Below are 72,089 nucleotides of genomic sequence, written 5' to 3'. Positions count from 1 at the left end.
AGTGGAACAGAATAGAGAACCCAGAAATAGATCCACACATCTTCAGCAAACTCATTTTTGACAAAGAGGCCGAAAACATATATTGAGGAAATCACAGTCTCTGCAATAAATAGTGCTGGGAAAACTGACTATCAATAGGCAGAAGAATGAAGCTAGACCCCTATCTCTCACCATATAAACATATCAAATCAAAATGGATTAAAAAATTGAAGACCTCAATCTCTAAAACTACTCAAATAAAGCATTGGGGAAACACTCCAGGATATCGGAGTGGGCAAAGATTTATTGGATAATACCCCATAAGCACAGGCAAACGAAGCAAAAATGACAAATGAGATTATATCAATTTTAAAAGCTTCTGCACATCAAAGGAAACAATCAACAAAGTAAACAGACAGCTCATAGAAATTGAGAAAATATTTGCAAACTACGCATCCGACAAGGGTTTAATAACCAGAATATATAAGGAGTTCAAACAATTCTATAGGAAGAAATTGAATAATCAAATTAAAAAATGAGCAGAAGATTTGAATATACATTTCTCAAAAGGAAAAATATTTGCCATTTATGGCAAACAGGCATATGAAAATATATTCAACATCATTGATTATCAGAGCAATGCAAAGCAAAACTACAATGAGCTATCATCCCACCTCAGTTAAAATGGGTTTTATCCAAAAGGCAATAATAAACACTGGTGAGGATGTGAAGAAAAATAAATCCTCGTGCACTGTTGCTGCAAATGTAAATTAATACAACCACTATGAGGAATAATTTAGAGTTCCTCACAAAAATAAAAATTGAACTACAATATGATCCAGCAATTCCACTGATAGGTATGTACCCGAAAGAAAAAAATCAGTATATCAAAGAGATTTCTGCACTCCCACGTTTGTTGCAGCACTATTCACAATAGCCAAGATTTGGAAGAAATCTAAGTATCTATCAACAGACTCATGGATAAAATATGGTGCATGTACACAATGGAGCACTATTTAGCCACAAAAAAGACGATGCGTTGAATGAAATAACCCAGGCACAGAAAGACAAACTTTGTATGTTCTCACTTATTTTGGGGAGCTAAAAATGAAAACAATTGAATTTTTGGAGAAAAAGAGTAGAACGATGGTTACCAGAGGTTAGGAAGGGTAGTGGTGGTGGGTGGGGGGCAGCAGGAAGGGGGAATAGGTACCAAAATATAGTTAGATAGAATGAATAAGATCTAGTATTTGACAGCACAACACTATTACTATGGTCAACAATAATTTATTGTACATTTAAAAATAAGAGTACAATTGGACTGTTTGTAACACACACAAAAAATGATAAATGCTTAAGGTGCTGGATACCCCGTTTACTCTGATGTAATTATTATGCATTGTATGCCTGCTTCAAAATATCTCATGTACCCCATAAATATATACACCTACTATGTACCAACAATTTTTTTAAAAAAAGAAAATGAGAGGATGCAGGGAGGAACAGCTTCTGAAATAGTACCTAAATACTTCATATATTTCTAAGGAATCCCAAAGACTACCGTGTCAGAAAGGAACTGACAAATGTTGTATAATAAGTGCAGAGATCATGCCCTTGTCAGCCAGCATATGGAGAGTGTTACTGATCCTCAGCAAATCATTACTGATCCTCAGCAAAATGTACTGTGACTGGGCCTAAAACCTGACCAGAATTTTCCATAGATGTGTGATATTGGAGATAAGTTTGCAGCTCCACTTGGCAAATCACCTTTGAAAAGTGCAGTAGGTCACAGGTAGTGGGGCATAGGCTGCTCTGCTCTTTTTGAAGCAGAAAATAATTTTAAAAGTGCCAAGTTGTCACTCACAAAGGATGGGAATAGCAGATTATGGATTAGTGATTAATACAAATATATGTGACCCCTCAGCTGGTTTCCATCTTTAATGCAAGGTGTAAGGTCTGAGGTGTTGGCTGATCAGCCACAGTCTCTCTAAATGGGTGCTTAATCAGGACTGGATAGGATGAATCCAGGCCTGGGCATCTGGCATCTGGGACCAGCTTTTTCTCTGCCCTCCAGGATGGCTTTAGACAACTACTTGACACCTTTACATCTGTAGTTTTTGATTTTGTTTTTAAATATATGAAGTGGTGATAACACTGCTTGCCAGCATATTCTATTAGAAAACTCTCTATTACCAAGAGCAAAACAAACAGTAAATGCTTTCGCTTAGCAACCCTGCATAACAGTTTTCTGAACTCTTGTACTCTGACAACGTTGATAAACACACCAGACAAAGTGAAAGAGGCATCAGTACACAGAATTTTATCCAATGAAGTCTTGGTACCTTTTTTTTTTTTTTTTTTTTTTTTTTTAAACAGAGTCTCATTCTGTCACCCAGGCTGGAGTGCACTGGCATGTTCTCGGCTCACTGCAACCTCCACCTCCTGGGTTCAAGCGATTCTCCTGCCTCAGCCTCCAGAATAGCTGGCATTACAGGCATGAACCACCATGCCTGGCTAATTTTTGTATTTTTAGTAGAGACGGGGTTTCAGCATGTTGGCTAGGCTTGTCTCAAACTCCTGACATCAAGTGATCCTGACATCAAGTGCTGGGATTACAGGCATGAGCGCCCCGCCAAAGTCTTCATACTTCAGTGAAACTGTTAACTAAGAATGTGCAATGGTTAAGAATACAGGTTAACAGTGGTTCAGAGTGTGTCCTAAAATCAGACCGCCAGAATTTAAATCTCTACTCTGAAGCATTGAAACAAATTACTTCCACAAGCTTTATTTTCTGCACCTGAGAAAAATAATAACTAATAATAGCCTACCCATGGTAGGTTGAATAATGCCACTGCTCCAAGATGTCCACATCCTAATTCCCAGAACCTGTGAATATTATCTTACATGTCAAAAGGCATCTTGCAGACGGGATTAATTTACGGATCTTGAGATGGAGAGATTATCCTGGATTATCTGGGTGGGTCCTAAATGTACTCACAAGTGTGCCCTTATAAGAGGGAGGCAGAGGGAGATTTTACTATAGACCAAAAGAATGTAATAAAGTAGGAATTGGGTTGATGAAGCCAAAAGCCAAGGAATGCTGGAAAGTCAAGGAGGTGGATTCTGTTCCTGAGTCTCCAGAGGTAGCACACAGTCCTGGCAACTCTGGAGTTCAGCCCAGTGAAAGTGGCTTCAGACTTCTGACCTCCAAAACTGTAAGAGAATACATGTATTTTGTTTCATGCCACTAAGTTTGGGGTAATTTGTTATAGTGGCCATAGGAGACTAATGCATACCTATTAGAAACTGTTACTCCAGTGAAAACTTGTGACTGCAGACACAGTGGTGAGCCTGACACACAGCTGTTAACTCCATTCCAGGGAAATGAAACTTTGGTTTTAAGGGATTTCTGAAACCAATACAATGACTGCCACTTTTCACCATGTTCATCCAGGGAATAAATGCCTAGACACTTGGCAGCAAGAGGTCTTTCCTTCCCCAGAGACCCTCTCTTCTATTATTAAAAGGAAAAATGTTACTGCTCATCACTGAAGTGACATTCTTCTTTTCCTTTTTACCTTGTTTTTCATTACATTTCATCCAACTCGTCTTTCTGAACTTTAAGGAGAATAGAGTCCTATCTCAGGGGATTTAGGTGCTACCTCAAGTTAATATTCCAGCCGCGTCTCATGCTCCATCCCAGGTTTCATCCCGGAGAACTTCTGAACTTAAATTCTCCCCAGGTTCCAGCATCACTCACTTTCTCATTTCCCTCTTCTGCTTTTAGCTCAGAATCTTGTCAATTTAGGCCTTTCCCTACACATGGTTTATAATGAGGTAGTACAGCCAAGTGACAAAAGTTCAGATGGTCTGGTTTTAAATCTGGGTTTTACCACCTATTAATTGCGTGAAATTGAACAAGGTATTTAACTGCTTTGGGTCTCAGTTTCCTAAAAGAAAGTAGAATTATGCATGATACCTACCAATAGTGTGGTTATTTGAAAGATTAAATGATCTTGTATTTGTTAATTATTTAGAATAGTGCTTGTCATAGGGTAAACAAACAAATGTGTCTGCTAATAAATGCAAATTCCAAGCTTATAACTTACTCAACTTTCTGTCATAATTGTGGATGTCCATCAAAGTTGGGCTCACAAATATTTTAGCATTTTCAAGGGTTACATTTTCAGTGCATATATGAGATATATATTTGGTGAAATCAATAAAACCTTAAGGGAAACAGAAAAATACTTTGTAGTGATTGTTAATATGACTAACTTTGATATTTCACCAATCAGTACTTCTCAATTTCTGTACAACAACTTCAGCTTGCTCAATGGCAAATTATAAACTGACCTAGGTTGTGTTTTGAACCCTTAACTTCAATGCACTCTCCCCAGAAAACCAAATGTATTTGCCCACAAACTTTCATTTGCATTCCATTCTATGAAACCTACTTTCAAGAAAGTCTGTGATACCAGTCATTAACAAAATAGTATGGATTTAAAGAAAAGGTGCTAATTACCTCAGACAGACCATTTCTTATCAGAGGTTTTGTTTGGTTTTGTCTTTCTGGTCCCTTTCACATCCTGCTCTCTGCCTTAGATAAATCCAGGATCTAGACTGTGGCTCTAACACTTAGCAGCTGTTTGATTCTAGGAGCCTCAATTTTCCTATCCAGAAGGCACACCTGAAGATGACACTCCTGTCCTGGGACTTCTGGGAGAGTCATTCCTCGCTGTATCTCAGGAAAAGAATGAGCTGTAGTTCAGGAGGCCATCACTGCATCACATTGCCCTGGGGTCACAGCAGTGACTGCTTCAGGGAAGGCCTGGGAATGCTCCTTACAGCCAAGAGCAGTTTCTAGATCTCTAAAATGAAAATATTTAGAGCCAGAAAGACATGTATCCACATCTCTGAAATTCTAAAATTTCCCACAAGCCACTTTCTAGTTCCTGAGAAATAGATTTAGAGTGAATACTCTGCTTAATAATAACTAGGGTTTTAGCTGCACTTCGTATATACAATTATTTATCTGATGAGATGAATAGGCCTTTGGTAAGCCTTCATCTAAGGCCCAAAGCAGCATTTGGAGGAATATGAAATGTGGACTGTCTGCATTATACTTACCTGGAGTGGTGGTTGAATTCCAGATTCCTGTCTCTACCACAGATCTGGGAACTTAGGATGATGAATTCAGAATTAGACTTTTTAAAAAACAATAGTTTGTGGATAGTGAGCATGTTGGGCCTCACCTAAAAGCAATTTTAGTAGTCCCTTTGGCCCTCTTTCTTCTAAGATTATGTTCTTACTTTGGTTGTAAAGTTTCCAATGGAGTTGGGGAGGCACGAGATTTCAAAAAAAGAAAGGGTTCCAGTCACATAAACAATATTGAGTTTCAAAATTCAAAATACATTTTTATGGGCAAAGAATGCAAAGAGAAAAAAGAAGAGGGCAATTCAAGTGTTAAGAAAAGCAATGAAATCTGTATGACAAAATAGTGGTTGAAGTAAAAAGCAAACTAAAATATAGCACAATTTTAAACAATTGATGGAAAAGACACAAGATGGGGATCTTCTACCTGCAGAGAAGAAAATATATTCCTATCCCACTCTTTTCCCCAGGACTGAGCAATACTTAGTCAATACAATTTATTAGTTTTCAACCCTTGGGGGCAACCTTTGGATAAAACATGGGATACTTTGCTGCCAGTGCATGATAAAATAGAAATGTTCACAGCACAAACGAAAGCAAAGGTCACTGACAGAAGTGAGTTGTGCAAGGGGAAAGGAAAGACAGAGCAGCTGTAGGAAAACAGTTTTGTGCATACCGAAAGTCATGAGATTAGAGTGAACATTGATAAAACAAGAAATTGATAATAGTAGAAAATACTTCCTGAGAGCATCTGTGTGTTGGACACTAAAGACTGAAAATACATTGTTCCACTTAAGTAACAGGAGCAACCCCATATGGTAGGTATTAGCCTTTTCCCTGATTTATAGATAAAGAAACACAGGCAAAGGAAGGCTCTACAAATTACTCAGAGTTGCAGAGCTGAAGAGCAAAGATTCCAAAGCCAGTGTTCTATTTCTAGAACCAATGCTTTTCACCACTTTCCCTCATCAATAATCGAGTAAAATTATATGAAGTTATATAAAAAAGCAGCAAAAATAATGAAATGAACATGACATATTGGAAAGGAAGAGATGAGGAATATGAGTGGGAGTGGGAGTTTAGCGTCCTGCCTTATGTTAGGGGGGTAGAAATATTTTCTAAAATGGATATGTCACGATATAGCAGAATAAGCGTAAAGTTTATGGGAGTAACAGCAAAGTAGCCAAAAGCTGTCTTTGGAGGGGGAACTGGAGTAAGAAGGGTTAAATTTCAGTATTATTCAAATCGATATGCTTGTATCTTATTTTAACAAACTATTGTTCAGAAATAGTTTCAGCTGTGTAAGTGCATTAAAACATGAAAATCAAATTCATCTTTATATCTCACATTTTTTAAAAAGTTTATCTTATCAGAATCATAATTGAAGGCCTTTTTAAAAAAATGTCATAAGGCCAGGTGTGGTGGCTCGCGCCTAATCGTAGCACTTTGGGTGGCAGAGGCAGGCAGATCACAAGGTCAGGAGATCAAGACCATCCTGGCCAACATGGTGAAACCCTGTCTCTACTAAATATACAAAAAAATTAGCTGGGCGTGGCGGCACTCGCCTGTAGTCCCAGCTACTTGGGAGACTGAGGCAGGAGAATTGCTTGAACCCCAGAGGTGGAGGCTGCAGTGATCCAAGGTCGCACCACTGCACTCCAGCTTGGTGACAGAGCAAGACTCTGTCTCAAAAAAAAAAAACAAAAACAAAAACTCATAAATATGAATTTTTAAAATTGTTTATGGTAATATCGCCAGTCATGGTAGAGACAGTGCAGGACTATTAAAAGCAAACGGATTTTGATCCTGCTTCTGAGAGGCAGTTCTGACTACAAAGGGCAGGTGATTCTCTGCAGCCAGTGAGCAGGCACTTTGACCCTCTGGAACTGTACTAAGCAACTGAGAGTAAACGAATCCGCAGCAGGGTGCCAGGAGGAGTCCACTAGTCTCTTTGTGACGGTTTTGTTTTTACAGGACTCATCTAATAAATATTGCACTAGGCACAATGCTGTGCATTTTTCATCCCAGTTATATTTTTATAGGTGTTTACTTCATAAAAGTAAGCATTTTTATGCTCCCTTTAAAATAGGATTCTTCTATTTGAATTGCCTAGTAAAGGCAATCAGAGGACCACTGTCTAAGGAACTCACTCACAGAGCATACATATATAAGTATATGCTCTATCTCTATCCATCATTATCTATCTATCTATCTATCTATCTATCTATCTATCTACCTACCTACCTACCTATCTACCTATCTATTGATCATCTATTATCTATCTACCTACCTACCTATCTACCTATCTATTGATCATCTATTCTCTATCTACCTACCTACCTATCTACCTATCTATTGATCATCTATTATCTATCTACCTACCTACCTACCTATTGATCATCTATTATCTATCTATCTATCTATCTATCTATCTATCTATCTATCTATCATCTATCTTTAAGATGACTTAAGGATGGCCACCTTCTTGCTATGTCCTTGTGTGGCTGTGAGAAGAAGCTCAGGTGTTTCTTGCTCTTATATAGGCACAAATCCCATCATGGGGGTTCCAGCCTCATGACTTCTTCAAAACCTAGACCCTTCCCAGAGGCCCAACCTCCTAATAACATCACATTGAGGGTTAAGGTTTCAAAATATGAATTTTTGAGGGGACATAAAATTTCAGTCTATAATTCTATTTGTATATCTATTATCTGTCTCTCTAATCTATCATCTGTCTATTCATCTATTCATTTATCAATTTGTATGTATAGAACAATAACAATAATAGCTTATAAGTCACTTGTTTATTTCATTTTATCCTTTTAGAAATTTTGTCAGGTAAACAGTCCATAGTAGGAGAACTGACTTCCTTGAGCTTCTTGAAGGTTGAGTCCACTGTTATTATATAACCAATAAATGGTGGTGCAAGGAATTCACCTCACATCTTCTCTGTCCTCCTCCCTTTCCTCTCTCCCTCCCTCCCTCCCACATGCTGACTCCATTCCAGCCACATTACCTCACTAGCTGCTTCCTGAGAACCCCAGCCATCCTTCCTCTGAGGCTCTGCAATAACTATTCCTATTATCTGGGATGCTCTTTGCTCAGATATCTGGCCATTTGCCTCTGATGTTCACATTTCACTTTCCCAGTGAGGCTTGTCTTGTCCACAGTTTAAATAAAAACGCCTGCTTCTCTATCCACAATCTCAATCCTCTACGTACTTCTTTATTCTCCATAGCATTTGTTATTGGCTAACCTACCAGATAATTTGCACGCTCATTGATATTCTTTCTCCCCTTCAACAAGAATGTAGGGTCCACAAAGTGAGGAATTTTTCTTTCCTTGCAATTGACACTACTACCTACAATAGTCCACAGCACATCCCAGATGCTCCACAGATACGTTAAATTGATCAAGAGAATGAACCACTTTCCAAATAGAATCTGGATTTTCCATCAGCATCTCACACTTTGAAAAGTAGAACTTATATTTTTGCCAAAATCACTCATGTTCATTTACTCAAGCCAGATGAGGATAGGCCTGGGCTTGTTGCTGTCACCCGTTTCACTTCCTGCTTTTCTGACCTCTGCACTCTCCCTGCTGTCAGGTCCTTTAGACCAGGAGCTCATTGCTTCATCTTTGCTTGGCCCACTGCAGTGTTACTAAACCTCCTTGCCTCTGTCCTGGCATTATTTACTTCTTCTTTCTCACACAGTCACAGGGAGGTTTCTACAATCTACGCATAATCTTGTCATTTTTTTGCTTATAATCCTTTCATGATTTTCAGAATAAATGACAGGTGCCCCATTGTGGTGTTCAAGTTTGTGTTCATGTCACCCTTGTTGAACTCTGCAGGTGTACCTTCCAGCTTTGGTTTCACTCTTTAGCCACAGCTGACCACCTCACTGGTGTTCTACTGAACAGTCCTCTCCATCCCTTCTCTAACTTCAATTCTATTGCTTTGACCCGGAAGTAGTCTTTCTCCACTTGACTGTCCCCTTCTCTTCCTTGAAGGTACAGTTCATGTTTCATTTCCCCCAGAAGTAGTTAATGTTCTTCTTACCTGGTCCCCATTATCTCAGCACCTACCTATCCAGTTAAATGTTTGGTCTGTTCATCTGTCTCCCCGACTACGTTGTAAATTTTCTAGGGCAAGAGACGTCTTCAACAGTATATCTCCATGGCCTAGCACAGAGTTTAGTGTACAGCTGAGGAGGAATGCTTGTACTTTTCTCTTTTCCCCATATTGAGATGGTTCTTCTGGTTTGTGAAATACCTTAGAAAAGATTATAGTTTCAGCAATTCAGTCTAGTGGAGACGTAGCAGAATGCTAGGGTCAGCCAGATCTTGGCGATTTAGACTAGAACCAAAGCAGTTATTAAAGAGAATCTTTTCTGATTGTTTTAAGCAGCATGATAAATTCTAAGTAAACATAAATTTTCCATAATTACAGAGTGGGCATGAGCTCTTCCTTTCTTTGTTCCTCTCAATCCAAGAAACAGGATGCCAAGCCCAACCTCACTGAATAAATGTTTAATATGCTAGAAGCTGAGGGAAATGCTTGTACTTTTCTCTTTTCCCCATCTTGATATGGTTCTTCTGGGTTGTGAAATACCTTAGAAAAGATTGTGTTTTCAGCAATTCAGTCTAGTGGAGATGTAGCAGAATGCTAGGGTCAGCCAGATCTGGGTGCAATTGTAACTCTTATGATTTGATATCTTAGTAATTTAGACTAGAGTCAGAGCACTTATTAAAGAGAATCCTTTCTGATCATTTTAAGCAGCATGATAAATTCTAAGTAAACATAAATTTTCAATAATTACAGAGTGGGCATGAGCTCTTCCTTTCTTTGTTCCTCTACATGCAAGAAACTGGATGCCAAGCCCAGCCTCTCTGGATGTGGTGGGAATCTGTAAGGATGAAGTGCCTAAGTCTAAATCAAACAAAAAGACACACACAAAATACATTTATACATTTTTAAAAACCAAAATCAAAAAGTACAGTTTCCTGACACACATCAGGAAATATATTGTCTCCAATGTGGTAGGAGTGGTTGGAGAGAACAGACAAAAGAGGCAAGGACGGGCCACCTGGTCTCTCCCTGGTCTGAACCTCATGTCTCACTAGGTTGTCATCCTTGATGCTCAGACTTCACACAGAGGCTTCAGGACTCAGCCTGTGAAGTCAGAAAAAGTGACTCTTTCCACATCCTATTCCCTGGAACACAGAAAGTTTTGCATAAAGTCTGCCTCAACACATCACCCCTCATGTCAATTCTTCTTCCACAGTTGTATCAAAGAGCAAAAACACATGAGCAGAGGCAGATTAGTAAGAACAAGGTTTTAATGCACAGAATTGAGAAAGATAAGGACTCACTGAGGAAAATAGGCAAGGGGAAAAGTAACACCTATCAATAGTAGTGGGCATCCTGTCAGTTCAAACATTAGAGAACTGGCTGGGGGCTTGGGGCAGCCAGGTTAACAGTCAAGCCAGGGAGAGCACAGCTGACACATGCTGGTTTCCTCTACCTTCCATAGGGGACTGTTTCAAATACACTGTGGTTCTGACTGGGCTTATCAGCTTCCTCATATCCTCCAACACACATGCACACACACAGGTTTGGGGCCTCTAGCTTCTAAAGGGAGAGAGCAGCTTAAGTTTAACTTAAAGGGACTGAACCCCTTCCTCACAGAGCAAAGTTTGTTCATGGAAATCACATGTGGAAGAAGACCTGCTCTTATTTGTCCCGCACTGCACCATCTGTGTATACGAGGTGGGCCTCAGGTGCTCTTTGTGAATGGGAGACCATAAGTGTGGCCACTCACAGCATTTGTGGTGCTGTCCCCCATCGCACCATTTGTTCATTGTCCAGGTGGCCTTGGGTGCTTGACTGCTGTGCCGGCACATGATGGCCTCTCATTATAGCTATGGTGGCATTCACTGTAGATGCACCACCTGTGTCCAGATAGGCCAACCACGGACTGATGGAAAAAGGAAGCACAAGGGCCTCCGAAAATGGAAATGAGGTTGCCTCCTCTTGCTGCAACACCTGGGTTCTGGAGCGGTGCATGCCAGATACTTGACATGAAGGTGGAACAAGCAGAGATGTTGCTGGTGTTTGTAGCCACAACCAATGTGGTGTGAGCAGGTGAGCCCCAGGCTACCTGACCAAATGGGGGAACAGACTGGTGCTGGCTGTTCCCCTCCATCCTGGTACAGCTTTCAATGTTACTGAGTGGAACTGGGGCCTGAGGCAGACATGCTAACACCTATGCTCTCACCATCTGTAGGGATTCCAGGTCTCATAATCCCCAGTGGGACTAGAGTAGAATTGACCACCAATGCAGTACTGTCCCCACTGCCAGGCATGCTAGTGGCAACTTTAGATATAGACGACTTGGCGGTAGCAATGACTTGGGTTAACCACGTGTGGTTAACGCAATAACTTGGGTTGTTAACCATATGTGGCTGCACATTGACAGGCAGGCCAAATGTGGAATATGGTGATGTCACAGCAGTGAGATCTGCTGCTGTGATGCTGCCACTCACTGGATGACTAGACTGCAAGAGACCTTAGGCCTATAACTGATGCTGGGGTTGCTGGGTTTCCCAGAATAAAAGAATAGTCTGACTTATCCTGACCATGAGAAGCCCCAAATATGAGCTGGGAGGTGGCTCGTGGACTTACAGCATGTGGAGAAGTTGCTGGTGATCCCATGACTGACTGCAGGCAAACTGGTGGAGACATGGGCTGAAGCAATATTGCCATTGCGTTGGTTGATACCAGAACCAAGGAGCCCCAGGTAAGGCACGGTACACTTCTTCCATGAGATAGTGGCAGACTGGAAGATGACAGCTTTTGAATAAGGGTGGTATCCACAGCACTGCTGCCAATGATAGGAAGGGATGATGATGTTGCAGAGGTGCTGCTCCCTAAAGTGCAGGTGTCTGGAGGAGTCACAATGGGATGGCTCAGAGTAACAGGGGTATTAGGGACACAGGCTTTTCCTGCTGCCCACTGGGGACCCCAAATGTGAGTGGAGCAGTGGCTCCCGGATGTACAGTGTCGTTAGAAGTTGCCATTGGTCTCATGACCGGCTGTGCAGGCAAACTGGTGGAGATGTGGGCTGAGGCAATGCCCAAGTCAGGGGTGGGAGGAGGAGCTGGGACCTGGGAAGTGCAGTTGGCCGGACACAGGGAATATGAAGTCTCTGCAGGTGGGGAGGCAGCAGGGGCAGGCTGGGGGCTGCTGCAGTTTGGTTTGACCAAATCAGGGGCTCCAAATTTGGGCTGAAGGGTGGGGCTGGGAATAGAAATGTAGCTGGGTGGATGTAGATTGAATCTTACCAGGGGGCCCCTGCTGTGCACGGCTATCAACTTAGGAAATTGGGAGAGCTCTCATCTTGGAGCTTGAGGAAGTTCTGAAAGTAACAGCCTTAGTAGGGGAAGTGGCATCCCTGTTGATGGCCTGATGGTCTGAAAGAGGCTTCAAGGTTGTGGGCAGATGTGTTTGTTGTGATGGTGGAAATGACTGCTGTGGAATTCATCTGCTTGCTGGTGATAACAGAGATCTGTGGAAGGGCCTGGAAGAAGGGTGGAAGAGGAAAGAGGAGGAGGGAAAAGCACACAGGGCTGGCTCTTTTCTGAAAGGAGGCTGGAAGGAGACAGGTGTGGGGCTAGAAGATGTTGGGGGGTCGGAAGTGAGAAATGCTGAAACTACTCCAGAATGAGACGAAGCTCCTTTCTCATTAGGTGGAACCCCCAATATAGGGACAAAGTCCGTGGAAAAAAAGACAGTGGGGAGTTAGGGATTTGGGATATTTTTGGTGAGGGGGTCAGGTAGACGGACAGGCAGGGGAGTCTGGCAGCCAACTCAGCCAAGTCAAGGATGGACGAAGGAGCTGGGGACCTGCAAAGTGTAGGTGGCCAGGGACAGGGAGTCTGAAGTCTCTGCAGGTGGAGAGACAGCAAGGGCAGGCTGAGTGGTGCTGCAGTTTACCTCAGCCTCCGTTTTATCCTCCAAAGCCTCCATTTTCTCCTTGAAGAAGTCTTCTCTTCTGTTTACACCCCATGCTGTTCTCCAAGTTGCCCAGGTATCCCTCAATAGGCAGGCAGAGAAGCTTAGCAGGTGGAGACAGCTCATCTCTATCCCACATCAATGGCAGCGTGGGGCCAGCAGCAGCAGCAGTGGAATCCACGTTTTCCTTTCGCAGGACTTGTTGCTGGCAGCTCTGGGTGGAGAAAAGCTCCATGATGGAAGAGCTGAAGGCTTCTTCTTTCCTGACATCTGCATCTCCTTCCCTGACATCAGCAAGCTTGGAGAGCTGGGTGGGTGATCTTCATCCAGGGCCTTCCGGGCCGCCTCCTCTGGGGCCGGGGCCGGGCCCACTGCTGGAGCCGGGTCAGGCTTCCCAAGGGGAAGGCCACCTCCAGCAGGGCCGTGTGAGCTGGTGGGGGGGGGGGCGGGGGGCGCCTCATGGCCCTCCTAGAAAGAGCTACTCACTGGAGACACCCGGGCCTTCTCTCTGTCAAGAGTTTTTCCGACAAGTAGGGGTGGGCATTTCCCTGCAGAGATCCGGGCTTGCACCCAAAGGAGGTGAGGTCTCCCTGGGTTTCCAAGGCCCTGGATGTGGATGATGCTTCCCTCTGGCTACGGGGGCCCTTTTCTTGTCATCTTGCCCCTGGCTCTCTACGTGATGCTCCTGCGTCACTGTTCTGGGCTCTTCTTTGGCCCTCCCCTCAATCTCCTTCGGGAGCCTGGCTGGGAACTGCTCAAGTGGTGAAGGCAGCGGGAGGGTGACCTTGCAGCCGGGAGGAGGGTCCTCAGGGACCCTGGGTGCAGCAGCCTCTGGGAGTTCCCAACAGGCGGCTCGGAGGCCACACCCTGCCGGAACCCCAGAGGGTCGCCCTTGTCGTGCGGGAGAGGACAAGGGGTGCCACACAAGCTGCCTGGAGAGGAGTGCCTAGGAGGCCGCCGCGGGTGGAACAGGAATCAGAAAGGGCCTGGGTGTCCCTGGCAGGTGCGGAGGCCTTGAGGGTGAGAGGCGGGCGCTGGCCCGGAAGCCTGCAGCGAGACCAGGGAACACACAGGTGAAGTAAATTGCCGGTCTCCAGCGAGTTGTGCGCCTGTGATACTGAGAAGGGGGACAGAAGCGGAAGTGACGCGGAAGTGACGTTCTTCAGCCATCCGCTCCTCCGTGACCAGGCGCCCCCTGGCAGCTGAAACTCGCGGCATCCCCATGAGGATCCTGACAGAGGAGGGCGCCAGGGAGCGCAGACCCAGCGAGGGCTCCTAAAACAGGGTCATCGAGAGAGGTCGAGGCCCCCTGCCAGGCCCAGCGGGACTCTCTAGCCCCACGGACATGGGGATGTCCTGCTGCTGCGGAGGGTGGGTAGGACCCGCCGTGGGGACTCTGGGGGATGCGGGGCCTAATCTGCCAGAGCCCTTCTCGCCTGGCACCTGGCCTGGGTGCTGGCTTGATACCCAGTGGCCCTGTCTTGGCCGGCCCTGTCCTCTGGGTCACAGGGGCAGAGCCTGCTGGAAGCCAAGTACAGGGCCACCCAGATCCTGCCAGGTTCCCCTGGGGCCCCTCCAGTCCCTCTGTGCTGCCTGGATGCCAGGCCTGCCTTCTCCATGGTCGCCCTGGCCTCTACGGCCGCCAACCCCGCTGTGCAGGTTTCCAAGGAGAGGCCGTGGTGCCCTGACCTGACTGGATGCTGCCCCTACCACCTCCCTTCCTGGCAGGGTGTCATTTCTTTTTACAAATTCCCTAAAACAACATTTAAGCCTGTGACCGTTCTTCAGGTGATTCAGGTGGCAGTGCCCCAGCCACGCTTTAAACCCAGGTTGTGATTTCACAGCTCATGCTCTGGCCTGTGTGCCTCCTTATCGTGGAGACATCGTGTTTTCTCATTCTTTACTGTAGCCCGTGGGGTACTTAGCACAGTGGCATATGTGTAATAAACACATGCATACCTAGGAGGAGGTCTTTACCTTAACTCACAAGTTGTCTGTGGCCCACACAGGGCTCGAGTCCTTTAAGAAGATGTAGGGCAGGGACCATCAATTGTCACAGTGTCATGCCACATTTCTCTTCTAAGGGAGCCTTGCAGCCCAGATGTTCTTTCTGATCTTGTGTGAGGGATCTAATATGTAAAGATTATATTCTAGATCCATTTTGGTCTACCCTGAAAGAAATTCACCAGTAGATTATTCCATATGGATAAGAATCTAGTTTCTCTGGCCTTCCTGGAATATCTCTAGAAAGCAAATACATCATTTATTTGCCAGTTAATAGTGGAGCAATGTACTGCATTAAAATATGATCAGTACATTTTGATCATTGTGAACATGCCTGCTGGGACCACTCTTCATCACACATTATTGTCACCTAAATATCATTGTAGACCTTCTTATGACCAAGAGAAAATACTTGCTCTTTAGTGACAGGACATGCAAAATGTGTGTTACTGTCCTAGGATCTGGAAGGTTCAGCATGACAAGAAATACTTGGAAAATCCTACACAACTTTCTCTAGTTTGAACCTTGTTTCTCAGGCTTATTTCATTGACATGTTTTTCCTTCTTGGGGCTGATGTATATCAGACATATGACATGTAGAAGTTTCAGAACCAAGAACAAAGATCTGTAAAAATATTTTTATATATTTTCTTCATTTTAAAACATCCACTTAAAATAACATTGGATATAATTAACATACTACAAAATTGATTTTAGCCCTCTGCTTGTAGGATTCCTTTTATAGCATGTCAATGCAAATTTGGAATTACATCCGCAAAAAAGGCTAAGTTCAGTAGAGCACAAAAAGCTTTGCTAATATCCAAATTCTGTTTGAAAAAAAAAAAAAGGAGAAATACTATAAGCCCTTTCTAACATTTCCAGGGCAGAAATCATTTACAGATATGACATTAACCATAATTTCTTGTAATCATTTGGGGAGAGTTCAGATCAATCTGTTGATTTCCTCTGTTGGAACAAACATTACAAGCTGGTACAAATTTTGGACAAAGATTTCACAGGAACTCTGAAAAGATGATGATTATATGTCAGACTCATTTGAAAACCATAAATGACAGTCATGTTATTTCCATTTTTTCCCAAAGAGGAAAAATTCATTAAACATGTAATACATACTGGGGCTTTAGGACAATACAAAGAAATCTGGGCAAAGATATTCCACAAAAAAATTACCTCTTTTTTTTTTTTTTTTTTTTTTTTTGTCTAATGAGAGTAGAGGCACAATATATATTTTTTGAGATATAGAATATTCTCTTACTTGTCCTTGTAAGGTTAAATAGCATTATATAGATGGCAAGTGGTTATTTTGAGATCATTGAGTTTGCAGAAGTAAACATGTTGAGATAAAATTTGTCAAAGTGATATATTTTCTAAAAAAATTTAATAATTAATAGAAATATGTTAATAATAACAGCAATTTATAGTTTCCAGGTGAGATTACCTTTAAGTTGACAATTTTTAAAGCACCCATCTCCAGTCACATCAAATGAACCTATGGCCAGCTTTGGATGCGATTGTGATAGTGACAATAAACCATAGCTGGCAACCTGAGTTTGAACACTCTCACTCTCTTTTTTCTTGTCTTGTTCATGGAAAATGTATTGTAAGTTATAGAAAGTTAATGTGGGGACATACAGAGTCCTCTGGACTCTCCTGATCCATGGAGTGCATTACATGAATGTTTTTTCCCTAAAATACCTTTTGTCTCCTGGCCTTCAGTCACTACGTATTACTCTCCTGAGAACAAAAGTAATCTGAAAAAGGAATTTGAAGGAAAGAGACTTTATTCCAGTGAACAGTTTGAGAACTACAGCCTCTGGTGTAAAATGAATGAGTATAAAACAAAGGAAGAACTTCAGTTTTCTTCTTCCAATTTTTTTTTTTTTTTTTTTGAGACAGAGTCTGGCTCTGTCGCCCAGGCTGGAGTGCAGTGGCCGAATCTCAGCTCACTGCAAGCTCCGCCTCGCGGGTTCACGCCATTCTCCTGCCTCAGCCTCCTGAGTAGCTGGGACTACAGCGCCCGCTACCTCGCCCGGCTAGTTTTTTGTATTTTTTAGTAGAGACGGGGTTTCACCGTGTTAGCCAGGATGGTCTCGATCTCCTGACCTCGTGATCCGCCCGTCTCGGCCTCCCAAAGTGCTGGGATTACAGGCTTGAGCCACCGCACCCGGCCCCAATTTTTATTTTAGATTCAGGAGGTACAAATGCAGGTTTGTTACCTGGGTATATTGTGAGATGTTGAGGCTTAGGGTACAAATGACCCCATTACCAAAGTACTAATCATGGTACCCAACAGTTAGATTTTCAACCCTTCTCCCTCCCTCTCAATTCTAGTAGTCTCCAGTGTCTATCTGTTGCCATCTTCATATCCATGAGTACCCGATGTTTAGCTCCCACTTAAAAGTGAGGATATGCAGTATCTGGTTTAGTGTTCCTGTGTTAATTTGCTTAAGATAATGACATCCAGCTGCACCCATGTTGCTGCAAAAGAGATGATTTTGTTCATTCTTATGACTGTGTAGTATTCCATGGTGTATATGTAATGTGTTTTCATTATCCAATTCGCCATTCATCAGCACCTAGGTTGATTTCATTACTTTGCTGTTGTGAATAGTGCTGCGATGAACGTGCAAATGTGGGTGACTTTTTAGCAGAACCATTATTTTCTTTTGGTTGTCTACCCAGTAATGGGATTTCTGGGTCAAATGGTAGTTCTAAGCTCTTTGAGAAATCTCCAAACTGTTTTCCACAGTGGCTAAACTAAGTTACATTCCCATCAACAGTGTATAAGTATTACAAGTATTTCATTTTCTCTGCAGCCTCGCCAACATCTATTGTTTTTGGACTTTATAATTACAGCCATTCTGACCAGTGTGACTCATTGTGGTTTTGACTTGCATGTTATGTGAACCAATTCTCCCTAATTATCTCCCCTCACTTATCTGTATACACACACACCCCTATTGGTTCTGTCCTTCTGGAGAACAAAAGGCATCAAAGAAATAGGAAAACATGACTTATTTAGAGGAACAAAATAAATTAATAGAAACCAGCCCTGGGATTCTAGAAAAGGGAATAAAGAAAGTGAATAGAACTTAAGGTACCTGTGAGACCATCAAGAAAATCAGTGTATGTATCATGAGAATTCAAGAAGGCAAAGAGAAAGAATAAAGAACAAAGGGATTATTTGAAGAAATAATGTCTAAAAATCTCCAAATTTGATGAAATATATGTATCTATAAATTCAGAAACCTCACTGAACTCTAAGTAAGATAAACCCAAAGATTTCTACTTGGAACATATTATTTCCTAACTTTCCAAAGACAAAACAAAGAGAGAATCTTGAAAGCACAAATAAAAAAGTGACTTGCGAGTTGACCTTTGAACAACATAAGGATTAGAAGTGTTAACCCTGAGGAACAGCTCCAGTCTCAACTCAAGCATGTGACACAGAAGAACGGTGATTTCTGCATTTCAGCTGGTGCCTGGGTTCATCTCACTGGGGGTGCCGGACGTCGGTGCTGGTCAGCTGTTGCAGCCGATGGCGAGCTGAAGCAGGAAGGCATGCGCTCTGGCTGAGGGAAGCGCGGGGAAGGAATACTTTCTAGCCAGGAACTGAGACACACAACACCTGGAAAATGGGGTAACTCCACCCCAATATTAGCTTTTAAGCAACAGAGCACCAGGAGATCATATCCCACACCTGGCCGGGAGGGTCCCATCCCGCGGGCCTCCCCTCTCATTGCTAACACACAGCAGTCACGTGATCTACCCGGCAAGGCAGCTTGGCGAGGCTGGGGGCGCCGCCATTGCTGAGGCTTAAAGTAGGTAAACAAAGCTGCTGGGAAGCTCCAACTGGGTGGAGCTCACAGCAGCTCAGGAAACCTGCCTGTCTTGAACTCCACCTCTGGGGACAAGGGCACAGCTACACAACAGCAACAGCTGCAACAACAACAAGCAGCAGAAACCTCTGCAGACGCAAAATGACTCTGTCTGACAGCTTTGAAGAGAGCAGTGGATCTCCCAGCCACGAGGTTGAGATCTGAGAGCGGACAGGCTGCACATGCTCAGAGTGGGTCCTGACCCCTGAGTAGCAACTGCTGGGAGACATCCCCCACTAGGGGCAGTCTGACACCCCACACCTCACAGGGGTACCTGAAGGAAGCTTCAAAGCAAGAATCAGACAGGTACACAAGCTGTTCCAAATATTCTATCTTCTGCAGCCTCTGCTGCTGATACCCGGAACAGGGTCTGGAGTGGACCTCAAGCAATCAGACCTACAGCTGCAGGGTCCTGACTGTTAGAAGGAAAACTATCCAGTCAGGAAGGACACCTACACCAAAACCCCATCAGTACACCATCATCAAAAGACCAGAGGCAGATAAAACCACAAAGATGGGGAAAAAGCGAGGGCAGAAAAAAAAGCTGGAAATTAAAATAAAGAAACATCTCAACCGGAGAAGCGCGGCTCATCGCCAACGGATCAAAGCTGAACGGAGAATGACGAGATGAGAAGAAGGCTTCAGTCATCCGTTCTCAGAACTAAGGAGGAATTGTATAAAATACAAAATGTGAAAAGATGGAAAAATTGGCGGCTAAATTAATTAATGCAGAAGGTCATGAACAAAATAGAAAAGGGTGGCGCGACCACGAAATAAATGCAAGCCAGTAACATTCCGATCAACTGGAAGCGATTGAGGATCAAATAGATAAAGAAATAAACTGGCTCACAAAGTATGGGATTATCCGCAAATCCCGTCTGATTAAGGAGTGCAATGAGGGAAAATGGAACCAAGTTGGAAAACCTCTTTGGGATATCATCCAGGAGAACTACAACCTAGTAGGGCAGGTAACTTAAATCAGAGGAAATACAGGCATACAAAGATACTCCTCGAGAGTAACTCCAAGACACATAATTGCCAGATTCACCAAAGTTGAAGAATGAAGGAAAAATCTTAGGGGTAGAGAAAGGTCAGTTACTGCCCACAAGGGAAGCCCATCAGACTCTGGCAGATCTCTCGGCAGAAACTCTCCAAGCCAGAGAATGGGCCAATATTCAACATTCTTAAAGAAAGAATTTTAAACCAGAATTTCATATCCAGCCAAACTAAGTTTCATAAGTGAAGGAGAAATAAATCCCCTTTACAGATAAGCAAATGCTTAGAGATTTTGTCACCACTAGGCCTGCCTTACAAGAGACCCTGAAGGAAGCACTCAACATGGAAAGGAACAGCCGGTGCCAGCCATTGCAAAAACATGCCAAAATGTAAACACCATCGAGGGCTAGGGAGAAACTGCATCAACTAACGAGCAAAATAACCAGTTAATATCGCATAATGGCAGGATGAAGTTCACACATAACAATCTTAACCTTAAATGTAAATGGACTAAATGCTCAATGAAAAGACACACAGACTGGCAAACTGGATAAAGAGTCAAGACCCATCAGTCTGCTGTATTCAGGAGACCATCTCACAGAGACATACATAGAGGCTCTCAAAATAAAAGGGATGGAGGAAGATTTGCAAGCAAATGGAGAACAAAAAAGCAGGGGTTGCAATCCTAGTCTCTGATAAAACAGACTTTAAACCATCAAAGATCAAAAGAGAGACAAGAAGGCCATTACATAATGGTAAAGGGGGATCAATTGTTCAACAGGAAGAGCTAACTATCCTAAATATATACTTAATACAGGGCTTTTAGATTCATAAAGCAAGTCCTTAGAGACTTACAAAGAGACTTAGACTCCCCATACAATAATAATGGGAGACTTCAACACTCCACTGTCAACATTAGACAGATCAGCGAGAGACAGAGAAAGTTAACAAGGATATCCAGGGTGGGCACTGTCTCTGCAGCAAGCAGACCTAATGAACATCTATAGAACTCTCCACCCCAAATCAACAGAGTATACATTCTTCTCAGCACATGCGTACTTGCTCCAAATTGACCATATAGTGGAAGTAAAAGCTCCTCAGCAATGTACAAGAACAGAAATTATAATGAAACTGTCTCTCAGACCACAGTGCAATCAAACTAGAACTCAGGACTGAGAAACTCAATCAAAACCGCTCAACTTCGTAGGCTTGAACAACCTGCTCTGAATGACTACTGGGTACATAGCGAAATGAAGAAATAAAGATGTTCTTTGAAACCAATGAGAACAAAAGGCCCTGTATACCAGAATCTCTGGGACATATTTAAAACAGTGTGTAGAGAATTTATAGCACTAAATGCCCACAAGAGAAAGCAGGAAGATCAAAAATTGACACTCTAACTGCTCCTTAATTAAAGAAACTAAGAGAAGCAAAACAGAAACATTCAAAAGCTAGCAGAGAGTGAAATAGCAAGATCAGGCAGAACTGAAGGAGATGAGACACAAGCCTCAAAAATCCAATGAATCAGGAGTTGGTTTTGAAAGATCAACAAAATTGACAGACCACTAGCAAGACTAATAAGAAGAAAGAGAGAAAAGTAAATCGTATGATTAAAATGATAAAGGGATATCACCACCGAGCCAGAAATACAAACTACCATCAGAGAATACTATAAACACCTCTACGCCGAATAGCTGGAAAACCTAGAAATGGATAATTTCCTGGACGCATCTTCAAAGACTAAACCGGAAGAAGTTGAATCCTATGAATATGAATAATTAAAGTAGGCTCTGAAATTGAGGCAATAATTAATAGCCTACCAACCAAAAAGTCCAGGACCAGATGGATTCACAGCTGAATTCTACCAGAGGTATAAGGAGGAGTTGGTGCCATTCCTTTAAAGAACTATTTAATCAATAGAAAAGAATCACCCTAACACACATTTTATGAGGCCAACATCATCTGATACCAAAAGCCTGGCAGAGACACAACAAAAAGAAATTTGCAGAATAATATCCCTATTGAACATCGATGCAAAAATCCTCAATAAAAATACTGGCAACCCGGATTCAACAACACATCAAAAGCTTATCCACCATGATCAAGTGGGCTTCATCCCTGGGATGCAAGGCTGGATTCAACATTAAACAAAAATCAATAAACATAATCCAGCATATAAGAAGCAGAGCCAAAGACAAAAGAACCATGATTATCTCAATAGATGCAGAAAAAGGCTTTTGACAAAATTCAACAGCCCTTCATGCTAAAAGCGGCTCAATAAATTACGTTATTGATGGAGCGTACCTCAAAATAATAAGAGCTATTTATGACAAACCCACAGTAATATCATACTGAATGGGCAAAAACTGGAAAATTCCCTTTGAAAACTGGCACAAGACGGGATGCCCTCTCTCACCACTCTATTCAACATAGTGTTGGAAGTTCTGGCTAGGGCAATAGGCAGAAATCAGGGGTATTCAGTTTGGGAAAGAAGAAGTCAAATTGTCCCTGTTTGCAGATGACCTTGATTGTATATTTAGAAAACCCCATTGTCTCAGCTCAAAATCTCATAGCTGATAAGCAACTTCAGCAAAGTCTCAGGATACAAAATTAATGTGCAAAAATCACAAGCATTCTTATACACCAATAGCAGACAAACACAGAGCCAAATCATGAGATGAACTTCCATCCTATGAGTGCTTCAAAGATAATAAAATACCTAGGAATCCAACTTACAAAGGGATGCAAAGGACCTCTTCAAGGAGAACTACAAACCACTGCTCAGTGAAATAAAAGAGGACACAAACAAATGGAAAAGAACACACCATGCTCATGGATAGGAAGAATCAATATCGTGAAAATGGTATACTGCCCAAGGTAATTTATAGATTCAATGCCATCCCATCCAAGCTACCAATGAGTTTCTTCACAGAATTGGAAAAACTGCTTTAAAGTTCATGGAACCAAAAAGGCCAGCATCTCCAAGACAATCCTAAGTCAAGAACAAAGCTGGAGCGTATCTGCTACCTGACTTCAAACTATACTACAAGGCTACAGTAACCAAAACAGCATGGGTACTGGGTACCAAAGAAACAGAGATATAGACCAATGGAACAGAACAGAGTCCTCAAATAATACCACACATCTACAGCCATCTGATCTTTGACAAACCTGAAAAACAAAGAAATGGGGAAAAGGATTCCCTATTTAATAAATGGTGCTGGGAAAATTGGCTACAACCATAAGTGAAAGCTGAAACTGGATCCTTTTCACTACTCCTTATACGAAAATTAATTCAAGATGGATTAGAGACTTAAATGTTAGACCTAATACCATAAAATCTAGAGGAAAACTTCATTGTACCATTCAGGACGCAGGCATGGGCAAAGACTTCATGTCTAAAAACACCAAAAGCAATGGCAGCAAAAGCTAAAATTGACAAATGGGATCTAATTAAATAAAAACTTCTGCACAGCAAAAGAAACTACCATCAGGTGAACAAGGCAACCTACAGAATGGGAGAAAGTACTGCAATCACTCATCTGATAAAGGCTAATATCAGAACCTACAAGAACTCAAACAAATTTACAAGAAAAACAAACAACTACATCAAAAGTGGGCAAAGGATATGAACAGACATTTCTCAAAGAAGACATTCATACAGCCAACAGACATATGAAAAATGCTCATCATCACTGGCCATCAGAAATGCAAATCAAAACCACAATGAGATACATCTCACACACCAGTTAGAATGGCGATCATTAAAAAAGTCAGGAAACAACAGGTGCTGGAAGGATGTGGAGAAATAGGAACACTTTTACACTGTTGGTGGGATTGTAAACTAGTTCAACCATTATGGAAAACAGTATGGCGATTCTCAAGGATCTAGAACTAGATGTACCATATGACCCAACCATCCCAAGGATATTTAAAGTTATAAATTATGCTGCTATAAGACACACATGCACACGTATGTTTATTGCAGCACTATTCCTAATGTAAAGACTTGGAATCGGCTTGAAATGTCCATCAGTGACAGATTGGATTAAGAAAATGTGGCACATATACACCATGAATACTATGCAGCCATAAAAGGATGAGTTCGTGCTAGCCAGGGACATGGATGCAGCTGGAAACCTTATCATTCTTAGCAAACTATCACAAGAACAGAAAACCAGCCGCATGTTCTCACTCATGGTGGGAACTGAACAATGAGATCACTTGGACTCAGGAAGAACATCACACACGGGGCTATCATGGGGAGGAGGGAGGGGGAGGGATTGCATTGGGAGTTATACCTGATGTAAATGACGAGTTGATGGGTGCAGCAGACCAACATGGCACAAATATACATATGTAACAAACCTGCACGTTATGCACATGTACCCTGCAACTTAAAGTATAATAATAATAAATTAATTTTAAAAAAAAAAAATAAATAAATAAAAAATAAAAAAAATAAAAAAAAAAGTGACTTGCATTGTACAAGGCCTCATCAGTAATATTATCAATTCATTTATTAGGCAGAAACTTTGGAATCCAGAGTTGGTGGAATGATATATTTGAAATGCTAAAAGAAAGAAAGAAAGAAAAAAAAACAGTCAACTGAGAATCCTAGGTCCAGCAAAACTGTCTACCACAATGAAGGACACTAAAGACATTTTCAGATAAGCAAAAGCTGAGGGGTTATTGCCACTGGATCTGCTTTACAGGAAATGATAAGGGGATCTTTCAGATTGAAATGGAAGGATGCTACACAGTAACTCAAAGCCAGTCTTTCTCAATCTCTTCTAAAAATTTGAACTGGAAAAATTAACTTTCTAGCTTATCCTAGAAGAACAGCATTACCCTGATGCTAAAGCCAGACAAAGATGATACAAGAGAAAGAAAATTACAGGTTAAAATCTCTTATGAAAATTGATGCAAACAATTTAAAAAGCTCCAACAAAAATGAACAAACTGAATTCAGCATAATATTAGAAGGATTATAAAAAGTTCCAACAAAAATGAACAAACTGAACTCAGCATTATATCAGAAGGATTATAAAAAGCTCCAACAAAAATGAACAAATCGAATTCAGTGGCATATTAGAAGGATTATACACCATGCTCAAGTGAGATTTATTTCTGGAACGCAAGGATGGTTCAATATATGAAAATCCATGAAATGCAGCATATAATTTAGCAATTACACTTCTAAATATATATCCAAGAGAATTGATATCAGGGACTTGAACAGATATTTATGCATCAATGTTCATAGCAGCATTATTCACAATAGCTAAAACCTGGAAACAACCCAAATGTTCACAGGTGGAGGAATGAATAAATAAAGTGTGGTTTAAACAAGCATGCCTTCTTTTGTTGTACTTTGCTTTATTGTGCTTCATATATATTGCACTTTTTGCAAATTGAAGGTTTATGGCAACCCTGTGTCAAGCAAGTCTATCAGTACCATTTTTCCAATAGCATGTGCTCACTTTGTGTTTCTATGTCACATTTTGGTAATTCTCACAATGTATTTCCAGCTTATTCATTATTATTATATCTCTTACGTAATCTGTGATCTGTGATCAGTGATCTTTGATGTTACTATTGTAATTATTTTGGGGTGTCATGAACCTTACCCATATAAGATGAGTAAGTTAACTGACAGATGTTGTATGTGCTCTGACTCTCTATTTCCCTGTCTTTCCCCCTCTCCTTTGACCCTCCCATTCTCTGAGACACAACAATATTGAAATTAGTTCAATTAATAACCATACAATGGCCTCTAAGTCTTCAAGTGGATGAAAGAGTCCCACATCTCTCATTTTACATCAAAAGTTAGAAATGATTTACCTTAGTGATGCTGGCATGTCAAAAGCTGAGAGGCTGAAAGCTAGGCTTCTTGCATCAGCCCGTTAGCCAAGTTGTAGATGCAAAGGGAAACTTCCTGAGGAAAATTAAAAGTGATACTTCAGTGAATACAGAAATGATAAGAAAGCAAAACAGTCTTATTGCTAATATGAAGGAAGTTTTAGTGGTCTGGATAGAAGATCAAATCAGTAACAACATTTCCTTAAGCCAAAGCTTAACAGAGAGAAACGCTCTAATTCAGTTCAACTCTATGAAGGTTGAGAGAGGCAAGGCAGCTGCAGAAGAAAAGTTCGAAGCTAGTAGAGGTTGGTTCCTGAGGTCAAGGAAAGAACCCATCTTCATAACATAGAACTACAAGATGAAGCAGCAAGTTATCCAGAAGATCTGGCTAAGATAATGGATGACGCACAAGGCTCCTGATTAGCTATTAGTGTACTGTGAGTAACTTGACATTAGCTGTGAGTAAATTGGCATGAAGTAGTTTCTGATTTGTTTCACATTTCAAATGTGAGGTTTTTTGAGAGGAGGATGGAGAGTGTGAATGCTCCTTCCCTGCTCCTGATGTTTCAGTCTTCTCAACAGAACCTCTTAGGCTCCATTCCTTTACTTACTCTGTCCCTTGTCGGGTAAGTAACTTTTCTGTAAAGTTTGAGGAAAAAGTTAACTGGCGTCATTAGCTTCACTAATTCTCTTCTCTCCTTTGAGAGTGTAAATAGGTTTCTTCTGTTTCTACAATTCTGTGTATTACTAGTTGGTAAATCTGCCAATTTCTGGAGTTCAGATTTGGGGCCATATGGCTTATTCAGACTGGAGTTCTTAACCCAGGATTATCAATAATAAAAAGAATATTTTGAACTACATATTTATTCCTTTATTTTCTTTCATAATATCACAAACCTTGATGGAATCAGGGTGTTATATTTACTGGAGGGTCATTAAAAGACCCTGATATTTGGTGCATTATCTGGGAATATTGAAAAAATTAAACATTTATAATTTTTTCTTTTTTTAACTTTTAAGTTCTGAGATACATGTGCAGATTTGTTACACAGGCAAACTTGTGTCACGGGGGTTTGTAGTACCCCCAGGTATTAAGCCTAGTACCTATTAGTTATTTTCCCTGATCCTCTCTCTCCTCCCAGCCTCCACCATCTGATAGTCCCAAATGTGTGTTGTTCCCCTTGATGTGTCCATGTGTTCTCATCATTTAGCTTCCACTTATCAGTGACAGCATGTAATATTTGGTTTTCCGCTCCTGCATTTGTTTGCTAAGGATAATGACCTCCAGCTCCATCCATGTTCCTGCAAAGGACATGTTATCATTCTTTTTTATGGCTGCATGGTTTTCCATGGTGTATATGTACCATATTTTCATTATCTAGTCTATCCTTCATGGACATTTAGATTGATTCCATGTCTTTGCTATTGTGAATAGTGCTGCAATGAACGTACAAGTACATGTGTCTTTATAATAGAACAATTTATATTCCTTTGGGTGCCTATCTAGTGATGGGATTGCCAGGTCAAATGATATTTCTGTCTTTAGGTCTCTGAGGAATCACCACACTGTCTTCAACAATGGTTGAACTAATTTACACTCCCACTAACAGTGTATAAGCATTCCTTTCTGTCCACAAACTCATCGCCATCTGTTTGGTTTTCATCATTGTTGTTGTTTTTTGACTGTTGAATACTATGCATTCTGACTGGTGTGAGATGGTATCTCATTGTGGTTTTGATTTGCACTTCTCTAATGATCAGTGATGTTGAGCTTTCTGTCATATGCTTGTTGGCTGCACATATGTCTTCTTTTGAAAAGTATCTGTTCATATCCTTTGCCCACTTTTAAATTTTTGTTTCTTATAACTTTCACCTCATTATAGATGCTGGATATTAGACCTTTGTTGGATGCATAGTTTGCAAAAGCTTTCTCCCATTCTGTAGGTTGTCTGCTTACTCTGCTGATAGTTTCTTATGCTGGGCAGAAACTCTTTAGTTTAATTAGATCCCATTTGTCAATTTTTGCTTTTGTTGCCATTGTTTTTGGAACCTTTGTCATGAAATCTTTGCTCATCTCTATGTCCTGAATGGTATTGTCTAGGTTGTTTTACAGGGTTTTTATAGTTTTGGGTTTTACATTTATGTCTTTAATCCACCCTGAGTTAATTTTTGTATATGGTGTAAGGAAGGGGTCAAGTTTCAATCTTCTTCGTATGGCTAGCCAGTTATCCTAGCATCATTTATTGTATGGGCAGTCCTTTTTCCATTGTTTATTTTTGTTCAAAAAAGTTGTAGCAGCGGGACTCCTTCCTGTCTTATTCTATGAGGTCAGCATCATGCTGATACCAAAAACTGGCAGGGATATAACACAAAAAAGCAAACTTCAGGCCAATATCCTTGATGAACATTGATGCAAAAATCCTTAATAAAATATTGGCAAACTGAATCCAGCAGCACATCAAAAAGCTTATCCACCATGATCAAGCAGGCTTTATCTCTGGGATGCAAGGTTGGTTCTGCATACACAAATCAATAAACATGATTCGTCACATATACCCAGAACTAAAGACAAAAACCACATGATTATCTTAATAGAGGCAGAAAAAGCTTTCAATAAAATTCAACGTTCACATTAAAAACTCTCAATAAACTAGATATTGAAGGTACATACCTTAAAATAATAAGAGCTGTCTATGACAAACCCACAGCCAATATCTTACTGAATGGGCAAAAGCTGGAAGTCTTTCCCTTGAAAACTGGCACAAGACAAGGATACACCCTCTCACCACTTCTCTTCAAAATAGTATTAGAAGTCCTAGTCAGAGCAATCAGGCAAGAGAAAGAAATAAAGGCATCCAAATAGGAAGAGAGGAAGTCAGACTGTCACTGTTTGCAGATAACTTAATCCTATATTTACAAAACTCCATAGTCTCAACGCAAAAGCTCCTTTAGCTAATAAACAACTTCCCAAAGTCTCAGGATACAAAATCATGTGCAAAAATGACTAGCATTCTTATACACCAATAACAGTCAAGCTGAGAGCCCAATCGGGAACGAATTTCCATTCACAGTTGCCACAGAAAGGATAAAATACCTAGGAATACAGCTAACTAGGGAGGTGAAAGATCTGTGCAAGGAAAACTACAAACCACTGTTCAAAGAAATCAGAGACGACACAATCAAATGGAAAAACTTTCCATGCTCATAGATAGATTCAATGCTATTCCTATTAAACTATCATTGAGATTCTTCACAGAACTAGGAAAATCTATTCTAAAATTCATATAGAACAAAAAAGAGCTCGAATAACCAAGGCAATCCTAAGCAAAAAGAACAAAGCTGGAGGGATCCTGCAACCGTGACTTGAAACTATCCTACGAGGCTACAGTAACCAAAATAGTGTGGTACTCTTACATAATTTTCAAGAGTCAACTGTCCATGTGAAAAGTGTTTAGATACTGCCATGGAAATTTGTTTTGTGCCTTCGTCTTTAATGTGTGATGGAGTGTATTGACCTTGATGGTTTGAAAATAGATTAGGCCAGGCAGGTTTGTGCAATAAACTGATGAAGCCTAGGGAAAGGTTTAATACTTGCTGTGTTAGTTTCCTGTGCATGCTGTAACAAATCGCCACAAACTTGGCGACCTAAAACAACTGAAATTTGTTATCTGACTATTCTGGGGGCCCAAAGATGGAAATCAAAGTGTCAGCAGGAAAACGTTGTCTACAGATGCTATAGGAGAGAATCCATTCCTTGCCTCTTTTAGCTTCTGGTAATTGTGGTGTCCTTGGCTTGTTGCCACATTACTTCCACCTCTGTCTTCATATCACCTTCCCCTTTGCATGTTCATAACTTCTTCTCTCAGTCTATCTAAAATTTTCTTCTCTGCTTCTCTTATAAGGACATTTGTCATTTAGGGCCCTTCCAGATAATACAGGATGGAAAACTCATCTCAAGATCCTCAACTTAATTATATCTATGAAAACTTTTTTTTTTTCTTTTTTTTTTTTTTCCCCCAAAATGAAGTCACATTCACAGGTTCTAGGAATTAGGACATGGGCATATTCTTGGTGGACCACCATTCAACTCATTTCACCGGCCATAAGATAACTTTGGTTTTGGCTGATGACTGCAGTCTACAGCATAGGAAAGTGGCTGTTTCTGAAGAAGTGTGGGTAGCTGAATGTGTGAAGCAGAATGAAGAAGAGACCAGGAGGATCCTTATTGTACAGAGACTTGGCACTGGACTTCAGGGTGTTTAAGAGTCTATTGGGCAAGAAAATCTTGGGCAGCTGCCTGTCTTGGCTTACTTTTCAGGCAAAGTTTTTCCTAAGTAGGCTTGACTGAGAGACTCAGTTATAGGGAAATCAGGACTTGTTGGCATTGACACATGTGGCTTGCTATAGGCTTGAATGACTCCCTTTACCAAGTAGACTCAAGCTAATCTTGAACCTGTTCATTACAAGAGAGAAAAATGTTCCCTAAAAGGCAGCTTTATTTGTTCCATATGATTCAATAGCAGGAGGCAGTGAAAACATCTATTTTGGCATAGGACTGTAAACTTGACACACCAGAGGCTGCAGATGCGTTATTAGGTAGAACCCATAATCAGTTCAGTACTAAAGTGTAAGCAAGAGAGTGATCAAAAAGGAAGTATAATTGAAGACTGAAAGACAAATTCATAGTGTTAAATTAACCTCATGCTAAAAGAATCTTCTAGCTTCTAAGTTCACAGGTCAAAAATTTCAAATAAGTGACATAAACTAATGGGCCTCCTAGTGAGGTCAGAACAAAATAGACTTTATCTTTCTCTCAAATGCCATGGAGTTCCTTCTATGTTCTTTGACCACATTCTATACTGGATTCTTGGAGGAAAGTCTTGCCTAGTTTAATTGCTCCAAGGGCTGGGAGTTGGCTCACTTTCTTGGTACGGGGACTAATGCTGTTAAATATTATTAGCTGTTGGGACTCTTTAAAAACATGGTTTATGAGAGACTTGCTTTAAACTGATAAGACATCTGAGGCCCTGGAAGACCTACACTCATATCAATGAGAGACAGCCAAGTAGCAAGTACTAAAGGAGACCTCAGTCCCACTGAGGTACAGGAACCCTGCCACTGAGAATGAACCAAATAAGACACATGGGAGGCTTATTTATGGACCTTTCAAATTTTTGACTTTTAACCCACAATGACAAGGAAATTTGATTTCAAACTTGGACTTTAACACTTTAGGACCTTAATTTGTAAGATGGTTTAATATATACCCTTTAATTTCTCCCTGAAGAGTTTGATAATGGGAAGGGTTTACTTTTAAATATGTACATCAATATCAGCCTTAAATTATATTATTTAAATAACTTTATATATTTTTTTTAAAAAAAAACCAAAAATATATATAAAGTTATTTGTCATTTAACCTCTTTGTCATATTTCGGTAGCTAGATGTATGTTAGGATGGCTAATAGAATAGAAAGTTGATTTTAATCATTGAATATTAATAGCCTTGGAGTTGATTTAATTAATGCATTTTCTCAGCCATTTCAGAGACTTCTAGGACAAAAATCTAGGTTGCCTACCAAAAGTCCCAAGGAGTCACTCACATGAGTAGCCTCATGAAAATGGGAGCAGGGATATTCTGATAAACTTCTGATCCTTTCTCCTGAAGGGGTTAGCCATACTCTATTGACTATGAGCTTAAAGGCATAGTTCAATGGCCTAAATTACTTCTCTGTTTATAAAAGAATAAAACTATGAAGTTTAATACATCAGCAATAAAAGTAAAATGAAAAAAAAAAAAAAGAATTAAGAGCAGTGGAGTATTAGTGACAACTTTTTATTTTTATTCCAAATGTTGTTTCCATGAGAAGGGAATTTGATTAGTATACTTCTGACCTCTGATGGTAGATGAAATGCCCTGTTTAACTGGATAGTTGGAAAAAATAACTAAAGCTAAATAAAGCATAGCCGTTTCTTTTCTTAGTCTTGGGAGGGAGCCTGCCCATAGACACAAATGCCATAGGCATTTATCCTTCATGCCACATAGGCATAAGTCTTACATAGGCATGCTTCTCTCACATGGGCTTGCCTAGAACCAACTAGCTTCAAGAAGGAGCAAGTCTGTACAATTCTGGAGTTCAGTTAGCCGACTCATTTGGCTGGCTCATTAAACCATGTTTCCATCATGAGCGTTATCAATAAAACGGGACGGCAGGGCTAGTTATAATATTTGGGGCCTAGTGGAAAATGAAAATGCAGGGTGCCTTGTCCAAAAGGCAAGGAAAAAGTAATGTAAAAGGTATTTTCCCTGGGTGGAATAGTGTCCCCCCAAATCATATTCACCTGGAACTTGTGAGTGTAACTTTATTTGGAAATAGAGAGGATAATTTTTTCAGATGTAATCAACTTAGGATGAGGTCACACTGGATTAGGGTACTTCAAAGCCAATGACCAGTATTCTTAGAAGGAAAAAGATTTAGAAACACACATACAAACAGAGAGAGAAGATGGTCATGTGGTGATGAAGTCAGAGACTGAAGTAACACAGATAGGCTGCCAAGGAATGGCAGGGATTGTTGACAACCACCAGAAACTAAAAGAGGCAAGAGATGATTATTCCTTACAGCATTTGAAGAGAACACGATCCTGCCAACACTTTGGTTTTTAGACTTCTCACCTCCAGAGCTTTAAAATAATAATTTTCTGTTGTTTTAAGTCACACAGTATGTGGTACGTTCACCCCTCTGTATCCACAGGTTCTGCATCTGAGGATTCAACCAACATCAAATCTAAAATAACAACACAACAATAAAAAATAATACAAATCAGAAAACAATACTGTATAACAGCTATTTACATCACATTTACATTGTATTAGGTATTACAATTAATTGAGATGACTTAAAGTATAAGGGAAAATGTGTGTTGGTTACATAGATACTATGCCACTTATGTAAGAGACCTGAGTATCCCTGCATTTTGGTATTTGTGGGGGTGCTGGAACCAATTTCCCACAGATATAGAAGGGCAACTGAGTTTTGCTACAGCAGACCTAGAAAAGTAACACAGTGTTAAAAGATAAAGGGCCAGGCATGGTGGCTTGCACCTGTAATCTCAGCTAGTTGGAAAGCTAAGACAGGAGGATGACTTGAACCCAGGAGTTCTAGACCAGCCTGGGTGACATAGTGAGACTCCATATCTAAAACACCTTTAAAAAAATTAGCCAGATGTCATGGCATGTGCCTGCAGTCCTAGCTACCTGGGAGTCTGGTGAGAGGGAATTGCTTGAGCCCAGGAATTTGAGACTGCAGTGAGCCATGATCATGCCTCTGCACTCCAGCCCTGTTGACAGAGCGAGAATCTGTCTCTAAAATAAATAAAATATAATAAATAAAACATAAAAGCTTTTTTCCTTTCCTCTGTGGTCTTTTAACTTCCATGGGCTGTTTTATTTGATATTTAATATGTTTCTAAGTAAAAACAAATTAAAATTATTAGCATGGATTTTACCATTCCTCTTTATATCAAGCAATGCTAGTTTTACATGTAAATATAAGAATAGTTATCTGATGTGCAAAATTACCAAGAAATCACAGGATCCCTATTTTGTTGCTTGTATATGTATACAAGTTTCTTTTATTTTTAAACCATAACAGTGAAAATGCTCTACAAACTATCTCAACTCTTTTCATCTTGTTTCTTGATATGTACACATTCTACCAAAACTATCTGCCTCAGCTTACTGATGAGTAAAGAAGGACTAAAAGGAAAAGCAACTATGGGTTGCTCTCTTTTCCCCTTTCTGTCATCAATTTCAGAATAAGTGGTTGGCTAATACTGGAAAATAACACGAGTAAGAAAGAATATGATGGAGAATGTGGCTTCTTGGAGCTGTTAACACCTTCACTTAGTCATAGATGACTAGTGGACCTTAGCTCCTCTGGGAAATTTTTTACAGCAGATTTCGAGCCTTAGATTCACTACAGTAGAGGGTTTTAGATGCTGTAATTAAGGATTTTCATAGAAGAGTAATCTGGTCTGTTCTAAAATAAAGTTTAGACTAATGCAGGTGGCTGCATCAGTCTCATCCTCCTTGAGCCATTGAATGCCCTGCCCCAACTAAATTATAAACTTCTTGTGGTCAGGACTAGGTTTTGTAGCTCTTATTTTCTCTTAATACCTAACTATGCCCAGAACAGAAGATGTCTTTTATGAACATTTGTTGATTTAATTTTTTTTTATTTTTTATTTTTTTTTGACATAGAGTCTCGCTCTGTCGCCCAGGTTGGAGTGCAGTGGCGCGATCTCGGCTCACTGCGACCTCTGCCTCCCTGGTTCAAGTGATTCTTCTGTCTCAGCCTCCCAAGTAGGTGGGACTACAGGTGCATGCCACCACACCCAGCTAATTTAGAGATGGGGTTTCACCATATTGGACAGGCTGGTCTCAAACTCCTGATCTCATGATCCACCTGCCTTGGCCTCCCAAAATGCTTGGATTACAGGCATGAACCACTGCGCCTGGCCTGTCAATTTAATTTTAAATAACATAAGTACATGCATGTTCTCATTTCTCTCTGGGAAATGAGAAATTCCACAACATTCAAATAGAAAGCCCTTACATTCCCTGAACCTAAAGATCTACAAATGGTTAGCATACCTTTCCTCTCACTGCACCGTTTTCTAAGATGGTTCTATCAATGGTCGTGAATTCTTTTAAAGTGCAAAGAAATAATGAGCAAAAGAAATAAATTGCTGATCAAAAGAACTTTCACCAAATAAAGACTAAAAGTCAAAAAGTCAAATTAATGCAGGATTTATTACTATTATATATTATAAAGAATATTGATGAGAAACATCACAGTGCTGATTGCTATTGTCATCTTTTCACTTTCCATCACGGTTTATATTATTTTTATCGGATTTGATTCAAGTTATTAAAGTTTTTATTATATTCAAATTTTAAAAATCTCTTGAAATGCTAACACAAAGAAAAATGAGTCAGAACACGAAAAATGTTTTAGACAAGTTGACAACATATATTCTTTGTTCAGTTCTCTTTTTTAGAAAAATTTCATCCTATTCACACCTACATGTACAAGACAGTGAATAAAATATAACAAATCACCCTATAGAGATGAAAAATAAAAGACACGTTGGTTCTAGAAACTCTTCTGTATTACACCTAATATCTCAGTGTATTTGGCAAATAAAAGCATCTTGAAATATTCCTTAAATTTTTCTATTTTATGATTTGGTTGATAATCTCATAATACAAAGTCACTTTGAAACACTTGGAGAAATATATTATTTTATTTTAACATTTGGTATTTGAGTATTCCTATCTGTTTTCTTTATTTTTTTCATTGCCCTATAGTGATCTTTTAGGATAACCTCCCACTCTTCCCACCCACATACTTGCTACACTCTACATGCCCACACGTATGCCAAACAGTTTTTTGGTGACAGATTAACATGAATTTGGTTGAGCTTGAAAGGCTATAGAATATATAACTTTTACACTTCAATATTTTTAACGTGCTTTTTGGAAGTAATCCTAGTTTGAGTCCAAGTGCTACTAGCTATAAAATGCATTTCAAATATGCCTTTTGGTATGTGTGATAAAATGGGGAGGTCATATTACTGGGAGTCTATTTACATGGACAACTGGAAAGCAATCAGGAAAATAATTTATTATAACACAGTTAGACACAATCGATCAATGTAATAGAATAGAGATCCTATAAATAGACCCACACATATAGGAACAACTGATTTTCAACAAAGGTACAAAGACAATTCAGTGGAGTAAAGGTAGTCTTTTGACAAATCCTACTGGACACATGTAGTGTATGGGTAAGGTCCATAAATAGCCATTCCAAAAAAAGAATGAATTTTGATCATTACCTCTTACTATATAAAGATTAACTCCAAATAGATCAAAGACCAAAATGTGAAACCAAAATCTGTAAAATCTTTTATTTATTTATTTATTTATTTATTTATTTATTTATTTATTTATTTATCATCCAGGCTGGAGTCCAGTGACATGATCTTAGCTCACTGCAACCTTTGCCTCCTGGGTTCAAGCAATTCTCCTGCTTCAGCTTCCCAAGTAGCTGGGACTACATGTGTGTGCCACTGCGTCTGGCTAATTTTTTTGTGTATATATTTTTACTAGAGATGCGGTTTCACCATGTTGGCCAGGCTGGCGTTGAACTCCTGGCCTCAAGTGATCTGCCTGCCTCAGCCTCCCAAAGTGCTGGGATTACAGGCATGAGCCACCATGCCTGGCCAAATCTATAAAATTTCTAGATGAACACATATATAAACTCTTTGTGATCTTGAGTTAGCCAAATATTTCCAAAAGGCAACACCAAAAACAAGATCTATAAAGGAAAAAATGTTAGATTTCATCAAAAATTTTTAAATGACTGCTCTTTGAAAGACATTAGTGAAAGAATGAAAAAAGGCACAGATTAGGAGAAAATATTTGCAAATCATATATCTGAAAAAACTTGTATCTATACCATATAAAGACCTCTCAAAACTCAATAATGTAAAAATTAAAAAATAATTAAAATGTAGGAAAAATAATTGAAGAGACTTTCCCAGGGAAGACATGTAAATGGCAGGTAAGCACATGAAAATTTGCTCATCATAATCATTAATTAAATGAAGATTAAAACTATAAGAAGGTACCACCACATACCCATTGAAGAGCTACACTTAAAAAGTCTGGTTGTACCAAGTGTTCGTGAGCAAATACAGTAACTGGAACTCTTTTACACTGCTAGTGGTACAATCACTTCAGAAAACAGTTTGGCAGTTTATTTAAAAGTTAAACATGTATCTGTCATATGATCTCACCCTTCTATTATTCATTTTATGTTTATATAAAGCCTTGTACATGAATGTGCATAGCAGCTTTGTTTTTAATAGCTGAAAACTATAACCTAAACATTCATCAACAGGAAAATCATAAGCAAATTGTGGTGGACCCATTCAATGGAATACTACTGAACAACAAAAAGGAATACACTATTGATGCACACAAAAATAGACGTTATTCTCAAAATAATTATGCTTTGTGAAAACAGCCAGACAGAGTCTGTACTGTATGAATGCATTTATATACATTTCTGGGAAAAGACAACACATCCATAGTGATGGAAACATTAGAGCTGACCTTGGTATGTGGAGGGACAGGATGGGGAAAGGTACAAGAGAGGACATATGAAGGGCATAAGAAAACTTTTGTGGGTGAAAGACAGATTGTACATTTTCTTGATTGAGCTAATGGTTTCATGGGTATATACAGATGTCAAAAGTTATCAAATTGTAACTTTAAGCATGTGCAATTTATTGTGTGTCAATTATATTTTAATAAAGTATATATTTTTAAGTTGGGCATAGAAGTGTGCTTCAATAAAAACATACCAGTTGAGAGTAGAAAAGTCAAGTCCAGTATGGTGTCTGTTAGTTGAATTTTCCTGTACTTTATTTCCCTACAAACATATACCCAGTTTCTTTTGAGAGATGGGGCTGTTAATAAAGTAGAATAAAGCAATATTCATTAATGATAGCAACAGTTTTTTATGACCCTCTAACAACATGTCACCCAAAACATGAGAAAATTAAATGCATTGCACATCTACTCAGTACATCTTACAGCTTCATTGCATTGAGCACCTGAAGATCGTAGTTCCGCTGTAGCCCATTAAAGGCTGTAATGCAAGCTTGTCCACCTCACAGGCCAGGGGCCACATGTGGCCGAGGATGACTTTGAATGTAGCTTAATACAAATTTGTAAACGTTGTTAAAACATTTTGGATTTTTTTCACAATTTTTTTTTTTTTAGCTCATCAGATATCGTTGGTGTTAGTGTATTTTATGTGCAGCCCAAGACAGTTCTTCTTCTTCCAGTGTGGTCCAGGGAGGCCAAAAGATTGAACACCCCTGCTCTAGTACGTGTCTCTGGGAGCAGTGATACCCAGCGGCAGTGGTGGCATATGATGATAAATGATTTGACTGTGCCTGCTGATGACTGGTGAGATGTCTTATAGCTTTGAGCACATGGAGACTGTGCAACCACACCTGGAGAAGAGGAGCAAGGAAACCGGAAGTTCCCATGGAACTCGAGAGAATTTTGTTGGTATTACTTTAGTAACGTGGTTTTTACACATAAATTAGCATTTTCACAGATAAATGCATTTCTAGTGATTGTAGGATTCGAGTGCTTAAATGAGCCCTAAATGATTGCCCCTAAATTTCTTGGACATGTGACGCTTCACTGGATTGAGTGAAGATGAATTATTAACCACTAGCAGAAGGGCAACAGGTATAATGTGCTCTCATATTTTTATTTCTCAAGGGACATTTTCTTAATTTGTTATGTTTAATTGATATTTCCAGTTATTCCAAAAAGAGAAATGTAAAAGTGCCTTCATTCTCAAATAATTAGGAGATTAGGAAACCATACTGGTAATCCTAAACCTCATATTTGAAGTGCTTCCAGATTTAAGCCTTTTGAAGTGGAATGTTTTCTCAATTGCTTTTAAAACAAATTATTGTTATTTAATCTTCTTTGAATCACAGTGCTCCTACAGGGGATGAATATGCCAAAACAGATAAGAACATCTATTTTCAAAGGGCTTTCTATTTCAAGTTTCATAGTCTCCCAAAGTTTATATAACAGAGTCCCAAGCTATTGCAAAGGTTTGACAGGCATGTTTCTCTGCAATTCTGGGATTTATGTTAGGTAGCTTTGCAGATAAAGCAAATAAAACAGACTGAATTCCTAAATAACCAGTGATGCCAGTTTTTATTCATATTCTTAGTGGTGGCAAATACTCTTTCCTGCTGTTCTGGTTTAGCATTCCTCATTTCATTTTTTTTTCTTCTCTGGGGAATACCTGACCAACTGTAAGACAATATCAAGCTTATTTGATATTACCAAATCAAGTTCATTTGGTAATATCAGACTGAGTCTTAAGGAAGTGCATGTAATTAAACTAAGGACAATTATGTGTGCAATAAGCTTTGGCTAGTTAGACACTTGCATCCAAGCATTTTACATATTTTTATTGGTGACTTTTCAAAGATTTGCTAACATGATTAACTTTCACTGGGTAGGATGGCTGGCTGCCTAAATCATTCATCTGATAATTTTGAGTCTTGTCAATGTAGAGAAGGTACTTAGAGGCCCAGCACCAGGTTGACACACCTGCTTGAGAGCCTCCAAGCTCTACTGCGTGAAGCCAGTGTTGAGTAGGCACCTGAGAAAGAGATGCATAGATTCCCAGTGAGCGATGGGGTGCAGGGAGTGGTGTGGCTGCAAAGTACTATGCTCCTCACTGAAGCATGTTTTAATGTTCAGTATCAGGTATCGGTTATTCTGACCATTCACACCACATGATTCCTCATTCATGTGTTAAGTGATTTGCCTGTGGATAGGCCCCAAATCTTCCAGAACTCTTTCATAAAGTAAGCATATATAGTAGTGGTGTCGTCTCCTAGAAAATAATATTAAATGGGGACAGGCAAATAAATAGTTGACATAAAACCTGCGGCTAAGGCTATAAAACATGGGTAGGGAACTGCGGGACACTTCTTTACGAAATATGTTTTCAAACTGGTTCAAGGAATATGAGGCTTTTACTTACTCAAATTTGAATTAATTTTAGGCAAATGTCAAATTGCATGATATCTTGCAGATTCAATTTTTGAAATTACTTACACTCAGTCCCCTGCCCCTGCCGTTGACACTTTTTACTAGGCCCCAAAATTATTGTTTGGTCTCTAATAATCCTCATGCAACAATAGCTTACCTGCAAATAGCTTACCATGAGAGTTCTGGGGATCCATTTTTCTTGGCTTCTTTATTAGTGCTGTTTATAATCTTTTTCACCAGTGCATAGGGAGGAGCTTAGAGTAGCAGTGGGAGAACCTGATTCTCTGACTTCTTAGCTGTGTGAATCACTACATGTTTCTGGAACTTAGTTTTCTCATTTATAAAATGAGATAACAATATCAGGCCTGCCTACTACATAGAATTGTTTTGAAAGTCAAATGAAACAATGCATTTACTGTAGGGTAAATGCACCTGATAGCGATAAATTAAGCATAGCCGTAGAATGACCCTGCTTGGCAGATGCACCTGAATATGTGTTCTGAGCTAGGGAATTCGAGATTGGCCAATCCAGAGAGGCCAATCCAGAGATATGTTCCTTTTCTATGAGGAATGTCTAAGCTCCTGTCCCATCCTATCCTGGCCAGTCCCATGGAACACAGGCTGCACATGGGAGTGTGTTGTGGGTTAAATGAAGGTTGCCAGGTCGAGGTCATTAAGGGGAGGGTGTTAACTGAAAATGCTATAAAAACTGCATGCTGTTTGCTAGCAGTTGCGGTTTTTCTGCCCAGCTTGCTGTCACTGGGCTGTGCAGTTATCTTGTCCAGCCCACCACCACTGGACTCTCTCCCTGTACGTAATCCCCTAATAAAACCCTAAGTCTTGGTTGCTGGCTCTGGGTCTCCTCCTATGCCTCTTGAACCTGCTGCCTTCCCTTCAGTACAACACTTAAACATCTAGAAAATTGTCATGTGCTATATGAATACATAGCATCAGTACTACTATTTGTTACTATTGTTTTTATTCCTATTTCTACCACATTGTGAATAATAACACTATGTGAGGTACTATCCAGTAAATGCTCGTCATTGTCAGTGAATCTGATCCACGTTGCACAAGATAATAGTTTATCTATTTTCTGTTTTCTGCCAGCTTCCACTTGAATATTTACTAATACCCAGAAATAACGATGGAATAAAACCTCATTAGAGAATGAAAGAGGAAAATAATATTTCAAATGAAGGGACAGAGAAACAAAAATTTAGAAATGTATAAATTCTGTATTCCTGCTGGAGAAATTATACAGTTAGATTCTTTATATCAGACAATAGTCTTGCATGAGATTAAGTCATTTGATATATTTATTGTGATTTCAAAACTCGAAGGGAGTGACTGCTCATTAGAGGAAGATGAAGTACACTGGTTAGAACCCTTTGTGAGGCTTTATCTGTGAGAATCATAACATGGCTCAAACCCCGTGGACACTCTAAATCTCTGCTAACATGTTTTGTTAGAAGTAAATAACTGAGATGACCAGTTTTCTGGTAATTCTGTGCCTGAAATTTCTGAGCAGCTTGATATTCTAGTTTATCCCTGAAGGGAATTATTAGTGACTCCATTATTAAAAAAAAAAAAAGTGCAGAGATAATATATGTGTCTCTATAGTTTGCATACTAAGTAATGACCAAGGAGAGGGAATATTTCCACAGGCTGGTAATAGGGAAACTTTGCTTCCTTGTAGCTCCCCATCAGCCACACCTACAGCTGTCCTGACACTGTAGCATCATGTATGTGGCCTAGAGGGAAAACTGATTCTGCACATACATTTGTTTCCCCAGCCACAGAGGGTAAGAGAGAGTCAAGCCTCAGAAGGTGGGTCTCAGTCCAGACAGAAACAAGATGGTGAAATAAGCCTATAACAACTGAATTTAAGCAAGACCAGTTAGCTGAGGAGCAGGCAGGGAAAGTGGTAACTAGCTCAGGGTTAAACTGCTGTCAGGGGCTTAAGTGCACTGAGACCACAGCTAGGCCTGTTGAAGTCCACTGCTCAACCATGACAAGGAGTGAAGACCTTTCTTTAAGAATCAATTAGTGGTTTGTCCCTGTGAGAACATGGAGGCGATTCAAAGCTCTGGGCACAACTGTTCACCTGGTATCTGTGACTAATGTAGCCTAAAGGAACATTTTCTTTTATATTGTTGTGCAATAACAGAATCTAAGGATCTGTTGTTTTTCTTGCAAAACTTAAAAAAAAATTCACAAAAAGCATTTGGCTTTACAGAAAATGAAGGACGTATTGCTTACTCTGTAACATGACTTGCTTGAGAATCAAGAAATAAGAATTTTGCTGTATGAGAAGCTAACAGCAGCAACAGCCTACCCCTCTTCCACCCACATCCCAACATATACCACCTCCAGCCAGTCCAGAGCTCCACTGGCACTCTCATACAGGAGCTTTTTCATTACCGAATCCCAGACACCCCATTCAATTATTAAAGAACGTCCTGTTATATTTATTACAGAGGTGGCTGATATTGCTGCCAATTGTCGAATTTCGGTTTCCTGTGGTTGATTTTCATGCATGAGGAACACACGGCTGCTGGGCGGGCGCCAGCACTCCATCAATCTCTCCAGGCTGCCTCGACCTCAGGATATGTAAGAGTAGCGGATAAATTGGAAGATCAATGACTTGTCCCTCCTGCCGTACCAGCTGCTATTGAGAAATTAATATGAGGATCACTATAAATAAAAGATAAAAGATGATATGGCTTACCGTGTAAAATATTAAGGCTGGACACAATGTGCTGGAGGAATCCAAACCAAAATCTAAGCAAATTAACCCTGTAAGGGCTTTCTACCACCTTTCTGGAAACCGAGTTTGAGAGAGATCATGCTGTAATGTGATACGGGTTTCTTTATATCCTTGATAGAGAAAAAGGAACATTAATGAAATAGTGTCCCTTCTCTTTTCTATGTCATAGAGTTTGGGGACTTGAAGAGATTACAGAAATTATTTGCTCCAGTCACCTCATTTCACATGAGAAAACTGCAGACCAGAGAATTAAGTGGTTTGCTCAAGTTTTTGCAGCTAGCTGGTGACAGAGCTGTTAATGGGCCTCCATTCTAATATTCAATCCTTTTTTTTTTTTTATCAAGCCACCTCCTATCACAAAGGCTCTTAATAAACTCTCATTTTCATGCTCTCTAGGGCTTTCCTAAGAAGAGCGCTAATTTGTAATCATGCCAGAAGCAGTAAAAGATGGCGGTATTTCTTAATATGTACTCAAGACCAAAGATCTATGTGTGGCATATAATAATGTTTGACAGATATCATTTACAGAGCACATTTGTTTCTGAGCATCGCAGAGGACGTTATCCATGTTTCTCCTGGGGCTTAAGAAATGAAACAGATGATCAGACTCAAAAACATATGCAGAGCCCAAGAGGGAATTGGAGGAAGAAAAAGAGAAAATACCAGAGATAATAGGAGAACACTAATTGTGGAAAAAATAAGGCCTTGAGGGACAGCAACTTGACATCAGAAGAGAAGCTGAAAGCTGAAGTTGAAGAGTCATAGGTTAATTTTGTTCGAATCTTGAAACGTCTAAATTCAGTTTTCGGCTCCAGTGCACCATGTGCCTGTGTTAATTTGGGGTTCAAAGCAGCTCTAAACCCCAAAGCGGTTCCTCTGAATTCCTAGTTTCAAGTTCCACTCTGCCCCTGCTGGCATCTTAAGATATGGGAAACAGGGCTGTTATGATTGCCAGACAGCTGAGTTCTGTACATACCTTGATTGCAATTTTTTTTTTCTTTGGCTGCTTCTCAGGACAACTGATGGAGATTTAGATGCCTTAAAATGCAGTTATGAATCTATTGGCTTCAACTCTGGTTCTACCCATGAATTCATTTGTACTTGGCAAAGACCGCTTAATTTCTCATTTGTTATGTCATTTAAACCTCTCTTTAGGGCCTTTCCTCACTCTTACCTGTTAATAATCAGAAGTCAGCTACATGAAACGTTCAATTTGGGTTCCATCTCCTCTGAAGAAAATGCACTTAAAAAAAAATAAGAGGATGACGATTTTACTTAAAAACAATTCACCTACTGAGTGACAGAGGCTGATTCTGCCTTTAGTAGGTTAAAAAGATGTCCAATCTCAAACTCTTACTTTTTCTTAAAAAAAAAAAAAAAAAAGCAAAACAAAAAAACTCCTATCAATGCTGTTTCTTAAGGATCAAAAAGTATGCATTACAAAAAGAAAAAGAAAAAAAAATTAGAGATCAATGCCTGCTGTCCCTGAACTACCTGCGTCAGTTGAGAAATGAATATAAAGATCATTATAAATAAAAGATAAGGCCGGGCGCGGTGGCTCAAGCCTGTAATCCCAGCACTTTGGGAGGCCGAGATGGGCGGATCACGAGGTCAGGAGATCGAGACCATCCTGGCTAACACGGTGAAACCCCGTCTCTACTAAGAAATACAAAAAACAGCCGGGCGAGGTGGCAGCGCCTGTAGTCCCAGCTACTCGGGAGGCTGAGGCCGGAGAATGGCGTGAACCCGGGAGGCGGAGCTTGCAGTGAGCTGAGATCCGGCCACTGCACTCCAGCCTGGGCGACAGCGCGAGACTCCGTCTCAAAAAAAAAAAAAAAAAATAAATAAAAAAAAAAAAAAATAAATAAATAAATAAATAAATAAAAGATAAAAGGTGATACAGCTTTTGGAGTAAAATATTAAGCCAGTCACAGTGTGCTATATCAAGTTTAACCAAATTAACCCGTGGGATAAACAGGGGCTAAGTTTTTGTTGCATTTGAAAAATGAACTATTATGAAAAAAAGAAAAGCTTGTTTATGAAAAACAGGTATCCAGGGGCTCAAAACTGAGAATGCAGTTCCTCTCCTTTGAGGTCATATCTCTTAGACACCTGCATGAGATTTGGAAAATGCTTTCCCCTGAGCAACAAAGGCAGAGTAATCACTCAACCTTCTGCAAAGGTGCACTAACTCATCTTATTGGTTGATATGGTAGCTGCAAGCTATGTTTAGGGGATGGAGTTATTTTTTGCATTTCCATCCGAAAGCTTCCCTCAGAAAATATGCTTTCCATTGGAATGTACACAAATCATTTTTCTAAAATACCATTCATTAGATTAATGTTACTATTAGAGCTGCATAGAGCACATATGTGTCTTGGGCATTTTTCCAGAAATGCATTATATAACACATGGATTTCTAATTCATAATCGCAAAGGTTTCAAAACAGCTCCAGAGGAGACTTTAGAAACAGGCTAGCACCAATGAATTTTTCACTCTTTTGCCTAGTCTCCCCAAATTGTGTCTCTTTTCCAGAAAATGAGATAAAAATAAAATCTTGGTGCAGTTGAAGCAATTATTTTGATCTGTTGAGATAGATAGCCAGAGTTTTTCTCTGAGTCTGTTGGGTATAGACTCCTTTTCTTGTATTTTTTGACCTTCTCTCTAACCCTGAAAGAATATAGATGGATTGGGTGACTCACATCCACTTTTGGAGTAGTGCACGGAATTATTTAGCATAAGCAATGGTGGAAAGTGGAGGAGTAAGCGGGGAGAAATAATTTTAAAATATCTTTAGCTGGAGGAAAATTGGCCTACCTACGCAAGAGTAAATATGGCATGTTTAGTGATTCAAATATTCAAAGATGTCTGTTTTAGCAATAAAGACCAGATCTGGACACAGTCCCTGGCACAGTCAGACATACACCTGCACGTTCACTATATCAAAAGAACCACAGAAGTGTGTTGAAAACTGCTTAAGTGAGAGACATAAACACAAGTACAGATGAACGGACAGGAATTCAAGGCTTTAAATGCTGGACTGCTGGCAAAGCCCTCAGCAGGGTAAGCTCCAGCCAATTTTCAATTGTGAGACATTAAGTTCACATTGCAGACATGCGAGAATGTTTGTTCTTCCCTGCCTGATATTTTAGGGAGGATATTAAACACCCCTGTTAAATGTCTGCCAGTGATTGCCAGAATTAAGCTTTTGAAAATGATGGCTGTGATCTTTAATAGGGTTGTGCCCTTGTCAAGAGTCTCAGGCAGAATTTCCGATGTAATTTCAAACCAGATATTTCTTTTGGATGATGTACATGTCTGACTCGCTGCAAGAAAACATCCATGTATAGTTGAAGTTAGGAAGCAGCTGGTGTAAATTTGTATGTTATCTCATGACCTAACTTTTTGGCTACTTTTTGTTCTTGTATTGTGGCTAAGCTTGATCTTGTCCCAGGGCCTTTGCACTTACTGTGTAAAAATAATATTGTTATCATTCCTTTTCTAGAATAACATTTTGGAAGAGTTTTTTCTAGAATAATATTTCTGGAAAATTTTCTATAAATTATTCCTTTCTAGTCCTTGGCATGTAACTTCAATATCACCTCCTAAAAAGGCATTTTCTTAATGATCTAGTATCTCAGCTTAGTCAAAATTATATTACCTTAATTCATTTCCTTTGAACCACTTACTGATTTTTTGGGAACACTAACAGAATAATCATAAAAAGAATGATTATCTTCGTTTATTTGTATTTAGATAGATTTCTTCTCAAAGAACGCAAACTCCATGATGGCAGAAATTGAATTTCCTTTTTATTCCCTGTTCTTTGCCAGCCTTGGAACAGTGTCTGGCCTACTGTAGTCACTCAAGGTTTATTGATTGAGTGTATAAAAATATATGAGTAGACCAATGGATTTGGAATGAGTTGCAGTCACTCTTAATGATGGCTTGGGGTTAATGATCAGAATTAAAGTGTAGACATTAGAGCTGGAAGCGATCTTGTTCACATCCTCATAGCTACGGCAAGATTCCCTTCTGTTGCATCCCTATTACATCGTCAATTAGTCTGTGCTTGAATAACTGTATATTCTAGTCATTGGCACTCTCTTAGCTACTTCAAACCGATCACAGCCTTCCACGGGAATCTGTTTCCTGTTACACAGCTATAATTGAGAAAACTCTGATTACCCAGGATCTTTTCACTAAGTCCTTTCTGTTTTTTTTTCTTTCTGCAGCTCCTGGAGAACAGACAGGACAGTTTCTCCTCTAAATTATATCTTTCAGGTTTACATGACTGCTTGTAACACATTTAGTGCACTGTTACAGAAAGATTCAACTGGATTGTCTGCCATGTATTACTGTATTTCTTGGGAGTATTTAGAAATAATTTGTCTTCAGGTTCTATGTTATATTTGAGAAAGTATAGAACTAGAAGAGATTCAGGGGTTGTGTCAGAAGGATCCAATTGATATTTGAATTTATCCCCTTTAATGTGTCTAATGCTAATGCTATGAGGAATTGAACAGTATAGTCACAACATTATTGCCGTTGCTTAAAAAATGTATATATGGTAAAAAATATGGTAACTCTGGAACCCCTCTATGATGGGAAAAACTTCAACGACGTCTTAGACCTCAGAGTATTTCTCAAAGCATTGTGATACAAAGCATCTCTCCTTTTCTTGTTTTTTGTATGCACAATTAATTAACAAGAAGCGTACTTCATATTCCAGAAATAATGATGGCTTAGTTGACATTTGGTGGGGGTTGGGGGGCATGTTTAAAGGTCCATCATTTCTGCATAGCAGTTTAGAGTTACACAAAGCATGGATATTTGGGCCCCATGAAAGCCCCATGGAGTCATTTTCACGTATCCGTTCACCACTGTGTATAAATGGGAGAAAATCAAAACCCTGGTTTGTGGGTTATGGTAAGCCAGAACTTCTTTCACTTTTGCTATGACAAACAGGTACAAAGGTATTATATATCTGCAAAATAGCCTTGCAGGATTTGATAGAAATCTCAAGTGGGATGTAGAAAATATATAACAAAAAGAAAGGCAAGTCAGGGCTGCTGGGAAACTTTTTCAAGGACAACTGAGTAATAATAGTAACAACAACAATAAGACCCATTATAAAAGGCCTAGAGTGGCACAAAGTTCTAAGGACTTTACATATATTAACTCCTTACACACCACAACCCTATAAGATGGGTAGAGTTATAACCCTTATTTTTCAAATGAAGGAATGAAATGCAAAGACATGAAGTAAGCCTCCTGAGGTCCCACCAGTAGTGAGTGACAGAGCTGGGAAAAAGCCCTAGGCTCTCTAACTTACAGTCAGTGCTCTTAACCAGTGGGTTGTAAACTATAGGTAATATTAGTACAATTTGAAATAGCTTTACAAACATTACTTTTTACTCCCAAAGTACATAGGGAATACCCAGAGAAATTGGCATTATAATTATTTTGATTTTCTTTACCAGCAATGTGTTAACTTTCTGCAGTTCAGTATTCTTCCCCAACTTCTTAAAAATTCAAGCTACAATCCAAAACAGAAGGGTTAAAGAAAGCAAATTTCTTGGAGATCCCGTTCTAGAAAGTAACTAAAAGAATGTGGTCCATGAGTATGTAAAAAGAAACCAAAACAAAGGAGGAGACAAGAATCTCAAACGTTTTGATTAAGCTCAACATTCTTAGGTAAAGGGAGACTTAATGCTCCATTAATACCCTGCCCACAGAGGCATTGCTCTACAGAAGCCAAGGAGTCTCTTCTCAACTGCAAACTCACTGATGCTGGGATGGTCACTTCTCTTGTTAAGCCTCCAACTTTCCCTCATCAGTATGGGAGGGAGTTGGAATTAGATTAGTTCTCTCAACCCAGTTCTAACATTCTGTGCATCTGTGAGCCTAAGTAAGTGTTGAAAATCTTTAATGTGACAGGTTTTTTTTTTTTTTTTTCGTAACTGCTACTGTTCCCCTGATTTTTGTGTAATTTTTATACATTGTAGACAAGAGAAAGATATCAAACTGAAAGTAAGTAACAAAGTAATTCCAACTTTCCATTCTCATTTCACTGCCAATTCTGCAGAAAGCCTTCGGTGGAATTCTGATGCAGACAGTGAAAACTCACTGCAAGAGTTCCAGGGTCTTTCCTGTATTTGGTCATCCTGTATTTTCCACTGGCAGTCGCCAAAAAGAAATAAAGTAACAGGAACTCATATCAACACTAATGGGAAAGAAATCCTTGAACATTTTTTCCCTTACTATATGAAACTTCACCCATACACAAAAGCAACATTAAAGGTTAAACCCTAAAGGCAACATATTCCTGTGAACAAGAGAACATAACACAAATAGCATACAATGCCATCATTATGGACATACATATATACACATACGGTCTCAAAATGTATTCAGAGATATTGACTGGATTAAATTTGAGGTCAGTAGAGAATATTTTTTGTTGTTGTTTGTTGGTTTTTTCAAATTGAGTCTCACTCTTTCACCCAGACTTGAGTGCGATGGTGTGATCTTGGCTCACTGCAACCTCCACCTCCTGGGTTCAAGCTGTTTTCCTGCCTCAGCCTCCCGAGTAGCTGGGACTACAGGTGCGTGCCACCAAGACTGGCTAACTTTTTGTATGTTTAGTAGAGATGTGGTTTCACCATGTTAGCAAGGCTGGTCTCAATGTCCTGACCTCATGATCTGCCCACCTTGGTCTCCCAAAGTGCTGGGATTACAGGAGTGAGCCACTGCGCCCGGCCATTAGAACACGTTTTTAAGAGACATATTCAACATACATATCTGTCCTCCTCCCCGCCCCCTGCATATTTAATTCATTCCAGTCATTTCCCCAGTTAGTTTTCCCCTATGTTTATTTTAGAATTAGTGATTTTTGGACAGAAGTTAATCCCTATACAGACACCTATGTCATGGCCCCAATGTACTAAGCCTTGTTTTTGGCAGCTTGTGGCACTGGGTAGGGAAAGTGCGCAGTCATACAAGAGGAGAATAAAGGGTGAAACTTGGAATAGGACCTTATGTACAGTTCTCAATTCCAAAAGAAGGGAAGAATGAAGGACCTACCAGATGAATCAATGGTAGGATCATTCACTGGTTACTGGCTGCCATCACTTTACCAGTATTTTTGGCTATAAAGTATGCTTGAATAGCTGCATCCCTCTCTGATTGGCCATACTTAAGCACAGATTTACCTTCTTGGAATTGTTTTTATATGGTGATAATGGGTATAAAGAATGGAAACTATGAACCCGTGTCTCCTCCAAATTGAAGACATTTATGAGGGTACAGATTTAATGAAAACCAAAAATGATTTATTCATTCATACCAACGGAAACTATATCTTACCATTCCTGTTTGCTAAAGAAAAAAGGCTGACTCTGAATAGAGTGATAGCATATTTACATAGTCTTTTCAGGTTAAGTCTTGTCAACAGACTTTAGTGTCCACTCACTAAAAGCAAATCACCTCATTTAGTATTTCGGGAAACATCTCATCCTTTCATTGCCATTAAAGAAATTGTAGCACTTGTTGTACATACTACTCTTTAGAATGCCATTCTTACACTTATTTATAATAAGACATGTTATTTTAAATGCAAACTTATATCAAGCCTCAGAACAAATACCCGGTGTGTTTTTGGAAATCACACGGTTTAGTGTTTTCAGATTTGGACTCAGACTTGCATCTCAAACGTTGTAATCTGGGCTTATAAAATGATTTCCTTGCAACCAACAAAAAGTTGCTCATCTGAATTTAGAATCCAATTAAATTAATATGATAGTGGTTGATGAAGCAAAGTAGCATAGAAGCTAAGTTAATGTGCTCTGGAGCTGGGCAGTCAGAGTTTGAATTTCATTTGTACCATTTATAGCTGTGCAATCATGGGCAAATTACTTAACCTCTCTGTGCCTCAATTTCTTCATCGGCACAATGGTGTTGAATAATAGTACCAATATCATAGAGTGACTGTAAGGAATGAATAAGTTAGTAATATTTTTAAGCTTAAAGCCATCAATGCTTGGCTTGTAAAATAATTTTTAAATGCTAGTGATTATTAGTATTAGTGAAATAATGTTCCTATAGTATTTATCAAATTATCTGAAAATAATAATATGGGCCTGTTATTTCAGTAGTTCTATTTGTTGGTTACATAGATTAGGTAAGCTCATCTTGTTTAATCATAAAAAGAACAAACGCTTTTTTTAACCTTGTTAAGGAACCCGAGTCACATAATTCAGAAATGTTTCTAACTGGTGACATCTGCTTTGGCTCTGTCATGGCAAGAGAATGTTTATTGTTCCTGAAAGTGAAATCCTCATATTTGTGTAGCATAAAAGAAAAGCCCTTAATAAGATACATTTCCATAGGCACAGTAGTGCCACATATAGTAGAAAATTACCTCTTCTAGGTTCAAATGTTCTCGTTCAGAGCTGTCATTGCCTATTATCAGGCAGCAGGAAGGCCTAAGTAAGAACTATGTATATTTGTCATTAGATCCATCTACAACATTGATACTGTCAATCAGCCTCTGACAGCACCTTCCCCCAGCATCTTCCCCTCTGTGCCCCTCTGAGCATGCTCAGATGGAGTCTGCCATCAGTGTGGTGAGAGTTTACTGTGTTTATAAGTGTGCAAACAAATTGAAGAGCAAAATTGATATTAACCAAGTTTGCAACTGTGAATACTAGGGAAATAGTTGAATATATGGATACAAGGAGCCAGACAAATACTTAGCATTAAACCAATAAAAACGCTTTTTGGTAAACGAAAAGTTCATCTTGTAAACAAAAAGAAATGAAGTTTGCCAAAAATGAAGCCTAGTGTAGTGCTACTGTAGGCTGACCACAGTATTAAATAAATACACACGCACGAACATGCAAGAGGAAGCCCTCTTCACACTAATACCCCAAGCTCTTTAATGGGTCTTTAGATTTGGTAGACAAAGTAGAGTGACAGATGCCCTCAATGAGCTGGGTCCATCAAACAAGGCTGGCACTAACAGAATAAGAAAGGAGTAGCTCTGACAACATGGGCAATTGCATGCTCAAAGCAGTCCTCAGACAATGAGTAAGTTGGTAGATACAAACATAAACTAAATCTGTTAAATTTTTGGTTTTGTTGACTGTAGCAACAAAACAGATATAGAAATGTAGAGGCACAGACTTCTCAAACCCTGGGAAGAGCACTTTCATACCCTCATTTAGAACTTCAGTTGCCAAAGTCATTGAGCTGTCTTCATTGATTGTTCTACAGGACAAAGTCCTTTCTGTTATTCAGGGAGAATATTTCTGCAAATATCTCTGGACTGAAGTTTTAAGACATATTTTGAAAACATGACAGTTGTTTATGAAATAAAATGATGTTCTTTTCTCATTAAAATCCAGTTATTCACAGGAACAGAAAGCCAAATACCACATGTTCTCACTTACAAGTGGGAGCTAAACACTGAGTAGACATAGACACAAAGAAGGGAACAATAGACACTGGGGCCTACCTGAGGGTGGAGGAGTGGGAGCAAGGTAAGGATTGAAAAACTCCCTGGCAGGTACTATGTTCAGTACCTGGGTGACAAAATAATCTGTACACCAAATCCCCATGAAACACTACCCATGTAAGAAACCTGCACGTGTATACCTGAACTTCAAATACAAGTTGAAAAGGAAAATAAATAAGTTAATTAAATTAAATCTAGTTATTTGTAATCCTTGCCAAAGAAAGCCATACAAACAAAATGGAGTAGCATCTGTTAAAAGATATTTTTTTTTCCAATGAAAAATATGTCTTTAAAAATTTCATGGTCATGTGAATCATATATTCTAAGAAATTGAAATAGTTTCATGGTCCTTGAAAAGGTTAACCAAGACACTAGAATTGTACACAGAAACATATAGACATGGAGAGAATGGGAGTACAACTAAGAGACCACCCCAAATTCCTTTTTATAAATAGGCAGACAAAGCTCTCATTCACAATACTGGCTTGCTGGGAGAAAAGCATCCTCACAAAGGCAGAGAAAAACCTATAATAGATAACAGTTCCATTAAACCTAATTCAATCAATACATAAATTACTTGATAGGTAGATAATAAGAATCCATAAAACTGAGAAAAAACAGAAAAATTTTATCCAAACAACCAAGTATACAAGCAGAAAAGCAAATTCCAAAAGAAACAGGAATAATTCAGAAGACCAAATATAATTAGGTCGAAACCAAAATAAAGCAAAGGCCTTAATCAGAATTAACAGGAAATTGTAGGGGAACATCTTATTGGCTTTTCTCATAGTCTCATGGCAGAGAAATGCTAACTTGTATAGGTGTGTATATATATGTGTGTGTGTGTGTAAACTTACAAAATGTATGTATTATATATATATACATACACACTAATATTTAAATATATATATTATATATATGGAGGATGGATAATACAGGAAAGATAATATTGTTATAAAGGCATTCCAGAAATATGTATTATCAAGTTAACTCAAACTTAGTAACTTAAAATGACACCAATATATTACCTGTCTTACAATTCTGTAAATTAGAAGTCCAATGTGTACCTCACTGGACTAAAATCCAGGTGTCAACAGGGTTGCATTCTCTTTTGGAGGTTCTAGAGGAAAATCTATTTCCTTGACTTGAAAAAGTCTTCTACAAACTGCCGTTCTTATTCTACTCAATGTCTTTATCTTCAAGTCCATCAATGGCAGGTCAAGTCTTTCCTTCATTGCATCATCTACCTTGCTTCCATTGTCACCTTTTATTCTCTGACTCTTCTGCCTCTGTCTTTCAAGGATTTTTGCAATTACATTAGACCCACTTGGGTGATCCATGATAATATTCTAATCTTTTTTTTGTTTGTTTGTTTTTTTTTTTGAGACAGAGTCTCGCTCTGTCGCCCAGGCTGGAGTGCAGTGGCGCAATCTCGGCTCACTGCAAGCTTCGCCTCCCGGGTTCACGCCATTCTCCTGCCTCAGCCTCCCGAGTAGCTGGGACTACAGGCGCCCGCCACTGCGCCCGGCTAATTTTTTCTATTTTTAGTAGAGACGGGGTTTCACCATGGTCTCGATCTCCTGACCTTGTGATCTGCCCGCCTCGGCCTTCCAAAGTGCTGGGATTACAGGCGTGAGCCACCGCGCCCGGCCATAATATTCTAATCTTAAGGTCAGCTGATTAGCAACCATAATTCCATTTGGATCTTAATTTCCCTTTGCCATGTAACAACATTCTCACATTTTCTAGGGATTAGACTATCTCTCTCTTTTTTGTGGGAGGGTGGGGCGCAGGCGGTGCTATTATTAAGACTACTACAGGTAGATCCAGAATCTACAAAGAACTTAAACAAATTTACAAGAAAAAATCAACCCCATCAAAAAGTGGTTGAAGGATATGAAGAGACACTTTTCAAAAGAAGACACTTATGCAGCCGACAAACTTTTGAAAAAAAGCTCATCACTGGTCATTAGAGAAATGCAAATCAAAACCACAATGAGATACCATCACATACCAGTTAGAATGGTGATCATTAAAAAATCAGGAAACAACAGATGCTGGAGAGGATGTGGAGAAATAGGAATGCTTTTACACTGTTGGTGGGAGTGTAAATTAGTTCAACCATTGTGGAAGACAGTGTGGAGATTCCTCAAGGATCTAGAACCAGAAATACCATTTGAGCCAGCAATCCCACTACTGGGTATATACCCAAAGGATTATAAGTCATTCTACTATAAAGACACATGCACACGTATGTTTATTGCAACACTATTCACAATAGCAAACACTGGAAACACCAAAATGCCTATCAATGATAGACTGGATCAAGAAAATGTGGCACATATACACCATGGAATGCAGCCATAAAAAAGAATGAGTTCATGTCTTTGCAGGGACATGGATGAAGCTGGAAACCACCATTCTCAGCAAATTAACACAGGAACAGAAAACCAAACACCACATTTTCTCACTCATAAGTGAGAGTTGAACAATGAGAACACATGGATACAGGGAGGGGAACATCACACACCAGGGCCTGTCAGGGGGTGGGGGGCTAGGAGAGGGATAGCATTAGGAGAAATACATAATGTGGATGACGGGTTAATGGGTGCAGCAAACCACCAGGGCACATGTATACCTATGTAACAAACCAGCACATTCTGCACATGTATCCCAGAAGTTAAAGTATAATAACAAAAAAAACAAGATATAATCAAAGGAAGATTTTTAAAATTATTCAGAGCAAAATGTAAATATGTTTTTTAGTTTACAAGGTTTTATTAAGTGTAGTGAAGGTTAAGTAGTGGAAATTACTTACCAAGACTTCATTTGGCTTTGACCTTCAGAAGATGAAACAGAAGTACAAAAATTTAAAACTTTCTAGATAAAACTAATAAAGATTACATACAAAGCAACAACAAAAAAAATTAAAATTGAATTTCTCAGTAGTATGAGATACTATAAGGAAATAAAAATAATCCTTCCAAATTTGAGGAAAAATAATTTTGAATATAAACTGTACAAGTAGCAAAATTGTAACTCACATGTGAAAAGTTAAAGTTTTTTGTACATCCAAGGATGTAAAAAATATACAACCCCATCAACTCAGAAAGAAAATTGAAAAAAAAATTCTGAAATAGTCATATGTTGCTTAACAATGAGGATACTTTCTGAGAAATCTGTCATTAGGCAATTTTATCATTGTGCGAACATCAGAGTGCACTTACACAAACAGATGGCACAGCCTGTCGCATACCTAGACTCTATGATATAGCCTATTTCTCTTAGGCTACAAACCTGTACAACAGGTTCCTGCACTGAGTACTGTAGGCATTTGTAACACAATAAGTGTTTGTGTATACTTACAACTATATCTATAAATAGAAAAGGTACAGAAAAATATGTCATAAAAGGTAAAAATAGTACACCTGTATGGGACAGTTACCATGAATGGATCTTGCAGGAATTGAAGTTGCTCTGGTTGAGTTAGTGAAGTAGTGGTGAGTGACTGTGAAAGTGTAGGACATTACTGTATACTACTGTAGACTTAACAAACATTGCACACTTATCTACATGTATTAGTCCGTTCTCAGGCTGCTAATAAAGACATCCCCAAGACTGAGTAATTTATAAAGGAAAGAGGTTTAATTGACTCACAGTTCACATGACTGCAGAGGCCTTAGGAAACTTACAATCATGGTGGAGGGGGAAGCAAACACATCCTTCTTCACATGGCGGCAGGAAGGAGAATGAGAGCCAAGAGAAGTGGGAAGCCCCTTATAATATCATCATACCTTCTGAGAAGTTACTCACTACCATGAGAATAGCATGGGGAAAACCACCTCATAATTCAAGTAACTGACACCAGGTTTCTCCCACCACATTTAGGGATTATGGGAACTACAATTCAAAATGAGATTTGGGTGGGGAGACAGCCAAACCGTATCACTACACTAAATTCATTAAAATAGTTTTCAATAATAAATTAACCTTAGCTTATTGTATTCTTTACTTTATTAAAATTTTAAATTTTGTAACTTTCTGACTATTGTAATAACAAAGCTTAAAACAAATACATGTGTAGCTATTCTATGTTTTTCTTTCAATTCTTATTCTATAAACCTTTTTATTAACAAAACTTAAAAAAAAAAAAAAACTTTCCTGTTAAAAACAACTATATACATTAGCCTAGATCTACAGAGGGTCAGAATCATCAATATCTCTATCTTCTACCTCCACATCTTGTCCCACTAATAGGTCTTTAGGGTAAATAATATGCAGGGAGCTACCATCTCCTGTGATAACAATGTCTTCTTCTGGAAACCACCTGAAGGATCTGCCTGAGACTGTTTTACAGTTAACATTTTTTTTTTATGAATATACTCTAATGAAAAAAAGTATAGCATAGTCAATGAATAAACCAGTAACATAGTTCTTATTATCATTTTCAAGTGTTATATACTATACATAATTGTATGTGCTAGACTTTCATAGGACTGCAGCTTAGTTGGCTTGTTTACACCAGCATCACCACAAACACTTGAGTAACACATTAAGTTATGACATTACAATGGTTATACTGTCACTTTGTGATAGGAATTTTTCAACTCCATTATAATCTGATGGGGCCACTGTCGATGATGGAAATGTGCTTATGTAGTACATTACTGTACTTGGAAAAAACAAAATTTTCAAATGTACAAACCATTCAACTTAGAAAAAAAAGTACAAAAATTTTCTTAAATTTTCAAACAAAAAAGAGACCCAAGAAGGAGACTATCATGGCAAGTTAGATGCATTGAGTGCAGAAAACTAAAAACAAAGCTTGACATAAAATTAAGATTTGTTACTCTATCGATAGAACGTTTCCCTTGAGGAGCACGATTTCAGTGATGTAAGCTTATGCTTTTTTTCCTTCAGTTGGGTCTAAGCTTGATACTTGTTAATAGACCATACAATATACAATATTTTAATTGTTAATAAAAATACATGTAATGTGTAATACATGATATATATCACATATAATGTTTAATATATGAAGTATGTTTAATATATTTATATAAAACTTATGTAGTATATACTATGAAATATGGACACCTTGAGATCACGGGGCACAATACCAGAGAGGATAGAATTACAGAGAGGGAGAGACCTCTAAAGCTTACCGAGGTCCCATTTGTGTTCTCAGCTGAGTGCTGATAAGCACATGCCTATGAGGAAAACAATCAAAGGCAGAGAAAGAACCACTTAAAGCATTAGAAGAAACAATAGGCACTAATAAGAGTGAAAAACCTTAAGATTTAGCCGGCGCGGTGGCTCAAGCCTGTAATCCCAGCACTTTTGGGAGGCCGAGACGGGCGGATCACGAGGTCAGGAGATCGAGACCATCCTGGCTAACACGGTGAAACCCCGTCTCTACTAAAAAAAAAATACAAAAAACTAGCTGGGCGAGGCGGCGGGCGCCTGTAGTCCCAGCTACTCCGGAGGCTGAGGCAGGAGAATGGCGGGAACCCGGGAGGCGGAGCTTGCAGTGAGCCCAGATCGTGCCACTGCACTCCAGCCTGGGCGACAGAGCGAGACTCCGTCTCAAAAAAACAAAAACAAACACACACAAAAAACCTTAAGGTTTAACATTCTCACTGAAAGGGGGAGGTTTTCAAATTAGATAAAAGAGAAAGATCTCACTATATGTTATGTAAAATAAACCACTGTCAGTATAAAGCACGAATAGTTTGAAAGTAAAAAGACGGAAAAAATGTGTACTGTGCCTTCAGAAGATGTTCAGAAGGCATAGTTTATCAAGACTCAGAACTGTACACTAAAAGACAGAATTTTCCTGCATAAAATTCATATAATAACTTCATCAATGAAAAAAATACATCTTATCTCTAAAAATAGTATTTGAGATTTTAAATAATGCAAGCAGAAGGATAAATACAAATCCTTATAATAATATCTGTGATTTTTTTAAAAAGGCAAAACTAGGAGCGAGTAGAAAGACTAATACTTAACAACCTTTTACTTTACAATGGTGCAAAACTGTCTAATTTTTAATATAATGTACAGTATCCAATAAATTACATATGCTATTCAGCACAATTATAAAAGAGCATTTGAATTAGATGATTTTATCCAATTTTAAGCTAACATAAGTGTTCTAAGCACATTTAAGGTAGGTTAGGTGATGTTATGAAGTTTACTAGGTAAGGCGTATTAAATGCATTTTTCAATGTACAATATTTTCAACTTAATGATGGATTTATTGGGATGTAATGCTATCATAAGTCAAGGAACATCTGTACAAATTATTAATGCCTTGAAACCCTTGAAAGTTTGTTATAAATGCTTTTCCAACTTGTCGCTGTCCCACGTTGTTTGTCAGTCTTAATTTTTAGTACCTCTAATTTTCATCTTTATCTACTTTAAAAGTATTTGTGCACAAAGTTGGGAAAAGGCATGCAAGCCAGAGGTCATGTTCAGCTTTAAAAGTTTCAGTCAAGTTTTTGGTGGAAAATAAGGACAAAGTAACAATGAACTCAGCAATGCAATTCAAATCAAATGCTGTGGCAGTCATTTGAGTTATGACTTAATTCCCTTTTTGAAAAGTTCAAAGGGAAAGAAATGATTTCACAATTTCTGGACTATAAGAAGTGTATGTATAATCAGTCACCCTTGCTTATGTCCATATCCTCTGGTTTTCTTCCCCCATTCCCCACATGGGGCATATTTTCCAGAGTGGGTGTTGAATAAATGTTAGTGGCATGAATAAATGAATATCACAAAATAATATAAAACAAACAGATGATTTTGCTCAAATGAATGTCCAAACTGTGATAATCTGATTGGCCAAATGACTGGGTTAAATGTCAGTATTCATTTTATGAATTGTTCATTCATGAAATTGTGTTATACCATCTCTTATATTTCCTATATCCAGTTTCGTCAGTTGGCAAAAATTTAAGAATCTTTTTCCTGCCTGATAGTGAGAGTCAACATATATTTTCTTTTCTTTGTCTACCTTGTAGCTGGATGGGGCTGTTTCCCCACCTATGGGCTTAGTGCTGTAGCCATCTTAAGGCTCCAGTCATTAGAAGTCAACTTATTTCCCTTTGTTCTGATACCAGTGTGTGAGCTAGGGACTGATATTTTCCCAATTTACAATAATTAAATACTATCCTCAAGTCTGTGCACAAAATTAAAAAATGACATTTTAAAGGAAACAATTAAAAGGCCTTGTCTAGATCACTTAGTATGAGCAGAGTTCCCCAATGTATCTTTTAGCCATGAAACCTAGCATTTAGGAATGTGTTATATTCTTTTCCTAATTAATAAATCCAAACTTAATTTCTCAATTGGCTATTTGTATCATTTTTTTTTGTTCATGAGTCAAAACCTAAGAATGGATGAGGCATCAGTAGCATGCTGTATTGAACCCTAATATAAGAGTTCTCCAATCTGAGATTCTGGGTAGGCAACATAGGCAACAGCACCTTTAGTGGCCAGGATCACGTAGAGGTGGCTCTTATACTTTATTTAAAACTCATCTCAAAACAGAAAGATACGAATGCTATAGACAATTTATTGCATTTCATTTTATAATTGTATTAAGGTATTATTGACATATATTAAATTGCAAATATTTAAAATAAACAATGTGATGTGTTATAACATTTGTACCTCCTCATGAAATCATTATCATGTTCATAAAAAAGATTATGCACTTTGGGAGGCCAAGGTGGAAGGATCACCTGAGGTCAGGCATTCAAAATCATCCTGGCCAACCTGATGAAACCCCATCTCTACTAAAAATACAGAAATTAGCTGGGCATAGTGGTGCACACCTATATTGCCAGCTACGTGGGAGGCTGAGGCAGGAGAATCGCTTGAACTCAGGAGGTAGAGGTTGCAGTGAGCCGAGATCATGCCACTGCACTCCAGCCTGGGCGACAGAGCAAGATCTATCTCAAAATAAAAAATAAAAAGATAAAGATTATGAACATATCCATTAACCCCCAAAATTTCCTCATGTCCTTTTATAATTTCTCCCTCTACCTCTTCCTTGCACCCATCCTGCCCAAAGGGAGCTGCTAATCTGCCTTTGGTCACTTTAAATGAGATTGCATTTTTTCATATTTTATATAATTTTGTAGAATGATATACTATGTACTCTTTATTTTCTGGCCTCTTGTACTTAGCATAATTATTATATTTATTGATGTTGTTCAGGTATTGATAGTTCATTCCTTTTTGTTTCTGTGTAGTATTCCATTGTATGGATATGTTGCAATTTGTTTATCTAGTCACCTCTTGAGAGAATACTTTTTGGAGATGGGGATGGCATTGAGTCTATAGATAAATTTACAAGCCACTTGAGCAATTTATAGCTTGTTACATTGGTACAAAAGTAATTACTAACACTTATAATGGCAAATTAAAAGTTTTTGGTTTTGCCATTACTTTTAATGGCAAAACCTGCAATTGCTTTTACATCAATCTAATTGTAATATTGAATTTCCAAACTATAAAATGTTATATTTCTCAATTTATTTGAATATTTTCACTTTTCTAAGCAATGTTTTATCATTTTATTTTAACAGGGCTTGCAATTATTTTGTCAAATTTACCTCTAAGCATTTTATACTTTTGATACTATTTTAAGTGGTATTGATCTTTTCAGTTTGTTTTTCAATTCATTCATTTTCTAGTTTTAAATTCTATATACTTGTATATAAAACTAAAATTAATTTGTGTCCTTTAAATTTACATGCTGTGATATGGCCAAATTTACTCATATTCAGTATTTTGGGAGGTAGATTTCTTAGGATTTTTTATACACATAGTCATAATCCACCTCTTATTTATTTTCTTGCCTTATCACATTGGTGAGGACCTGGAGTACCATGGTAATTAGAAGTAGTAGAAACAGTCTGACTTGCTCAGTTCCTGATTTTAGGAGGGAAATGTTCACTCTTTTACCATTAAGGTATAGCGTTTTCTTAGACACCTTTCCTCTTGTTCCCAGAAAGGGGTTCCGATCCAGACCTCACGAGAGGGTTATTGGATCTCACACAAGAAAGAACTCAGGGTGAGTTCAGAGTGCAAAGCAAAAGCAAGTTTATTAGGAAAGTAAAGAAATAAAGAATGGCTACTCAACAGACAGAGCAGCCCTCAGGGCTACTGACTGCCCATTACAGTTATTTATTGATTATATGCTAAACAAGGGATGGATTATTCATACCTCTCCTTTTAGACCATATAGAGTAACTTCCTGATGTTGCCATGACATTTGTAAACTGTCATGAGTCTGGTGGGAGTGTAGCAGTGAGGACCATCAGAGGTTACTCTCATCACCATTTTAGTTTTGGTGGGTTTTGGCCAGCTTCTTTACTGCAGCCTGTTCTACCAGCAAGGTCTTTATGACCTGTATCTTGTGCTGACCTTCTATCTTGTCCTGTGACTTAGAATGCCTAACCATCTGGAAATGCAGCCCAGTAGGTCTCAGCCTCATTTTACCCAGCCCCTAATCAAGATGGAGTTGCTCTGGTTCAAATGCATCTGAAACTCTGGATGTGAAAGTTTTGAGTGTTAAAGGAACTTTTTACTTTAGGAGCCAACTTTACTCCCACGTGGTCATATACACTGTTCATTTTGTCCTAAGGTCTTTTGACTCAATATTCATGAGGGTTATTGCTTTGTAGTTTTATTTTTTTATTTTATTGTAAGGTCTTTCTCAGGATTTGGTTTTGAAGTATTGTTAACCTCATAAAATGAGTTTAAAATGTTTTTTTGCTTTATCTTTTTTTCCAAAAGAGTAAAGTCATCTTGGCCTGTAGTCTTCTTTGTGTGAAGATTTTAAGTAAGAATGCACTTTCTATAATGAGAATAAAGCTATTAGCATTCTATTACCTCTGATATCAATTTTGATAATTTTTATCTTTAAAATTTAACCTACGTTATTGAACTTGTTGACAAAGTTATTCACAAACTTCTTTTCTTACCTTTTTGAAAGTCAGTAAGAACTATAGTGGTGTTTCCTCTTTCGTTCTTGATATTAGAAATTTGTGTCTCATTGATCACTGAATCTCTATTATTAGGACAATGCAGATAATATTGGGAAAAGATGTTAATATTGTTTAAAAATACCACTTACATTCTTACCCCAACTAGAATCTACAGCTCCTTCATTTGTTGCTAATCGTCATGTTGAAATAGCATTTCTTGCTTTAATTTGCCTTTCACTGACTACTAGTGTTATTCTGCGTCTTTTCACAGGTTTATGGATTATTTGCCTTTTTCTATGACTTCTATGTTCATATTTTAAGTCTGTTTTTACACTGTGATGTTTATATTTTTCTTATTAATTTGTAAACATGGTTTATATTTAGGAGTATTCATCCTTTGTCTGTTATATATGGTACAAATATTATCTCCAAGTCCATCATTTTATTTTCACTTTGTGTATATCACTTTTATCACATAGAATCTTTTACACTTTATAATTTAAATATGTGAATCTTTACAGCTTTGGGGTTTACTGAAAATATTTTTCTGTTTTTATAATGACAATTTTAATCCATCTATAATTTATTTTTTAATGTAGCCTGTGGTTAAAAAAAACAACAAACAACTAACATTATTATTTTCTTAGTGGGCATATGGTTTTCTGAGCATGAATTTTGAATGATTAACTTGGATCTTTAGATTGTAATTTTAGTTTATCGTGATCAAACTTTCTAGATTTAGATCTGTTTGTATTTTCTGCCTAATTTGTATATGTATGTGTTCATGTAGAACTGCCATCATGTTTTAATTGTAGCAACTTTCAACTGAATGATATAGCTATCTCTGAGTAAATGGATACTCGCCTTCTGATAAGTTTTATTATCTGTATCTGAATGCTTCCACATTATATTCATTACTCAAATTCTTAACTATTTACCCTTAATATAAATCCAGAGCTGCCGTATATTAAAAACTGGACCTAAAATAGCTAAGTAATATTTTTTAGTTTTCATTTATACTCCTAGATTTTTTAAGTGAGAGAGTAATAGAATGTAATATTTTTAAAAATCTCATAGTTTCTACCTCTAATTAAAACAAAATACCCTGCGGAATACCCTGTGTCATTTTACCCAGTTTCATTAATATTGGCTACTGAAGTTAATTTAAATTCACTCTTGTAAAGTGGGATTTCAGTATCAGCATTTTTTCTCTGTTAGCATACTCAGTGAGACTTATAAATAGTTATCGGGTGTGCAGTAAACACTAAGCAGTCTTGTCTATTGCAAATAATCTCAGCCAATAAATGTTATTTACGTTCTATTTAGGAATAAAGATACTAATCTGAGATCACAAAAGGACATTTGTGTTAAAGCAATTCTGCTTTGATTAGTTGCATACGCAAATGTTACTCACTCTCTTTCATCTCCTTCTTTGACAGTTGTATAGAAAGAAAAGTAAATGCACAAATGCAGTCAAATCTACGATTAATACAAATGAAACTGTGAGAATTGAATAACTAATGCATGTAGAATTACCTCTCATTCTGATTGGATAGTTTTTAAATGTTGACTAAAATTTAAATAAATAAATACAAAAAGAAGCTGTCTGAAATGACCTATTATTATTTTATACCCAGAAAAAACCTGGGTTTCCACTGATATGAGAAGGAGCTTCTCTCTGTAAGGAGGTTTGGGTTTTTTGTACTGTCTTCTGTACATTCCCTCAATCTGATTTTGGAGTTTTTACTCAAATCCTTTATCCTTTGATTTTGGGGGGAAGAAAAAGTGCTAGATTCTGCCAAACCAGATAGAATTTGGGAATCTTTCTCTCTCCTGGACAGCTACTGTCAACTGGTATGACTTAGGCCTTTGTTTTGTTTGGCTGTGGTTAGTGTTTCTTTGCTGGTTGTTTAAAAATATATTTTTAGTATTCATTTGTTTAGAGGGTTGGGAGTTATTCTTTCAAAGGTTATCCCTTCATTTTGGAAGGCCTTTTAAATTGTGATATTGCATGCAAAATAGTTTAACTAATTCTGAACTGCATATTTTCTTTTTTTTTTTTTTTTTTAAGCTTTTTTCCTCAGATGCTGGACCCACATTATTGACTGAGAATGAAAAGAATTCAGACCCAGATGTCTTTCCCTTTTAAAGCAGAGAATATAGAAAACAATGAAATTTGGGGTCCCTACTTTTCTTGCTTCTCCTTTTCATCTTCCTCCTCTACCTTCTTCTTGTTTGCCAATCACCCCAGTTACTCACTGTGTTTTATGTTTCTAGCATGGCCTCGAAAAGATCCTCACTTAATTGACTCCACAGTGATGGAGTAGTGGATTGCTAGGAGGGACCAATATCTAGACACCCTTAGATAGAGGCTACTTGTAAATATAGTCAAGAGGGGTGATCAGCCTCTCTTCTCACTTCAACTATGAGATGAGTTTCCTATTTCTAAGAAAACTCACTGTAAACCAAATATAAAATTCTGAGTCCTCCAACTGACTGAATGGACCCTCCTCTTAAAGAAAGGTAACCAAACAAACCTGAAAAACTAGTTCAGCCCATGACAGAAGGGGTAGGGGGTCAGAATATGCCTCATTATACTCCTTTCTCTTCAGAGTTCAGGTACAACTGACCAGTATTAACATTAAAATAGACATCCTAAGACTGACAGAACAGACAGTTTGTAGCCATAATATACCAATGCCAGCCTGACTCTTGTATAATATTACAAGACAGATAGCAGGTTCTCAAAGGAAATCAAAGTATTTTACCCCAAAATGCATTTCTTTGACACATTTTGAAATGGCCCTGCAAAACTGTCTCTTGTGGGGTGAAATTTGCATTCTGTAGAGAATTTCTTTTCTTTACTAGGTCTTAGGAGAGTCTGACACCTTTCGTAAGAGACATTCCCATCTATTCTCTCTGAAGCCTGTTATATGGAGACTTCATTTATAAGACAAGAACCTTCGCTTTCACAACCACCTCCACCACACATCACGCCCCTTACATTAACCCAAGCTTATTTCAACTCCTCAGTCAGTGCTTAACCCCTTCAACCAACTGCCAATCAGGAAATCCTTAAATCTACCTATGACCTGGAAGCCTGGCTTTTGAGATGTCCCATCTCTCTGGACCAAACCAATGTACACCTTATTTGTATCAATTTGTCTTTACCTATATCTTCTGTCTCTCCAAAATGTATAAAATCAAGCTGTAATCCAATCACGTAGGCATATTCTCTCAGGACCTCCTAGGGCTGTGTCACGGGTCATTATCCTTAACCTTAGCAAAAGAAACTTCTAAATTGATTGAATTCTGTCTCAGATACTTTTTGGTACATAAGAACTATGTTCAGTTGAAATAGAAGATGGCATTTATCTCAGAGTGTCTATCTAGAATATCTTGGATGTCCTCCCACTATTATGCTGCTTCTTTAATTTTACTTATGAAATTGTGACCATTTTAATGAATAGAGGAGAGGTTTAAAAATAGAGGAGAGATTTAAAAGTTAATGATAAAGACATTCTCAGTATTCTAGGGTTCAGAGTTAGTTGGCAGTGAAAACTGCTGAATGTTAAAAGAGTAATGCTGGTATGCTAGACTATTGTAACACTTTCTCTTTGAGTTTGTCTTACTTGAAATTACAAGATTCTGTATGGCTCAGGAAAAAGACTAATAATTAGTAACATTTTGCTTCTACTTATATTGTTCACTGAAGATCATTTTGCTTCAGTGTTGGTCAGTAGAAAGGAAGTTCCAGGATCTGTTTAACAAGTGCATTACAGTATGAATCTATGACAAAATTAAAAGGAAGTTTGAAATGACTGCTTTCTTCTGGCATCCCAATATAAGTATCTTTTGGTAAAAAGAGTTGCTTTTAAGTCAAATGGCTGGTTGGCAATATAATTTTTTAAAGACAGGAAGCTGAAAGACGCTATTCCCAAACAAAGCATCTGTAGTATTAACATCTATATCTGAGCATCTTTTATTTTCCCAAGGGGTGCAAGTGATAAGAAAGGCAGAGAAATCCACTTGAATAAAGCTTTTCAAAATGGATGGAGGAGCAGAAAGCATTCCCAGACGCAGGTCAAGTTCAACCCAAGAACAACTCTCTCAGTGCTTTCACAACTAGTTAAAATACAAGACCAATAATACCTCAGCTCTCAAATCAGTGCTGAAATCCAGCAGAAGGTTGTTAATATTGATATGGTTAATATACATCAAACAGGATTCCTTTAATTTTCTGAATCGAAAAATTCTCCACAGTGTTGACATTTCCTTACTGAACTCTCAGGATTGTTTGGCTTCAAAGGCTGTTGGGCCCAAGACGCATTTTGTTTTAAATAATCCTTCATAAAAAATTCAGCTTTCAGTCTAATATGATTGAAACTCAGCTTGAGTGTGTTTTATAATGCATTGAACTGGAAAGACTATGGGCACTGAATTATTCAAAACATGGTAGGCAAACGAGTGATATGTGTTCTCATGTGGGGAGGGGGCGATCAAAGAAATCAGTGAGACTTGATATGTCTTGTTATCTCATTTTATTTACCTTTTAGATCTCCTCCAAATATTAGAGGAAAGAAATCAATATCAATTTTCACCTCTGTCACGTTCCACACTTCAATTATTAATGAATGTCAAATTTGACCACAGTTCTCTGTACCACCTGCACTGCAATAATATTTCTGAGCCTTTATTAAAAATGTAAAATTGTCATTGAATTTCCAAATATGATTCTCCAGTGGCTAATTTGGCTTGTTTTATTAATAAGTGGGTTCTGATGAGTAATACTAATTTAATACGCCTACATGTAAGATTAAACTATAAATTATTCCTGCTGAAGGTGATGAGATATGACTGCTGTGTGGTTCTTGGGCAATAACCTTCCTGAATTAACCCTGCAAGCACACAATTCCTGGAAGAAGCCATTACTTCATATAGCAAAATTCCTGATATCACTTTGTGTGTTTTCTTTAGCAGAAGAATGTGCACAAACACACGTAAAACACATGATGGGTGACAAAATACACATGCATACCATACATGGCTTACTTGAATTTCCAAATAAAATTTCTCCAAAGGAAATGACTTTACTAGTGATTTTTATAGTTCATTAATTTTGGCCACATTAAAATACCTCATGAAATCACTTACCATTCTGCTGTCAATCTGATGTTTTCAATTCTGAGATGCTGAATATAAATTAAAGCAATTATTAGAGTCCTGGACCATGCAAAGTTCTTTAGTTACAGGAAACCTGGTGATTGCCGGTCAAAATTGCCACCAAATATTTCTGTACTCCAAGAGACAATTGGAATATCAATATGTATCCACTTAAGAATAGAATGTTTCTAGAAAGGAACTAGGTAGTTTTTATTTTATACTAGAAGAAGTCAACAGCCAGGGCTGTGGATAGGTGAGTAGATGAGACTTTCATTGCTTTGTACAATAAGCCACAAACAATACAGGAAATAGCCTCCAGCTTTTTATTTGTCTTTTGTACTAAGCTTTCTTTAGTATATTGCTCCTGATCAATTACACTTAAATCAACAGGAGTTGCTTGAACATTGGACAGTTGTGTTCCCATGCCCTAAAGCATTTTTGAGGGTTACTGAGATAGAACTAATTAAAAAATACTCCCTCCAAATTTTCTTTAGTGTGGCATCAATGAACATCGCTTAGAGGAAAAGAATTCCACCTTGATTTCCTGGTCTGCCACTCTAAGGCCGGGCAAACATAAACCTTCAGACCAAAACACTTCTAAATTTGCTCCAACTTGAGAATTTGGTTTCCATATTCTTATATAAAAGGTAAATGGAGGCCTAATTTCACTATAACCATTTTTTCAAAGAGTAAATATAGTTATTCATAAGTGACAATGAAAATTAGGATTTTCAAATATCTAACATTTCACCAATTGCTTAATATATTTTTTGTTGAATAATGTTTTATTTTTATCTTAAAAAGCCTAGTTATAAACTTTTGCATTCTCTCTAACTACCGAGACTGAACAGTTGCTTGACCTAGAAATGCAATAAAGCATCAGGTCATAGCAGAATCACAACAAATATTTTATTTCATATCAGAGTGAATTGATTGTTCAGGTGCAAAACTAGAATACCTTCATTTTTACTCTTTTTTCTTGCTTTAGATTATGGCATTCTGAACAAAATGGTTTTACTTGAGAAATGTAAGGAGAAATGTTCACTTTTGTTAACATGGAAATTGATAACCTCAGTAGACAGAGCCAAGAAATGTTTTTATTCAGCTGAATTCATGTTTTCAGTGATGATTCAAGGTTTAATAGGATTTTCTTCCACCACTCCAAAATCTGAACATGATCAGCTAGCTTCTCACCAAAGTTCATGACAGGCCATTACCTAATCTGTAGAAAGGAAAATCAAAATACTATGGTTCTCTAACGTTTTATTTGATTCATTAACCAATGGACAACCATTGAGTGAAGACATCATTGCTTAAAAAAATCTGTTAAGGTGAAACTTAATGTATCCCGGCATTGTGGACTGATTTGGAAGCTTAATTTCTGAGCATTTTATAATGTACCAAGGAGAATAAACCCAGGGATATCTTCCATAGGCTCACAGTAAATATTTGTTCAATGGGGAAAAAAATGAATATATAGTTCAGAAGAGATATCTGACAGGTAATTGACATTTCTGAGTGATAATGCTCAAACTCATCTATGATCAAACACTGTGAAGTATTCTGAAATGAACTTTTTATAAATAAGAAATAAAAATTCAATTATGGAAGGACTTCCAGTTTCATCTCTAATATATAAAATGTTTGGCAGTTGTCACTCCATCTTTACAAGATAAAGCTAAACAAACTGAAAATCAATGACTTTTCTTAGACCCATAAGAGAATTGAGGTTGCAGGATAAACTGCCGCAGCCCAGAATGTGGAGAGATAGGTGATTCCAGAGAGTCACAGGAGAAATCAGATCTGCTTATCTGGAGCAGAAGTGGCTAGAGTCATAACTGGTAGATACAATTGTAATTGCCCAATGGGTTCTTCCTGCCCACTACACAGACAAAATCAGTTCGCTAAGACCAGGGCATTGCAGTAAAGAAAGAGTTTAACTGATGCAAGGCTGGCCACATTACGTGGGAGATGGAGTTATTACTCACATCAATCTCCCCACAAATTTGGAGGCTAGGGTTTTCAAAAATAGTTTGGAGGGCAGGGGGATAGGGTATGGATGCTGCTGATTGGTTGGGAATGCAATCATAGGAATTTAGAAAATGGTCCTTGTGCACTGAATTTACTTCTCGGTGGGTGCCACAGGACTGGTTGAGTCATGGATCTGGATGGGGCCATCAAATTGTCAGAAATACAAAAACTTGAAAAGACATCTCAAAAAGCCAATCTTAGGTTCTACAACAGTGATGTTAATTGCAGGAGTAATTGGGGAAGTTGCACATGTTGTGGCCTCCAGAACAATGGCTCGTAATCATTTAACTATGCCTATATTTTAGCAGAATTCAGGCTCCTCTTCCCCTAATCTGGTAGTCTTTCATTAGTTTTACAAAGGTGGTTTAATTTTGGGGAAGGGCTATTGTCATTTAAACTCTAAACTAAATTTCTTCCAAAGTTAGCTTGGGCCAAGCCAAGGAATGACCAAGACCAGTTTAGAGGTTAAAGGCAAGAAGGAGATTGGTTAGATAGATCAGATCTCACAGTTTTCTCACTGTTGTAATTTTTGCAAAGGTGATTTCACACTTAAACAGTAATTTTGATAAAACCGGAGGCCGAGTGTGGACTAGCATGAGAGTGAGAAACTCTGGTGTCTGCAGCCTTTGGGGACTTCGTACTTTTATAAAATTTACCTCCAGGAATCACACCAGGTTCTCACACTGAATGAAGATCAGAAGATGCACTCATGAAGATCAGAGGAAGATTCACTCATGGCTTTGTCAGTAGAGGGAAAGTTTAATCATTGTGAAATATATGCAGAGAGTTTTCCATTAAAAAGGCCCACTCTTTAGGAGAAAGATTTTGCCAGAATTTTAACACAGCTGGAATAAGGACCTTCTTCCCTCTCCAGCACCCCCAACATTTTTTTTTATCTTACCTAAGAGGAATGGGACATAGTCAACATGGGTCAGAACTTTAAGGAAATAGATTAGAAACACTGCAGCCCAGAGAGACACAGGCCCACCAGAAAACTGAGATTTAATTGTAAGGTTATAAAACACTCTTTCTTCCCCATACCTTAACACCACACCCACTAGGCTCCAGTATAATAACATTAGATTATAGCTGAAAGAACTCCAAAATGAACTCTCTCTGTGAGGAAGTCCAAAGTTTCTAACAGGAAAGATAAAACCAAGAACACTAGAGTTGAAGCCTCTGGTACCTGTAGCTATAGAAAACACTAAACACAGCTCAGCTTCCAGCAAGGTAACATAAATCCTCACTCTAAATGCCTATTTAGCTCAGCTTCTATTACTTGATATCGTATGTCCAGCTTCCAATTAAAGAATTACAAATCATGACAAAAGTCAAGAAGAATACAATATGGGAAGACAAAGCAAGGATCAGAAACAAACTTGAGAATGATGACAATATTAGAATTCTCCGAGAGGGAATTTAAAATAAATATGATTAATGTGGTAAGGAGTTTAATGGAAAAAGTAGATAACATGTAAGAACTGATGGATAAGCAGAGAGATGGAAACCCTGAGAAGAAATCAAAGGAAATTCTAGAAACAAAAAACACAACAACCAAAAGGAAGAATGAATGACTTTGATGGGCTCATCCTTAGACTCAGCATAGCCAAGGAAAGAATCAGTAAGTGTGAAGGTACAGCAACAGGTATTTCCTGCCAAGTCTGTCCCGCTGATGCTGGCTGAGTGACGGATGAAAGGAGTACTCAGACACAGGTATGCAGTGTAAGAGCAGCTAGGGAACTGCCCGGCACTAGTGGCAGAAGAGTGCGTAGTTCCAAACAGCTGGAGCCACTTGCTGTTATTCAGTACAGACATAATGCTGAAAGCCTGGAGCAAACACAATCTGTGGGTAATTAACATTATTGTTCATCCTTTCAGGGAGCAGTTACATGGATGGATGATCAAAGGTCGGTTTCCAGACAACATAAGTAAACAAGTCCATTTAAGGTAAATTCCCCTACACTCCCTTGTACCTATTCCTCACCCTCTGCCTCAAGGTAAGAGAACAGTTGCCTTCAGCTTATTCTCCCCCAAAGCTATGCAGAGCCTTCTGACCTTTCAGAAGGCCTGCTCCTTTCCCTATAGCTTCTCCAACCACTCTGACCAATCTCCTACAATTTCCCAAAGTGACATATAATATTACTGTACTATACTGTTGGACACCAAATATATACCACCCCAAAATATACTTCTTTGTCATATTTCAAGATGGCTTTTAAGAGAAACTGCAGACACAGGAATAGCTCTATAAAGCTGTCCTTTTGCAAAAGACAGCTTTATTAAAAAGCTGTCCTTTTACATCTATCTACGTCAGTGAAGTAAATAGCAGATGCAAGCGGAGGTTTTCTCTGAGGCCCCATATCAGCCTAAATACAGATCTTGGAAAGGTCATATTGAAATCTTGCCCAGAGATCACCACAGCCTACAATCTATTCTGAGGACTGCTACCTGAGGTACTTTATCTACATATTAAGACAACCTTTGTTTACAGTGCAGTTCCTCCCTTCACCCTCCTGTAGCTTGTCCACATCATCCTCAAGGAACCCCCGATCCCTATTCCATTCTGTGTTGTATAAAACTCCAGTCGTCTTATCTTTCGAGTCTTGATTTTGTGTGGCTTTTGTATATATGCATGTACTTTGTATGTATTTTCTCCTTTTAATCTGTTGACTGTCAGTTTACTCTAGAAATTCAAATTTTTCCATCTTCAAAGGGTGGAAGGAAAGTTCCTTTCACCCCTACACTACTCATAATAGAATACTAGAATGAGAAGAAAGAGAGAAAGAAGCAGAAGAAATATTCAAAGTAATAATGGCTGAAAAAAAATTAAAATTATCAAGACACCAAACCTGAGGTTAGTGAAATATACCAATCCATAGCTCAGAGAACACCAAGGAGGATAAATGCAAACAACAAAAACAAAAACAAAAACACTTCACACACCTAGGAATATCATGTTCAAACTGCTGAAATCTAAAGACAAGAAGACAATCTTTTAAAGAAGGCTGGGGGGAAAACAAACCACAT

Source organism: Papio anubis, chromosome 13 (assembly GCF_008728515.1).
Source record: "Papio anubis isolate 15944 chromosome 13, Panubis1.0, whole genome shotgun sequence".
Classification (NCBI taxonomy): domain Eukaryota; kingdom Metazoa; phylum Chordata; class Mammalia; order Primates; family Cercopithecidae; genus Papio; species Papio anubis.
The sequence above is the reverse complement of the archived record's forward strand: the minus strand, read 5'-3'. Positions refer to the sequence as shown.